This window comes from Panicum virgatum, chromosome 8K (genome assembly GCF_016808335.1).
Source record: "Panicum virgatum strain AP13 chromosome 8K, P.virgatum_v5, whole genome shotgun sequence".
Classification (NCBI taxonomy): Eukaryota; Viridiplantae; Streptophyta; class Magnoliopsida; order Poales; family Poaceae; genus Panicum; species Panicum virgatum.
Window position 1 is genome coordinate 48292726 of NC_053143.1, and position 70443 is coordinate 48363168.

Consider the following 70443-nt stretch of genomic DNA (forward strand, 5'->3'; position numbering starts at 1 on the left):
CTTTGAGTTCTTTCTTCGTGTTTTGTTTTGCTAGAGCTTTTTACTCCATTCTTGGGACCTAGATAGATTCACTTGACAAACTCGTTAGTTCCATTGATTGCATTGTCGATCGATCACCAAAATCACAAAACAATGGCCTACTGGGCCATGTTCCTTACACTATGGATCAATAAAGTTGAGAAAAAAAGTTCCTTGGTTTTAACAATATACAACAGAACACGCAAACGCTGTCAGTTGCCACTGGGAATTGGAATTTGAACATTAAGATTGCCACGTGTTCTTGAGGTAATAAAGCATCCCAATCCCACAGTCAGCTTTTTCTCATACAGGAATGTTAAACATCACTCGGTTGTTTTAGCCGCCCTCAACATGTGATTTTTGGCGCCTCCAATTCACGCGGGGATGGAGGTGGAGGCCGTCCGATTCAGCTGGCTGCTGCCTTCTTCTTCCTCGCCCGCGTCCACTGTCGTCTTGCCCCGCTCCAATGCGGCGACTAGGGTTTTGGCGAGTCCCTTCCCTTCTTTCTTCTCCAATTCCGGAGCCCATAGAAGGGGCTAGCCGAGGGGAGGCAGGCAGGCTAGACGGTGGGGATGGTGGTTGGACGATTTAGGGGCCCTGGGGGTGGTAGCGGCGGCCAAGCCAAGTTGGGCAGGGGAGTCTCGCAGGAGTTGGAGAAGGTAGCAGTCGAGCTCGTCGAAGCTAGGGAAGAAAGGGGCTGCAAGAGGAGGGCGGGAGGGGACGAGAAGAAGGTGGCACCACGGGCATGATAGGGTTTCGCTGGAGCTCCACCGAGACCCTTGGCGGCAGCGGCGGAAGCAATGTTTTAAATAGCCGGCTAAGACATTTAGCGATTTATATATAAAAACAGGCTATAGCCGGCTATAACGGGCTATAGCGGCAGCTAAGAGCTAAGTTGTACATGAAAAATCTTAGCTAAATCTCTCTCAAACAGCTATAGCGGGAGATAGCGGAAGCTATAGCCGGAGATTTAAAACCTTGGGCGGAAGGAGCAATGAGGAAGAAAATCGAGTGGTCCCCCAAAGAAACACACGGCTATAATAGACAAACTCAGTGTTTGGCGCCTAGCTCGCGTTTTTTTTTTCAGGATGTCCCAACGATTATAATGACAGACTCTTTCTCATGTCCCAACGATTATAATGACAGACTCTTTCTCATATCATATTAGGATATCCCGACAAATTTTATAGTTACTAGCATGTAACCCTGCGCTTGGCGCGGGTGAAGTTGCGTTTTTTTGCATGAAAAATGAAATAAAGACTGACTTATGAATTATTTTAACGTGGAGGCAGCATGTGTTGTACGCAAAAAAAAGAAAACTGATTTGTTACTTATCAGATAACCAAGAGTAAAAAGAGAGAGAAAAGGAGCAGTGCTGGACAGCAGTAGAATATTGATGTACAGTACCAGACGACGTGGCCTCGTCTGCGCTTCCCGCGGGTGAAGTTACGTTTTTTTGCATGCAAAATCAAATAAAGACTGCCTTGTGAATTATTTTAACGTGGAGGCAGCATGTGTTGTACACGAAAAAAGAAAAATGATTATTTGTTACTTACTCTTTCCGCTCCAAACTATAAGTCGTTTTGACTTTTTTGTTCAACTATTGTATTATGTATCTAGACATATTATTATATCTAGATGCATAGCAAAATAAATGTACCAAAAAAGTCAAAGCGACTTATAATTTGGAACGGATGGAGTAGCAGATAACCAAGAGCAAAAAAGAAGAAAAAAGAAGGAACAGTACTCGAAAGTAGTAGAATATTGGTGTGCAGTACAAGACGGTGTGAACTTGTAATAAGAGAACAAAAGTGGTATACAAAATTAAAGTACAGTAGATGGTAGATGCCCAATTGCCCATAGGTTGCCACAAGAACCTCATCATTAAGCAGTCTGTTTTTTTTTACCCAAAGTTCATCATGCGAAATTTGGTGGAATGGAGATGAAGCACGAATAGTTTGCTTATTTTTTAAGAATCTGGTGGAACGGAGACGAAACATCAATAATTTTTCTTATTTTTAAGAATCTGGACGCATCTTTTAGTATACCATGGTGGGAGATTCACATTTTTTTAATTATTAATACAGGAATGCTCTATCCAATTCAAATTGTAAGCCATTTCGGTCTTGGACGCATAGCAAAAGATATATATCTAGAAAAAGTTAAAACATACAACTTGAAACGAATGTAACATATAGGTATGTGGGTAGGTAGTAATTTTTAAGTAATTAAACACTTGTATATATGTTCCTATATATATGAATTTTTTATCACTACTATAAAAATATCTTCCGAGACGGGCAAACAGGTTTTCGGAGGCAAGAAAAGCGTCCGCCTCCATCGAAAGGTTTGCGTTAATGTAGACTACAAAAGCATTTGCCTTGCCTGTCTCATTTAATCGCAATTAATGGAGCCGGTCGCATTGCCCGCCAAATAGAAAAAAAAAAGAAAAAAAAAAGAGGAAAAACCTTTTGACAGGCCCGCGAGCCCATCCACGAGTCGCCGCCGCTAGCAGGATCCGTGCCAGCGCCGTCATCGTCGCTGGATCCGGTCACGTCCGCCCTCGATTCGCCGCCGGGGAGCGCACCCACATTGGATTCGCCGCGGGCACTGGTGTGGGCTGCCCCGTGCGCCGCCAAGAGAGGGAGAGAGAGAATCCTCCTAGTTATTTTTATATTAGTGGATTTCAGGAAGTTGTGCCAAAAGCAGCGATTAGATTATTTTGCCTAGTATCACAGAGTTTCTTAATAAGTACTATTTATTTAATTGCTTATATATTTATACTGTTGCAGAATTGAATAATATGCATCATCAGGGCTCGATGATCATGAGTAGAAATCGTAATTGTACTATCCTATCGACCAACTTAAAGAAGGTAGTGGGCATATCTCCTCGCATGAGAACGAAAACGCTCCGAGCGAGCATGCTCATGTTGTTGGATGCCATCTTGATGGGAGTGGTGGTGGTTATAGGCGCCTACGCGCCGCGGGATCGCCGACATCCAGTGGTCGGTGCAGTCTTTCTAGGAGCCACCGCTTTGGTCCTCCCCATCGTTTGCGTCATCGTCACCAACATCGATAGCGTTCATGACCTCATCCAATCTTTTATCGAGCTTTGTTCCTTGCCTCCATGCTTACTCCAAATAGACCCTTCATATAGGAAATAGATGACGTTTAGGATAGTAATACGGTCTCCAAAACATAACTTATAATTTTGAATGCTTATTTTTATAAAAATATTTGTTGAAAAGTGATATATTATATTTTTATGAATGTATTTTTTTAAGACAAATCTATTCATGGGCAATGTTTGGTTTCTACATTAAAAATTTCGCGAAAAAGGAATCTTATATGCATGGAGTACTAAATATAGTATATTTGCAAAACCTTTTCAGGGATGAGTGTAACTTTTCGCGACGAATCTAATGACGGTAAATAATCCATGATTTGCTACAGCGTAAGCGTGATGATGAGACTTCTTCGAAATTGTGGCATTGTCGTTTGGGCCACATTTCGAGGGGGGAATTGAGCGTCTCATAAGAGAAGAGATACTCCATTCATTAGATCTCTCAGACTTAGATCAACAATGTGTTGATTGTATTAAGGGGAAATTCGCTAAGACAATTAAGAAAGGAGCTACTCGGAGTTCGGGCCTATTAGAAATAATTCATACTGATATTTGTGGCCCGTTCCCAGTAAAGTCTATTGATGGTTTTGACTCGTTCATTACTTTCACAGATGACTTCTCTCGTTATGGTTATATTTACCCCATTCATGATCGATCCGAGTCATTAGATAAATTCAAAATATCCAAGCCTGAAGTGGAAAATCAGCATAATGTCATTATTAAATTAGTGAGATCGGATCGATGTGGTGAATATTATGGGAGACATGCTCCATTCGGCCAATTACCTGGACCATTCGCTAAGTATCTTGAAGAGAATGGTATAAAGGCCCAGTACAGTATGCCGGGCGAACCACAGCAAAACGGAGTTGCTGAGCGTCGTAACCGTACACTAATGGACATGGTACGTAGCATGCTTAGTTATTCTACTTTGTCTGTGGAGCTGTGGATGGAAGCATTAAAAACAGCTGCACACATACTTAATCGTGTTCCTTCCAAATCCGTGCGAAAAACACCTTATGAGTTGTGGAAAGAAACCATCGCTTAATTATTTGCGTGTGTGGAGCTGTCTAGCCGAAGCTAAGTTATTTAATCCACAGCAAAAGAAATTGGATGATAAGACGGTGAGCTGCAATTTCATCGGATACCCTGATAAGTCTAAGGGATACCGATTCTACTGTCCTGATTGTTTCACTAAGTTCGTTGAGACCAGGCAGGCTGTATTCCTAGAGGATGCAGGAATCAGTGGGAGCTTTTCGAGGAGGGAAATAAATCTTGAAGAAACACGGGCTGAGCTTCCCATCCCGGTGATTCAAGAAACAGTAACACCTCAGTTAGTGCCGCTGTTTCCTTCCGTTCAGAGTACACCATCTGTTCAGATTACGCCTTCTGTTCAGAGTACTAGCGCTGCTCCGCCTGTTGAAGTAGCTCCTGAGCCTGCGAGCGAACAACAAGCTGAGCAAATGGCGCCTAATGCTGAAGTTGAGAACCCTGTCGAGGTGCCTCAGACTGCACCTCAACCAGCACCTCAGCCTGTTGAATCATTAAGAAGATCACAGCGGGCTAGGAAACAGACAGTTTTTCCTGATTATGAGACATACTTAAGTGAAGACATGTATGATATTGGGAAAGCTGATGATCCTAACTCGTTTAGAGAGGCAGTATCATGTGAGAACTCTACCAAATGGGTTGAGGCCATGGAAGAAGAGCTTAAGTCCATGAGTTCCAATGATGTTTGGGATCTAGTAGATATTCCTAATGGAGTCAAACAGTGGGCTGTAAATGGGTCTACAAGACTAAACGTGATTCTAAAGGGAATGTCGAACGATTCAAAGCAAGGCTTGTAGCCAAAGGTTTTACACAAAAGGAAGGGGTTGATTATAATGAAACTTTCTCCCCTGTGTCTAAGAAAGATTCATTCAGAATCGTTATGGCGCTAGTGGCTCATTATGACTTAGAGCTACATCAGCTGGATGTCAAAACTGTGTTCCTTAATGGTGACTTGGATGAGACCATCTTCATGGCACAACCGGAAGGTTTTGTTGTGAAGGGCAAGGAACATTTGGGATGCAGACTTAAGAAATCCATTTACGGGCTTAAGCAAGCGTCAAGACAGTGGAACCTTAAATTCGATCAAGTGATTGAGAAATTCGGATTTAAGGAGAATGATGTGGATAATTGTATCTACACTAAGATAAAGGGTGGTAAATTTATAATTCTAGTGCTTTATGTGGATGATATCCTATTAGCGAGCAGCGATAAGCGTATGCTGCATGAGACAAAGGGATTTCTTTCATCCAATTTTGATATGAAAGATCTTGGTGAAGCCTCTTATGTTCTGGGCATTGAGATACACCGAGATAGGACCAGAGGAGTACTAGGATTGTCTCAAAAAGCATATATTGAGAAAATGCTTAAGAGATTTAATAAGGATAAGAGTAAGGCCACACCTGTTCCATTAGCGAAGGGCGATAAGTTTAGTGAAGCCCAATGTCTTAAGAACCAATTGGAATCAGATGAGATGAAGGACATACCTTATACTTCAGCTGTCGGAAGCCTGATGTATGCACAAGTCTGTACGCGTCCTGACTTGGCATTTGCTACCAGAATGTTTGGAAGATATCAGAAAAATCCCGGAAAGGTCCACTGGGTTGGTGTCAAGAAGGCATTACGTTACTGCCAAGTCACTAAAGACTTCATGCTCACATACAGAAGATCAGATAACCTTGAAGTTGTGGGTTATACTGATGCTGACTTTGCTGGATGTGTGGATAGTAGGAAATCTACATCAGGATATATCTACACGTTAGCTGGTGGAGCTATATCATAGAAAAGCTCTAAGCAAAGTTTAGTTGCAGTGTCGACGATGCAAGCTGAGTTTGTGGCATGCTATGAAGCAACTGGACAGGCTGTTTGGCTTAAGAATTTTATTCCGGGCCTCAAGGTAATTGACAGCATTACGGAACCTATAACGTTATACTGCGATAATCAGTCTGCAGTATTCTTTTCGAGTAACAACAAGTCAAGTGTTGCTTCCAAACACATTGACCTTAAGTATCGTGTTGTGAAAGAAAGATGCCAGGATCAAACCATTAAGATTGAGCACATAAGAACTAATTCTATGTTAGCGGATCAGCTCACTAAAGACTTACCACCGAACGTGTTTAAGCAGCACGTTACTAATATGGGTTTGGTAGATAGTCTTTAGGTCCTGGTTTAGGGCCATTATGACTCCCAACTAACGAATAAGCGTTCTACCGAGGTGTTTCAGTGAGACTGTGGATAATGCGGTCCCAGTAGTGCATCAAGCTACTGACGACGCATTGGTCCGGTACTTTCTGTTACTACTAAGGGTGAACATTAGTATGATACGAACATTAGCCTTAACCGTTCGATCAAGTGGGAGAATGTTGGAAATAAATTTCAGTTAAGATATTTGTGATCTTCACTATTAAGGAAGCGTTTAAACCATCTAAACGCGATTAAGGAAACCTAATGATAAAACCCTAATGGGCTGTGATCAGCAGGCCCATTAGGCCTGTTTCCAGAGGCTGGCCCCCAGCCCCACAGTGACTATAAATATAAGGTCATGGTTAGCACCTTAAACACCCATTCACGTTGTCGGTACCCCAGGACTGGGGTACCCCCTCTTGCTGTGTCTAGGCAAGGGCCTTTGTAGTTATCCTTGACTACATCCAAACAGCTGGACCCCTGCGGTCCGAAGTCCTGTTCCCCCGACAACAATCCGGAACTGTTCCACGGCTGGGGAAGGTCCGGAGACGCCACGTGTCCCGGGAGAGGCAGGCACTCAAACGCAAGTAGCTGGGGCTCCGGACCTCCTGAGGAGTCCGGACCCCCGCGGAGTCCCGGACCCCTCATGGGGTCCTGGACCACCTGTATAGTGACCGGACCCCTCTCTGAGGGAAGAAGTCGACGCCCTGCCTCGGGGCGGTCCGGAGCCGACACGTGTCTACAGGCAAAAGGCCGCTTACTAAGCCTCACCCACCGCTGCATTCATTGTGGTAGATGGACGTCTGCATTGTTGTAGCAGAAGGCGAGGCGTTTCATTGACCAGGGGACACTATTGATCGCGTATTACCAAGGTAGTGGAGCCGCTGGCGCCGCCCACGCCACGCCTGCCAGTCTGCCATAGCAGATGGATACGACGGCTCGGTTTCGCCCATTATGACGCCTACATAATAGCCTCAGCAGGCCACGCCGCAAGCTACGCTACTCCAACGGGCACCTAGCTGACGGGACAAGGGAAGACCCCCCTGGGTCAGAAGAGTAGCAGTATGCATATCGGAGGAAAAGATTCGTAACCACTGTTGTCTTTTAAGTACTCTGCGAGTATGCTGCACAGCACGTTGGGCCCACTTGTCGGGGCCCAACGTCCAATGTATCCGCTCCCCCTTGATCTATAAAAGGAGGGGGCGCCGCTAGAAGACCTCAGGCTGGGTGAGTGCCAAGGCCAGCAGAGGATAGGTTCATACACACCACCAAGAACAAAACATCTCCCAGTGGACGTAGGGTATTACGCTCCGGCGGCCCGAACCACTCTAAATCGTGTGTTCTTGAGTCCTTGTCTCAGCATAGATTCAGCCCCATCGCCTAGTACTTCCCCGAGTACTCCCTCACAGGGGAATAGGCGGGTGCGCTCCGCCACCCGGCTGTGGGTACCCCTAGAAACCCCACGACATTTTGGCGCCGTCCGTGGGGAAGAATAGGCGCTGGCTGGATCTTCAGGCTTCTAGGGCCGTGTTCATCCTCGGCAACGACGGACAAGAAGATGAAGAGGGGCATGGTGGCACCCACGCCGCATGCTGTGGCACTGGGGCGCCAGCGCCCTCGGTCCAACGGTGCACGGCAGCTGCGCCTGCTGTGCGTTGCCACTGCGACGCCTCAGAGCCGGCACGGTGGTGTGCGGGGGTGACGCCTGTCGCGTGCTGCCCCGCGCCATCCCAGTGTCGGCTCAAGGTTTTCTCTCAAGCAACGGCCATCCTTCCTCTCCGACGGCATGACGTCGGCTCAAGGCTTTCTCTCAACATGGAGCCCGGAGACGACGGCCATCCCAGAGGAAGTTGGCCGTGTCGTCCGGCCGTCGCCAGCACCGGAGATCCGCCTCAGCGTAGCTCGGTGCTGCTGCAGACAAGGCCCCCGTCGCCGGGCGCGGGGACCCCTGGCGCTAGCACCAAGGACAAGCCGGCGAACGACCGCACCTCTCCGCGCTCCACGTCCGGTCCATCTACTGCGCAAGGGCGTCTGGTTTCCATCGGCAGACGACGACGACGGCTGGGGGCCTCTCCCACTCAAAGCCAAAGAATTTGTCTCACGCCATATAAGCATGTGACAGCTCTTAGGCAAGGAGGGATCCCCCGAGCTCCCGAGGTGATGCTGGATGATGCGGTTCAGGCACATCCAGGGCGCCTTCGCCTCCGACGACTATGAAGAATTCGGGAGTGGTCGCACCACTTCCAACCGGAGAAGGACACGCTGTATAGCATGCAGCCGTAGGTTACTCCTAAGAAAAGACTAAGAGAGAGTTCCTCCTTTGTAAAAACGTGGCGCCTACGTGTGTGTCCAGAGCGGTCAAGGTCCGACCTTGTAAACCCGACCTCTGGCCCTATCACACAAACAGGCAAAAAGCGGTCCGGAGCGGTGGAGGTCCGACCTCGTAATCCCGACCTCTGATGTATACCGTGACAACCACAATAATAAAGGAGATTTTCTTCTCAGTTTTACCTAGGCTCCATCCTGATTACATTTATTCGCCTTGGTTTAACTATTCTTTCCTCTTGAACGGAGTTTCCCTTGTTGCTAACAATCCAAGTTAAGTTGCTGGCTTGTGGTCAGGTGAAGACACCCCTTCTAGCTGGAAGGCAGTCCGGACCCCTAAGGACCTGCTCTGGAGAAGTGGTATTTGTATCCTGGGGTAGAGAAGATCCGCGTAGCTTAGCCTGGTAATGTACCCTAAGTTTACGTACTTCGCTACCCTGATACAAGTGCTCTAGTATCCGAGTCTGCTGTCTTTAGGAGTCCCGGGCTCCATTCTAGTATAAGGCTTGGTTTCTTTGCATCTTACCATGAGGTCCGGTAACATGCTTCATCGGATCGTCAGCAACGACCCAAGTCCACTCCGGTGGCCCGCTCCAGCGGAGACCGCTCGCCACGGTCGACCCAAGTTCACTCCGGTGGCTCGCTCCGGCGGAGACCGCTCGCCACGGTCGCTCCAAGTCCACTCCGGTGGCCCGCTCCGGCGGAGACCGCTCGCCACGGTCGCTCCAAGTCCAATCCGGTGGCCCGCTCCGGCGGCGACCGCTCGCCACGGTCGCTCCAAGTCCACTCCGGTGGCCCGCTCCGGCGGAGACCGCTCGCCACGGTCGCCCCAAGTCCACTCCGGTGGCCCGCTCCGGCGGAGACCGCTCGCCACGGTCGCTCCAAGTCCACTCCGGTGGCCCGCTCCGGCGGAGACCGCTCGCCACGGTCGCTCCAAGTGCCGGGTCCGGAAAGTGGTGCTTGCTCCCTGAGCGATCCGAGGGCTGTGTAGCCGCTTAGCTTGGTTCCGTACCCTAAGCCTACACCCTCGTCGCCCTGAGGAGAGCGCTCTAGTACCTGAACCTGGCAACAGGTGTACCAGCCTCAGGGGTCCGGAGCACCCGCTCTCTGCATGAGCACACCAACGCAATCGAGCTTGCGTGGAAACACATCACGATAGTGGCCCACCCGCGGGTTCGTACCTCTCCCTAGGTGGGCCCGGGGGCCACTGTCGGTACCCCAGGACTGGGGTACCCCCTCTTGCTGTGTCTAGGCAAGGGCCTTTGTAGTTATCCTTGACTACATTCAAACAGCTGGACCCCTGCGGTCCGAAGTCCTGTTCCCCCGACAACAATCCGGAACTGTTCCACGACTGGGGAAGGTCCGGAGACGCCACGTGTCCTGGGAGAGGCAGGCACTCAAACGCAAGTAGCTGGGGCTCCGGACCTCCTGAGGAGTCCGGACCCCCGCGGAGTCCCGGACCCCTCATGGGGTCCTGGACCACCTGTATAGTGACCGGACCCCTCTCTGAGGGAAGAAGTCGACGCCCTGCCTCGGGGCGGTCCGGAGCCGACACGTGTCTACAGGCACAAGGCCGCTTACTAAGCCTCACCCACCGCTGCATTCATTGTGGTAGATGGACGTCCGCATTGTTGTAGCAGAAGGCGAGGCGTTTCATTGACCAGGGGACACTATTGATTGCGTATTACCAAGGTAGTGGAGCCGCTGGCGCCGCCCACGCCACGTCTGCCAGTCTGCCATAGCAGATGGATACGACGGCTCGGTTTCGCCCATTATGATGCCTACATAATAGCCTCAGCAGGCCACGCCGCAAGCTACGCTACTCCAACGGGCACCTAGCTGACGGGACAAGGGAAGACCCCCCTGGGTCAGAAGAGCAGCAGTACGCATATCGGAGGAAAAGATTCGTAACCACTGTTGTCTTTTAAGTACTCTGCGCAGTATGCTGCACAGCACGTTGGGCCCACTTGTCGGGGCCCAACATCCAATGTATCCGCTCCCCCTTGATCTATAAAAGGAGGGGGCGCCGCTAGAAGACCTCAGGCTGGGTGAGTGCCAAGGCCAGCAGAGGATAGGTTCATACACACTACCAAGAACAAAACATCTCCCAGTGGACGTAGGGTATTACGCTCCGGCGGCCCGAACCACTCTAAATCGTGTGTTCTTGAGTACTTGTCTCAACATAGATTCAGCCCCATCGCCTAGTACTTCCCCGAGTACTCCCTCACAGGGGAATAGGCGGGTGCGCTCCGCCACCCGGCTGTGGGTACCCCTAGAAACCCCACGACACACGTCATTCTAAAACCCTAGCCACCGCTAGTCTGATCGCTAAAGGCACTGGAGGGGTTTGGAAGGCCAAACACTCCCGTTTGGCGCCCGAAGGACGCCGATTCGCTGCTGCATCTTCTATACCGACAAGAACGCCTACTTCCTCTACGGATCAGACGTAAATGGCTGCTACTACTGCTAACGCTGGTATAATGATTACCATTTATTCTGCATTAGATTGATTTGTCATGAACTAGGTTATGTTAAGATCCTGGGTAATGTGCCACTGATTTAAGTTTTTGGCAATTCTAACATAGTAAAGTTGGCGGCGGACGGTAAATCAAAGAGCAAGAGAGGCGCCACTGGGAAGCTGGGAGCTAGCGCACGACGCTACTGCGAGGGTGCAGTGGCAGCGGCGGCAAGGTCTCCAGCAGCGAGGACATGGGAGCCGACGGCCAGTGGAACTTGGCGGCACGCGGCGGGGACGCCAGCCTGGCAATCCCACGGGGCGGCTTGGCTTCCTCTCGGAACGTAGAGAATTTCTCTTCAGAACATTCTGCTGCTACACCTTTCCCGAGAGGAACCAAACGGCCAGTGGGACTTGGCGGCGCGCGGCGGGGATGGCAGCCTGGCGATCCCACGGGGCGGCTTGGCTTCCTCTTGGAACGTAGAGAATTTCTCTTCAGAACATTCTGAAGCTACACCTTTCCCGAGAGGAACCAAATTTGCCTGAGGTCAATGACTTGAACAGTCCTAATGCATGCGCAACATACAACTTGGTGTTGTCTGATGTTAGAGTGCGCAGCGGAAACCGGCCCGGCCCTCTGTACCCACGAGCCGGCGCCCTACCAGGCCTAGGTCTACCGAAGCCCAACCAACTGAGGCCTCACGCCTAACTCAACCCAAAAGACTAGTCTGATGGGTGAGGACTGCCCACCATCAACTTCCGATGTGGGACTAAATCTAACAATCTCCCCCATCACACATCGGGCCCAACTCTTCCATCACATACATCCTATGTGATCTCCCGGAAAACGTTATACCAAGCCCCGAGTCCAACTCTCCAGTCACACACAACCGTGCGACCATCCGGAGACGATGTGGGACTAAATCTAACAATCTCCCCCATCACACATCGAGCCCAACTCTTCCATCACATACATCCTATGTGATCTCCCGGAAAACGTTATACCAAGCCCCGAGTCCAACTCTCCAGTCACACACAACCGTGCGACCATCCGGAGGCGTTCACGAGCTCCCCCGTCACCATGTGACTCCGGAGATACTCCAGATTTTTCCCACGAGCCGGCGCCCTACCAGGCCTAGGTCTACCGGTGCCCAACCAACTAAGGCCTCAGGCCTAACTCAACCCAAAAGACTAGTCTGATGGGTGAGGATTGCTCCACCTTATATGTTAGGCTCCCCCACCATCAACTTCCGATGTGGGACTAAATCTGACATCTGAGAGGTACCCAACTACTTTTTGAGGAGCTTCTCAAAGTCGCTCCATCAAAGTTTTTGTACTTGGGACTCCCTCTTCAGGTGGATCCACCATGTCAACCAGTATCTGCGCTGCACTCTTCAGCTCTGCATATTCAGCTAGCTGTGCCTTCAAGGACTCAACCTCGTCTACAGAAAAAGGAGACATCTAAGCTCTCGAATTCAAACACAATTCAGCACAGAGCAAACAGAGAAGTTACCTTTATGATTTTTCATAATTTTCTCTATTTTAATCTGGAGAGATTGATTTCTCTCTTCAAGTTCCTTGTTGGCTTTCTCTAGGTTTTCGACATCCTTTTTCAGGAGCCATGTTTGTCGAGTGCTTTTAAGTTGAAGCTTGTACAGCTTGTTCCTGACATCAAGATACTTGTCAGTTTGCCCCTTCAGATGGCGCTCTTTGTCCTCCAGAAGTCGACTCGCATCAACAGCAGCCTTCACATTCTGAGACTTGAGATACAAGCGGTTGGCAATCTCCTGGAAACATCATTACATCTTCAGTACAAGCATGTTGAAACAATGAAGCAAGAAAAAGTACTCGACAGCTGATTCTCACAGTGGTGATCTTATAACAAGACTTTAAGTTGTCTTGCAACACCTTCAGCTTCTCTGGCAACAGCAAGGGATCATCAATCAAGTCCGCGGTCAAGCTTGCTTGCACAGATGCCGGCAGAGTTGACAACCCAGTTATCCGAAGACCCGCTCCTTCTACCCGTTGAGAGCTTGTATCAATAGAAGCTGGGTTCTTCGCCGGCAAAGTTGAAGCGTCGACTGTATGTTGCGGCGGTGCAGTCAATTTCTGACCCACCACTCCCAGTATTGGCGAATCTAGGGGGCTTGGTATGTCTGAATCAGCTGGTACCTCCATTGCAATTTCTAGCCTCGGCTGCTTTGTGTGGCTACGCACAACAAACAGCGATAAAGAATGGTTCACAAAACTTTCAGACGAAAGATAGACATATTCATACCTGACGTCGGCTAATTCGGAAGCTTTCCTTTTCCGCACGGCAGTCCTAGACTTCGTGGGATGATTCTCCGGAAGGGCTGGAGTAGGAATTGGACCTTCATTCGCCGAATCAGCAGCCTTTTTCCTCCTCTTCAGAATGAACGCAAGCGTCTGATCATCGTCGGAACCAGGGCTTGATTCTTCTGCAACGGGATCCTGGTCTTCACGAAAATTTCGTGTCAGACTGGTGTCTTCCTCAACACCTGGCAGTGGTGGCATGCTCCGGTATACAGCCACATCAATCTATCATAGCAGATGATACAGCTTATTTTAGGAAGAAGACAACAATTCAGAAACTACTCGAATCAAACAGTTCGAGTACTTACCCCCTCCTCATCTGGTTGGTGCTTCACATTAAAAAGCGCCTTTGGCACAAATGGCAGCTTCTCTACATCATCAAGTACTCGGCATACTCGTTTCAAGAGCTCATATCCACCAAGATTCTCCGCAGAGAAACGGGATGGATCAGAAGGACCTTGGTATAAGAACCCTGGATGTGCTCGCTTCTGCAGTGGTTGCACTCGACGATGCATCCAAGAGTACACCGATCCACCAGTCACACCAGCATCTTTGAGGGCCAGGATTTTCATCAACAACTCCTCGACTTGTTGCCCGCCAGGCCCGGCATCTGACCACTCGTCACATACCCTGGCCGGACCTGGAATTCGCTCTGGAAGCAAGGGCTGATGGTTTCCCACATAAAACCAAGAGTTCTTCCAATTGACATTCAGGTTGGTGGGTTGATAAAAAAAGATAATATCTTTCCTTTCTTGGACGCAGGGAGATTTCCGCCCCCCCCCCCCCCACCCACCCACCCCCCATCTCAGCAATCTTGCTTTTGCTTGGATAAGGGCGTAGGGCAAAGAGATAACAAAAGAGATCGAAATGGGGCTCGATGCCCAGAAAAGCTTCACAAAGATGAGTGAAAATAGAAAAATGAAGAATAGAATTGGGAGTTAGATGATGCAGTTGGATCTTCTAATGATCAATTAGAAAAGGTTTATCACATGATCAATTAACAAACTCTACTTTTTACCTGCAATTTACTTTTCGACGATTTCACCACTTTTCTTTTCTTTTCGACGAGTTCTTTCGAGTTGATCAAGGACGCCTCACATTCGAGCGACTTGATCTGCTGGTAAGTTTTCGTTTACCGAGTAAATCTGAGCTTTAGCTTCCGGGCGCATCGCTGTGGCTTCGTTCAGATATATTCAAAAGTTATCGAATTATATTTAGACTTTGACTTCCGGGCGTATCGCTATCGTCTCGTCTAAATTAATTCACAATTTATCGATATTTACTAATTCTATAGGTTTTACCTTTTGTTTTAGCTTTTATCGATATCTATCCAGCTTGAAATACGTTTGATGGGCCGCTTATTGTGTTATCTTATTAAAAACATCATATAGCCGATTAGATCTATTCCAGGTGATTGTCTGATAGCGTTGTTTAGGTTACACATTCGTAGCCTTTACACTGCTCCCTGCGCACATCGGCTGACCTAGCCGATTGTCTATTTCAAATCGGCTGACCGAGCCGATTTTGTCATCTTCTGTATCGGCAATCGCCCGCCGATACGGTCTGTGAGGGATATTCTGAACTCCAGCCGATACACCCTCGAATTTAACGTTTACTGTCTCCTTGTCAATCAACAGGTCAGATTGACTAGCATGCTTGGTCTACTTTCCGGAACTTGGCGAACACTTGCCCTCGGATTCTAGTGTGTTGATTTTTGCGTCAACAGTATATAGATATGCATTGGAAAAGTAATATCTACTAAATATTTGATTGGCTCTATGCGTTTTTTTTATGCGATGTTTTCTTTGTACTTGATATTACTTTAATTAGATGGATCTGATTACAAGCTAAAACTATATTTTTTATCGGATAAAATTTGAATGCTAAAACTACACTTTTCGTGGGACGGAAGGAGTAATTTTGAATGGAACTAATTTTTTCCAAAATAATAAACTTTGAAAGTGGTAAAAGAAATGGGTAAATGACCATGGAGACAAGGAATGCTTATTTTTTTCTTTTAGCATTAATGAACGAAGCTACATTGATTCCAATTTCCAAATCCAATCACTATTCCCAAAGCTTGGTTTAGCTCCTCGTCTTCCGAAACTTCTCGGTTCCGCGTGCAGTGCAGCTGGATTAAACACGGCGCCACCGCCGATCCGCACGCCGGCCAAATTAACGCGCGTCGTCCTTGCTATAAAAGCCACCGCATTCTACACCTTAGCTCGGGTCAGACGGCCAACCAATCTCACTACGCGCCGGCATGGCCGGCGAGACGGTGGCCGGGTCGCACGTGCGGACCATCGACGGGTACGCCGAAACCAAGGAGGCCCTCGGCGTCGGCGGCAGCGTCGAGTCCGATCTGTTCCGCGTCGGAGGGCACAGCTGGTGCATTCAGTGCTACCCGTGCGGCGAGGACGAGGAGGTCGCCGGCTGGGTGTCCGTCTACCTCTGCCTCGCCCTCGACCGCCATGGCGCCGAGCACGACGAGGCGGTGGAGGCGAGGTTCCAGTTCGTTCTGCTTGACCGTGCAGGGAAGGCAGTTCATACCGCTCCAATTAGCGTCGTACACACCTTCTCGCGCACAGACGACTCGTGGGGCGCCGGCAAGTTCATCAGGATCACGGAGTTGGCGTCCACTGCTAGAAAACAGGGCATTCGTCCCTGCACGTGCACGTTAGTACGGTACTAACGGCTCTATTTTGTACCGGTCAAAAATCGGAGCCTATTATTACCGGCTCGTAGCTCCAACCGGTACTAAAGAGCCGGCACCGACACCGGTGCATAACGGCTAGAAGCCATTTAGTACTGGCTAGAGCCACGAGCCGGTACTAAATGGCTCCGAGGAAATTTAGTATCGGCTGGTGTCTCCAGCTGGTACTAACTTGCCCACTATAAATCAGCTCGTCTTCTTTCTCCCCGAGTCCGAGCCAACCATTTCTTCACCGAGCTCAGGGAGCATCCATGGCGTGAGAGAGGAGGTGCTGCCCATTTTTTCAATTTTTGTGGGGATTTCACTCATCCAAGTGTGTCAAAGGTTTACAACTTCATCCTTTTTGTTTGATGGTCTTTATTCTTTATTTAATGCTCCATATTTAGAGAAATTTAGAATTTTTAGAAAGAGTGAGTATGAGCTTGATTTTTTTGATTTATACATTATTTTGAGATGTATAGAACTGATAAATTGAACATAGAGAAGATTTATTAGATAGTTTGAATATGTCTAATTTCTAATGATTTTTTTCAATTATTTTCAAATGTCATGGTTAGTTTGTTAGCTTGTTTCCTTTAGGTAGATAATTTTTTTGTTTTGTAAATTAGTTTTATTCGGTACTTTTACATGTATAATAACGATATTAATTTTATTCGTTAATTAATTTAGTTTAGTATTTAAACTGACATTAGAAATAAATATTTATTTCTTAATGCGACTTTTACGTCGATTATTTTGACACTCTAATGATATATTTATTCAGGCTCATATTGGAAACCAACTAGAAGTTTAAAAAATCTTTGTTTCGGATCATGAATATGTCGTTAACCTTGGTCCCGCGGTAATAACACTGTTATTCGGGACTAGTATCGATATCCACGATGCTGTGCGATATAATTATGGGCGTAATGAAGGAGTACGGCCTTGGTCTCAATGTAGAAATCCTCACCTTAGAGCGAGTTGTGAATGACCCTATTCGGACCAAGACTGTACTGCTTCATCACGTCCTTTTGTATCGCACAGTGTCGCGGATATCGATGGTAGCCACGAGTAGCAGTGTTATTACCGCACGGTCAAGGTTAACGACATAGATATGTTTCGAAACAAACTTTTTTTTCTTCTTGATGGTTTTAGAGGAAGTGAGCCCGAAACAAAGCTGCGAACAATTGACTGCGCATCTCATATTGTGTGGAACGACGTGTTCGCCTTGAACTGAAGAGTGTCAAAAAAATATGAATTATAATTTAAATATATCTAATGCATTAGTTTTATTTTTTATTAGTGTAGTTTAGTGCTTCAATTAATATTACTTATTAATGAGACATAATCAGATGAAATTTATATTTATTTCTTAGAAATGACTTTAAAACATCATGCTTTCAAGCGTCGTGCTTCGGCTCGAGCGGCGGTACGCAATCAGTTGCAGCATGCCGGGCATTCACTTGAGTTCCGCCCTGAAGAACGTGTTGGTCTTGTTAGTGGTCGTATTCGTGGTTGGATTAAGAAAGGTTTTCATTTCTTCGGACTTGCAAAAGGAATTCGTAAATTTCACCGTGAATTTAATGACGAGCTGCATGGTAATGATGATGATCGTGAGTTGATGGCTCGATATAATACAAGACGCGAAGCTTCAGGGTTGGCGGACTATGACCGGAAAGAGTTGAGACTTCGCGAGGCAGTTCGTGAGGCATTAGTCAAAAGATCTCATGAGTAGTTTGTAGTAGCTAGCTAGCTAGCATGCAATGTAGCTCTTAACCTGTATTTTCATTTGATCCTTCTAATTTACCATGTTGTTAAGCACGTTGTATCCTTAATATTCAGACCTTTTATATTTTAATGTTTAATTTATCATGTTGTGTTATGGACAATGCATGTATCTCATCGAACGAAAAAATTTTATTGTAGATCGATGGACCGACAATGGATGTACGGCGACCGGTGCACCATAGCGTGGATTAATGGTCTAAAATCTTTTCTCGATGCGGCGGAGACCCATAAGTCATCGAAAGGTTTCATGTGTTGTCCATGCCGCCTTTGCCAAAATAAAAAGGAATACTCTAAGAGAAGCACTCTATACGCCCACATTTATGAAAAGGGTTTCATGACAACTATACTCTTTGGACCAAGCACGGAGAACCTGGAGTTGTGATGCAAAAAAGTGAAGGAGCTGATGATGATGATAACATTATTGCAGAATGGGCCCACTTACATGAAGCGGGTGCCTTTGAAGATGAACCAATGGACGATGCTGAAAAAAAGGACGAGGTTGGAGAAAATGCGACAGAAGACCAACCACCGTCAGGTTCTAGTGGATTCATAGAGAGACAGTGAAATTTTGAAGGAGTCAAAGAAGTTTGAGAAGATGTTGGAGGATCACAAGAAATTGTTGTATCCAGATTGCAAGCAGGGACTGAAAAAGCTAGGTACGACACTTGAAATGCTGCGGTGGAAGGCAGCAAATGGTGTCACCAATAAGGGATTTGAGGAGCTACTTGGAATCGTAAAGAATATGCTTCCAGAGGAGAATGAACTGCCCTCTACAACATACGAAGCCAAAAAGGTTGTTTGCCCTCTTGGTTTGGAGGTACAGAAATTTCACGCGTGTCCTAACAACTGTATTCTCTATCGCGATGAATATGAGAAACTAGATGCTTGTCCTGTCTGTGACGTGAAATGGTACAAGATCAGGCAAAACGATCCTGGTGATGTCGACGGGGAGCCCGCTAAGAAAAAAGTTCCCGCCAAGGTGATGTGGTATTTCCCAATAATACCACGTTTGAAGCGCCTTTTCAGAAACAAGGACCACGCTAAGTTAATGCGGTGGCACAAAGAAGAGCGTAAGCAAGATCACATGCTGAGACACCCCGCAAATGGGTCCCAGTGGAGAAATGTGGATAGAGAATTCCCAGATTTTGATAACAACCCAAGAAACATAAGGTTTGGTTTAAGTACGGACGGAATGAATCCATTCGGCGAGTGGGGCAGCAGTCACAGTACATGGCCTGTGACTCTCTGTATGTTCAATCTTCATTCATGGCTATGCATGAAGCGGAAGTACATAATGATGCCGGTGCTTATCCAAGGCCCGAAACAACCTGGCAATGACATTGACGTGTACCTAAGACTGTTGGTTAACGAACTTTTGCTGCTGTGGAAGGAGGAAGGTGTACGTGTTTGGGACGAGTACAAACAGGAGAATTTTGACCTGCGAGCATTGCTTTTTGTTACCATCAACGATTGGCCTGCACTTAGCAATCAATCCGGACAGTCGAATAAGGGATACCAGGCATGCACTCATTGTCTAGAAGAAACCAATAGCTTGTATCTAAAAAAATTGTAGGAAGGTTGTGTACATGGGTCATCGTCGATTCCTTCCCCTCAACCATCCCTTGAGAAGAAAAGGAAAACATTTCAAAGGGTAACCAGAAACTCGTGCTAAACCTATGTTCTAAAACGAAAAGCGTGTTTTCTTGATGGTGAAGGATGTACATGTCGTATTTGGAAAGGGCCGTGGAAGCCAACAAGTTCCGAATGATGAAAACGGTCATGCCCAATGTGGAAGAAGAAGTCCATACTGTGGGAGCTCCCATATTGGGAAGTCCTTGAGGTCCGCAACACAATTGATGTTATGCACTTGACAAAGAATCTTTGCGTGAACCTGCTAGGATTCCTCGGTACATATGGGTAGGCAAAAGATACACTCGAAGCAAGATGTGATTTGAAAGAAACAAAACAACGAGAGAGCATACGTCCTGAGAAGAGAGAAAATGGATAGCACTACTTGCGTCCTGCTAGCTACACTCTCAGCAAAGAGGAGAAGGAAAGCATGTTTGATTGCTTGAACAGTATGAAGCTACCGTCCGGTTACTCCTCGAATATGCAAGGAAGAATTAATATGAATGAGAAAAAGTTCACAAACTTAAAGTCTCATGATTGCTACGTTCTGATGGCACAATTGCTTCCGGTCACGCTTGGGGTTATTATACCAGAGAATGTAAGATTAGCAGTCGTGAAGCTATGTGCCTTCCTTAATGAAATTTCGCAGAAGGCAATCAGTCTAAATAAGCTGACAAGGCTACAGAATGATATGGTCCAATGTCTTGTCAGTTTTGAGATGGTCTTTCTACCTTCATTCTTTAATATTATGACACATCTCCTGGTTCATATTGTGAAAGAGATAAATATTTTAGGCTCTATATTCCTGCACAATATGTTTCCTTTCGAGAGGTACATGGCAGTCTTAAAGAAGTACATTTGGAATCGTTCTCGGCCAGAAGGATGTATCGCCAAGGGCTACGGAATAGAGGATGTCATAGAGTTTTGTGTCGATTTCATTGATGATCTTAGTCCGATTGCGGTCCCCATGTCACGGCATGATGGGAGACTGAAAGGAAAGGGCACATTCGGTAAAAAATCTAATATGCACATCCTTGAAAGTGAAATTCACAAAGCAAATTTCACCGTTCTACAAAATTCATCCCTCGTGGCTCCATATATGGATGAGCACATGAATATTGTACGTTCTGAAAACTTAGGGAAGTCTGAGGCTTCGATTACACATCATCACATAGATAGTTTTTATGTTTGGCTCAGACAGAAAGTCATGGGTGACAACGCGATTGATGTACAACTGCAGTGGCTTGCTAGGGGACCATCTTCCATAATCATACAATACCAAGGGTACGAGATAAATGGATATACATTTTACACAAGAGCCCAGGACGTAAAGAGAACGAACTAAAATAGTGGTGTGCGTATTGATGCAATAGGTCATGATGGAAATAAGGACAGCTACTTTGGTGTCATAGAGGAAATATGAGAGCTAGACTATGAGCCTTTGAAAATTCATTTGTTTCGGTACGAATGGGTGAATCGAGCAGGAGGCGGCGTAACGATAGACCGGTATGGGATGACAGTAGTGGACTTCAAAAAAATTGGATATAAAGACGAACCATTCGTCCTCACCAAGGATGTGATGCAGGTGTTCTATGTGAAGAACATGGCAAGCAAACCTAAGAAAAATCTATATAAGCCCGACGATTAGCCAAAACGCCACATAGTTCTTCCAGGAAAAAGAAAAATTATTGGAGTTGAAGACATTTCGGACAAGTCAGAAGACTTTGATCAATTTGGTGACCGTCCTCCATTCTCTATCGATGTTGACCCCAGCATCCTGTTATCCAAAGAGGACGCTCCTTACTTACGCCGCGATCACGATCAAGGGGCAGACATTCGTAAAAAGAAAAATCATCAATGTTCCATTAAACAATGATTTATAGTTATTATGTTGTTCGTTGATGTGATCCTGTTACCAAGTGATTTATGTAATATATGATGTGTAATTTATCTGAAACAAATTTGATGAAATTGTTTGCCAAAATACCATATTTTTGCATTTTTATGCAAATTTGATTTATGTTTTATACTATGTGTAATATATCTTAAACAAATTTTATTTCATGCAGTGATGTAAAGTATAAAACTATTAAATTTTAGTAGTCAAAATAGTATAGTTTTGCATTGTTATACATTTGTATAATAATTTATACATAAAAAACACATTTAGAACTCATATTATGAAAATTTGGAGTCAATATGATAAATTAAGTACATACACTTATATTTAAATTAACAAGGTGATATAAACTACAAAAATAAAATTTTGCATGGTCAAAGCACATATGTTTCTATTTTTAATTAATTTATTACAATTAAAAAGCAATTAAAACGTCCACTAAACAAAATTTGGGGGCTGTTTAGTACCGGGCCGGTTCATTTCCCGGTACTAAAGTGCCTCCATGAAAATTTCCCGCCAGTTGGAGCACTTTAGTACCGGGCCGTGGCTACAGCCGGTACTAAACTGCACATCTATATATACGCTAGCACTTAGCGTCCATCGCCAATCCCCACCCAGACGAGATCGATCCCGGTGCCCTCAGGAGCTCCGCTGCTGCCCCGTCCGGCCCCCTCCGCCCGCGTCACCCGAGCTCCTCCACCGCCATCCTCCGTGCCGCCCTCCTCTGCGCGGCCCTCTACCGGTCCCGGCGGGCACGTGCCGCCCCCTCCGGCGCACCCCCACGCGCGCCGCCGCACATCGTCCTCCCCTCCGGTGCTGGCCTCCCTCCCCCACGGATTCCCCCGCATTGCCCGAGCTCCGGAACGCCGCTACTCCTCCATCCACGCCTCCGCCCTCCGTCCCCGCCACCGGCCTCCGCCGTCCCTGCCGCCGCGGGCCCTCCGTCCCCGCCGCCGCCGCGCCCTTCCATCGACGGAGCTGTCTTCCTCCGCGCGCATGCCGCGTCGTCCTCGGCGCCCTCGTCCTCGGCGCCCGCCGCGTCCAGCTGCCCCGGCTCGCACCGCCCCCGCTGCGTCCCTCCATCGCTGCCGCACCCGCGCCACCGCCTTGCCGACGTGAGCCCTCGGGCTGACATCAGCACGACTCCGTGCTGACGTCAGCCATTTTTTAGAAGTAGTTATAATTTGTAAAAAATTGAAGGTAATTTGTACAAATTTTAGAAAATTTGTAGAAAATTGTAGATATTTGTTCAAATTGTAGACAATTTGTAGATATTTGTAGAAATAATGTTAGTAATTGTACAAATTTTGTAGAAATAATGAAAATAGACGGAAAATGTTAGTAGTTGATAATAAAAAGTGAAAATTTGTAGAAAATTTGTTGAAAATTGTAGAAATTTGTAGGAATTTGTAAAAAATTTGTACAAATTTTGTAGAAATTGTAGATATTTTTAGAAATAATGAAAATAGTAGGAAAATGTTAGTAATTGATAGTAAATAGTGAAAATTTGTTGAAAATTGTAGAAAATTTGTAGAAAATTTTAGAAATTTAGAAAATGGTAGGGCACATTGTAATATGATAGTTAGTTTTGTCTCCATTGGTGAACATTTTGTTATAAATTTGTAAAATTGTACAAATTATATCTACTGTCTTTAAGTCTTGAAAATAATTGAGAAAATTGTACAAATTATATCTCATGTCTTTAAGTCTTGACATTTATTGTAGAAATTGTACAAATTATATCTCATGTCTTTAAGTCTTGACATTTATTGTACAAATTCTATAAATTGTACAAATTATGCAGGAATTGTTTATAAAACTTCATGTCTTTAAGTCTTGACATTTATTGTAAAAACTGTTTAAAATTACATATCAAACATATTTTGATTGACATAGGAAACGAAATGGAACCTTTTCGTCGTGATGACGACGATCATTTTCTTGAGGATATAATTGGTTCGGGCACCCACCACCAAGAGGCTTACGAAGAGGATGCTGCCGGTGACGATGGCAGCCAATACCTAAATGATGCTAGCGATGGCGATGATAATCAGCCAGAAGAAATGACGGTGCAAGATGTTAGCGCCGAGGTATATATAATTCGGGCATACATATATAAACATACGCATTAATTCTGGATGTAAATACAGTGTGTACTAAATAGATATTTTTGTGTACTAAAGAACAACTGTTTAAGGATTGGGTCATGAAGAAGATGGCTATTGCTTTTCAGACATTCAAGAAAAATTTGAACAAAGATTATGTTAAAAAGGGACTCACGCCGGACTTCGAGAAAGACTTCAAGAATCAACATCCATATTAGGAGGCATTCGTGCAGCACAAGTCATCCAAGGATAGCGAGAAGAAGACAGCCCAAGCCAAAGAGAATGCGAGCAAAAAGAAGCACTTACATCATCTTGGGCAAGGAGGATATGCGTCGGTGATTCTGAAATGGCAGAAGATGGAAGATGATCTCGTTGCCAGAGGAATCGTACTGGCGACTTTCAACAGGTCGTTGCGAGCAAAATATTACTTCTACGCTCATGGAGGCTCATTGAATATGGAAGATGGATCGTTCGTCACTAGTGATGCCATAAGGGAAGCAGCCGATAGGCTCGATGTGGCACTAAAGGCTGTGTCCGAAGGCAACTTCAAGTCGGACAGAGAGAAAGACGAGCTGACGTACGCTCTTGGCACACCGGAACACACAGGACATGTGTGAGGCATGGGCGTAGTTCCATGGAAGCATGGCTTCAGTGGCGACATAGAGACGTATCAAAGCCGACAGAGAAGAAAGGCTGAAGTAGTAGAGAAGATGCGTGCCCTGGAAGAATGGGTTGCTTCGATCGAAGGTGCACTTGCAACTAGCCAGCAGCAGCCACCAGAAGCCAGATCAACGGCTTAGTTGGAGACTAGCCCCGTCGGCTCACAGCGTCATAGCAGCATCGCTTCAACAGAATACCCAGCCGCAAATCGAGAGGAAACGGTTGCGGAACATAACCCCGTGGACGACATCGCTGTCAGAACCCCTGTGAGCTTCTATGTCCGCTAAGGAGAAAACTGAAAGTAGTTACTCACGGGGTTGTTGAAATCCCTATTCAAGGCGGGACAATCCATGGCATGAGGATTCCAGAAGGATATTCTAGAGTCATGGTTGACCGTGTCAAGAAAGGATGGGAAGACCTCGACCTCGAGATCCCTGGAGGTGATGGAGAAGAGGAACTAGGACAGGCCCTCCACACTTGGATCTGTTGGAAAAAATAGTACATAAGAATTGCAGGAAGGGATTCTAGCACGTCTCTTAGGTCACTAGTCGCTCAAGGGTACCCCAACATGGATCCACCGTCACCGGCCGCTGCCCGGGACCCCAGCGTTAGTCCATCGCCGTCACCGGCCGCTTTCCGGGACCCCAGTGTTAGTCCGCCTCCGCCACCTCCTCCACCTTCTCCCCCCGCAAAGAAGAAGCAATCTGCTTGGGTGCCGCCACCGCCACCTCCAAGGCCGAAGAAGACCCAACAACACAAGAAGAAAGAGAAGCCCCAGCCAGAGAAGTCAGGTTACGAAATGACTGCTGACGAATTGACTGTTTGGGTGCAAAAAGACGTGCACGAGCAGTTGAAGCCAAAGAAGCCTCCGCCAAAGGAATCAGTGGATCCAGCGGCGAAGAAATTCTTTCTATCCATGGTGTGCCAACCAAAGCCTCCACTAATGTCGGACTACGACCGCTCGATTGCAAAATCATGGGAGAAGAAGAGTAATCGGAAGTACAACCAAGTCCCCCAGCTCGGCGAACAACCCAAACAAAGGGTACCCGATCTCAAGGTCCTTTCAAAAGAGGATGCAGCACTTGCAGAGTTTGTGGCTGAAACCGGGCTCTCAAAAGCTCAGCTGAAAGGGAAAGAAAATGTCCCAGTTCACGAAGGAGCAGGCAGAAAACCATTTGTACTGGGACAACCTCTTATGTGGCCAGAGTTGATTGACAAGCTACCAACGAGAATGCGGGAGTTGCATAACTAGTACATGAAATATTCTTCAGAGGAAAATATTATGTTCCCTGCTCGCATTAAAGATAGCCATTTCCATCGGGGGATGGACGATGTATGGATTGAACTTGAAAATCTGTGGGATCTATACCATCAAGATGCTCTAGACAAGTCCCTCCTCAGTGCATTCTGCATGTAAGTGTTTCCTCTCTCATTTCTATACTCTCTAGCTGTACTAAGTCTGTGGTTTCTCATCCCGTCCTCGTATTTCTAATTGTGTAGGATGAAGGTGCAAGAATGCCGAAAAAATGGCATTGATCCACATGTCGTAAATGAAGAGTCGGTACGCAAATGACCAAATCGCACCAAGAATATTATATTCACGGCCATGGATAGGCAGCACGCTTGCACATTCATTCTATTGCCATACAACTTCGAGTGAGTCCTTTAACTTTTTACATAACTTTAATTTATCGTACAAATTTAAGTGAGCCTTTAACTTCTTTTCATCACTTCAATTTCAACAGCTTCCACTGGATCTTGCTCTCTATCGAGATCGATCGGTCCCGAGTTGTGGTGTTCGACTCCTTGCGGAAACCAAAAGAAAAGTATCAATCTCTCATAGACATCCTTCAAAGCGCATGGGCTCGGTTTATCCGTAATCACATAGGAGTCGCGACATCGCCTTCTGATCTTTATATCAAAACTGACTTTCCGGTACGGATACATATCGCGCATCTACTGTGATTTCATTAAACGTCATGAATATTTCATAACCCACATCTATATATTGTTTCAAATAGAAGCAAGGAACCAACCTATGTGGTTACTATGTATGTGAGCATATACAGAGTTTTTGCTCCTCCACCAAGAGGATGACACAACAACAATTCGATGTACGTGTTACATTAATATATAACAATTTCTTGCATTTAATTCCATACAGGTACTAATAGAAAATTTTGGTGTTTGCACTTGACAGATTTAGCGTATGAAGGAGGACCTCATCGAATCGGAAAGAATCAGGGCAATTCAAGAATCACTGGATGGATTCCTGCTAGATGAGGTCATAAATCGAAAAGGAGAATTTTATTCGGATCAAAGGATAAGCGTAGGACGACTTGATAGAAACAACCGCGGGGGCGACAACAACGATGACGACGACGACGATGACTAGTATTATTCTCCTTTTTGATACTTGTCAGAAAAAACTAATGATCATGGATACTTGTAAATATTTTTGTACTCCAAATTGCACTACTATATTATAAGTACTTGTAATTAATGAAGTGTATATCAATATAATATGTATATATAATTGCTTTTGTTTTGCGCGAACAATATATATGAATGCTAGATACGAATACAAATACGCAAATGGCTACAAAATACGAATACTAATTAACTAAAACTAAAATGAAAAGAGAAGAAACATAATTAAAAAAACAAACCAAAAAACACTTAGTACCGGTTGGTAAAACCAACTGGTACTAATCTGCTGCGCCAGGAGCTGGAACGTGGCAGGAAATTTATTACCAACCGGTACTAAACTACACTTTTAGTACCGGTCAGCCTGACCGGTACTAAACGTAGGCGCGTTTAGTACCGATGGGGCGGTACCGAGTGGAAAACCGGTACTAACAGGGGTTCCCGCCAGGTACAAATGCCAGTTTTTCTGGCAGTGGTCGCTTCTCAAGGACGACAACGACGACGACGACTACTTCCGGGTCAGGTGTGATGTCGCCATCCTCAGGGAGGCGGCTCCTCAAGCGCCACCGCGTCTCGGCCTCGGCGACCTCCTCGCCGGCCAGCGGGCGGGCCGGGACGTGACCTTCGAGGTCGGCGGCGAGGTGTTCACGGCGCACAGGTGCGTGCTCGCCGCCCGGTCCACGGTCTTCATGGCCGAGCTCTTTGGCCCCGGGGGGCAGCAGCAGCAGAACGACGCCGCAGCCTCTCGCGTACGGATCGACGGCATGGCGGCGAGGGTGTTCCAGGCGTTGCTCCACTTCATCTACACCGACTCCTTTCCTAAGGTCGACGACGATGGCGACAAGGTCGCCATGGCTCAGGGCCTGCTCGCGGCGGCCGACCGGTACAAGTTGGAGGGGCTCAAGTCGGCCTGCAGCGACATGCTTGGCAGCCGCATCGACGCAACCACGGTGGTGACTACACTGCAGCTGGCTCACAAGCATGGGTGCCACAACCTCAAGGAGGCATGCACCAAGTTTCTCAAGGACGTGCCGGGCGAAGTTGGTCGGAGTCTAATGTCTTCAAGCTGATCTATCCATATGTAGTGAGCCGTTTGTAGCTTCGTCAATCGCAAAATCTATCAGTCTAGCCATCAGTAATTCAGTATGTGTTCATAGTGGTATGTGAGCATGCTCAAACATTTTATTTATGTTCGAAGAGAATTTGAAAGATCAAATAATGAACGTCAAGATGCATTTTGCTCTACTGTGAAGTGTGCTAGCTCCTAACTTGAACGGTAAATCGATTTGATTGGCTGTAAAGCTTAAGAAAATGGTACAGCGATCCATCAAATTAATTAAAAGTAAGGACCTAGCTACATTGGGCCCGTTGTACGGCCGCTCTCTTTTAGAGAAAGTTTTTTATCATAAATTCCTATTAAGTGGTTTTCCATACATGATTCCAAACAAAAAAAAAACTAAAGTTTCAACATCGAAAGTGAGACCCTGGAAGTGGTGGTGGCTGTGGGAGACTATACTGTCACGATCAGTAACCCTGACTAATCTAACAAAACCCTGACCTCTATCAAAGGGACACTTCTGGAGATCACGAACTTGCAGACCAAATCTATCAACTAGAAGATTCAGGATCACCAGCCTGAGTTCAGAGAAAGGCACCTCACCAATTGGGGAAACAGTAACAATGGCGAGGTCCTCATCTATTATATTATATTAATAAGAGAGTGTTAAAAGAAGTCACCACGTTCGCCGAGAGGCTCTAGAAATTCTCACGTTAATCTAAAAAAGAGAAGGATTTGAACCGTCGGATTTAATGAAGATCCGACGATCTAAAGTAATTAGAAGAGTCCATACCAATTCAATTAAGATGCAAATGTGTAAATTAATGTAGAGACCATATCCAATTAAAAACTATTACGTGGTTGAGCCTAGAGTCCGTATTGCATTAGAATATGGCTTAGCTGCCGCATCCTTAAAATATTCCATATTCTATAAAGTGTACGCATGCATATGCACTTGGACATGAATCAGTCAATAAATAAAAATATAGGATTTGGAAAGAAAAATAATCCAGCCAAGTAAATAAATAGATGGCCACAATCTATCTATTATATTAATAAGAGAGTGTTAAAAGAAGTCACCACGTTCGCCGAGAGGCTCTAGAAATTATCACGTTAATCTAAAAAAGAGAAGGATTTGAACCGTCGGATTTAATGAAGATCTGACGATCTAAAGTAATCAGAAGAGTCCATACCAATTCAATTAAGATGCAAATGTGTAAATTAATGTAGAGACCATATCCAATTAAAAACTATTACGTGGTTGAGCCTAGAGTCCGTATTGCATTAGAATATGGCTTAGCTGCCGCATCCTTAAAATATTCCATATTCTATAAAGTGTACGCATGCATATGCACTTGGACATGAATCAGTCAATAAATAAAAATATAGGATTTGGAAAGAAAAATAATCCAGCCAAGTAAATAAATAGATGGCCACTAGCAGGTTCCACGTAGCAACAAAACCAACGAGACCTATGAGCTTTCTTCACGCCCACAACTTGATACAATCATGTTCATCCTCTCTCCTGCAATGCATGCAATGCTGAACATGGACAACACACAATCATTCAACTGATAATGTGAGCCTCATGTGTTCATACTATCACTATTGACCTCGATTTCATATATGTACGTGAGCTCGAGCTATAGTGAGACATTGATTTCGGTGGTGGTTAATTAATAAATAGCTCAACTTCGACCCAATGACCTAGAACCTACACTTTGTGGCGAGAGAGAAAATTGAAAAAAAAATATATAACATACAAAGAGAAGAAGGTGTGAGAATCTTGCTTGCACAAAGGCCAAGACGCAATATGAGAGTGGTATATGGGTAGGGCCGTAATGGATCTAAAAGGAAAAATTCTAAATTACTCCTCTGAATGAACCAAAGTTTGGATAACTCCCTAAACTATTATTTGGTTCATTTTAGCCCCCCAAACTATGCATTTTGGTTCAAATTACTCTCTAATACAATTTATCTTTTTCATAGTAGAGTTCAAAACTATATGAAAAATAATGATGATAAATTTATAACAATATTTTTTAATATGCATTGTGATGTCCACTACTACTCTACAAAATTTGAAATTAAAATTCAACTTGTGTATGGAGAAACAAAAAGGACAAATTGTATTATAGGGTAAAATGAACTAAATTGCAAAGTTTAGGGGGTAAACTGAACCAAATTATAATTTAGGGGGTTATCTAGACTTTGGCTATAATTTAGGGGAGTAATTTATATTTTTTTCCATCTAAAAATTAAGCCAATACATTTTAAGGACCGGGTTAAGAGTTGTGTTAGATTGTGAGGGGGTATTAGGACCATAATTACTTATTGAACTAATCGTATTACTGAATTACACTTAGTAAAACTGTCAGCAATCGTATGCAATAGTTATTATTGAACTTTTTTCTGTAATTTTACGTGTAGCTACCCCTAAGGTGTAGAATAATATATATAGATATAGACTCAATTAAATAGAAAATTTCATGATAGAAAAAGGACAAATGATCAAATCGGCACCCAAACTATAACAATAGATGTACCACAAATGATGAATTTAACCAAATAATAATATAGCATCTTTTGTCCATTCGGAATTATGGTGGGAGAAAAAAAGAATCATTCCACAAAACACCACACAAAAGTGTGGTATATTATCACGCTGCCATGCATCATCGTGTCTTAAATGTTTGTTTCCGTGCGATCTCTCACCTCGCCAGCCACCTCAAACTAAGACATCAAATTTGAGCAGCATTGTTGTTCGCACCATCAACACGAAGAAGAGCATTTCTCTAACCATCTACAAAGGAGAATGGCTCCAAAGCAGGTGGCCTAGAAAGCAATACTTTAGATCTAAAAGCTACCACATACCACATCCATCCGATATCAGGAGTTAGAAATCAACATCAACATGAAGAAGAGCGCTTCTTTAACCGCCTACAAAGGAGAATGGCTCCAGAGCAAGTAGTCCAAAAAAAAATAATACTTTATATTTAAAAGGCCACCACGTACCACATTCATTTGATGTCATCCGGGAGTTAGAAATCTGCATGTTAATTAATGAGGAAAATGAAAGATCTACAATTTTTATTATTTATTTGGTGAATTAATTCCATCAACACTTGAGAGTTATAAGTATAAAAAAAGTTTAGATTAAAAAGAAGTAAAGAAAAACAATCAATTTTGTTATGTTATATAGAGTTGTTAGTAGGTTTACCTTAAGTTATTCAAAAAAGCAACATGACATGTGGTGTCACCTTGAAATGAAAAAAAAATAATTTAGCGGTGTCTGGATTGGCTAAAATAGGGGCACTAAAAATTATCCCTAGGTGCCCTAATGAGCTAAATATAGAGTTTAGCTCTAATCAGGACTCACGGGCTCTAACAACCAACTAAGCATTATCTGGGCAATTAGATTACCAATTGGCCCATATGTAGCTCTCTTATTTGGCATCCAAATAACAGCTGAGATCCAAACACCCCCTTAATACTTAAGTGCCAAATGAATCCAATAGACACACTATGGGTTTATAAATTACCACAATAATAGGTAAAAAATCATAAAATATCTCCATCATTGATCTTAGTGGATCCCTATCATAACATATCATTTTTTTATGATACAAGGCTAAAAGCATCTCGATCAGGATGACACACCTATGACGATTACCTTAAGTGCATAGTATATAAGTGCAGAGTGAATTAGTATTCATAGAATCATCAAGGTGCAATGAGGGGAGTCAAAGAGATCCGTTGTGTCCTAATTTCTAGAGCCAGTCTAGAGAAAGACCAGTGGAGCAAATGCAAGAAGCTAAATAGAATCGGTGAATGAGCTTGCAGAAGGTAGAGAGGCTTCCAAGCTATGGGAGGGTGCACGAGGCATTGGTACATGTCAATGAAATAATTTTAGAAGTAAATGCTTTTCGTGAAACCACAGAAACAATAAACAAAATAAAAAAGTATGAAACAACTAAAATTAAAGATCCATAATGAATCCAAGAAGACAATAGAATTAAGTGAAATTAGCATCCTAATTTTCATACAATAGTAAAAGTAATCAAATAAGACTGTATATCAAATACATAAAAGTAACTCCTAGAGATTTTTAAACAAGTTATGCAAATCAATATATTTTCATATATATTTTTTGTGTGACTATTTTCATAGGTATCAGGAAGAAAAAGAAGTAAACAAATGACCAAATCTAATTCATAATAACTACATGTTTAGACAAAAAATGGAACAAAAAAGTATCAAATACAATATTAAGAAAAGGGACACTAACGAGCAAAGGAGGATTGAAAGAATATAACATAACCCCTGCTTTTAGTGTTTTGCTCTTAATTTCATAATTTTGTTCTAATTGAGGTACATGGATAACGGGATAAGGACTAATCAACCAAGAGTAGAGTTTGTAGAAGCCCCATCAAAATAAGGCATATGCATCTAAACTATGTTTATACATAGTATTCCCTTTTATCATGTACATGTTTTGTGCAATAAAATAAGATGATAAAAATGTGATATCATAAACTGGGCTATTTTGACAAAATAATAACAATGAAATAATGAAATAAAATTATTTAAATATATTTAATTTTAGTTAAAAGGATGCCAAATATTATCATGAAATAAGCTAGCTACCCGCGCCATTAGCGCGGGCCACCTTGTTAGTTTCTTGGAATCGCTCGAGGGGTTACCATGCGGATATATGGGTTGTGTTTAGATTCAAAAAGTTTACAACCAAAAATATCACATATATCGGATGTTTGAACACATGTATGGAGTACTAAATAAAATCTATTTACAAAACCTTTTGCACGGATGGGTTGTAAATCTTGAGACGAATCTAATGAGCCTACTTAATCCATAATTTGAAACAGTGATACTATAGTGACTATTCGCTAATTATGAATTAATAATAAATTATTTAGGCTCGTTAGATTCATCTCGCGATTTACAATCCATCCGTCCAAAAAATTTTGTAAATAGATTTTATTTAATACTTCGAAATAGCAAGATTCTCTTTCAAAAAAATTTTACCAAGTGATCTAACTCGGCCATGGTTGCCTTCCGGGACGGACGGAGTATTAAGAACGGTGTCTCCTCATCTTCATTCGATTTAGCCTCTGTTTAGTTTCCAAAAAAATTTCTACAGTACTCGTCGCATCAAATTTTTAAACACATACATGGAGCATTAAATACAGTTGAAAAAATAACTAATTACACAATCTAACTGGTTAGCACGAGATGAATTTTTTAAATCTAATTAATTCATAATTAAATATTATTTGTCAAATAACAACGAAATATGCTACAATATCTCAAATCTTTTCGCGCACTGAACACAGACTTATTAGCTCATCGTCTTCCCCGTTTCCCCGTGTGCCGATCCGCGTGCCGCACGCGCACGACGGTCAAACGCCTCTCTTCGCCTCCTCGGCCGGCGTGCGCCGCGACGGCTCGTGTGACGCTGACGACGGCGCGGCCACCCACGGCGCCGTTGCTATAAAACCACCACCCTACCCTGCCCTGCGGCGCATCTCAGCTCTCTCACCCCATTGCCTTCACTAAAGCTAGCGCCGCCAGCCCAAGCCCATCGGCCACGAATGGCCACCTCCCCAGCATCCGCCGCCGCCACCGCTGGCCGCGTGACCACCGTCGTTACCGAGACCATGGCCGGGTGGTGCGTGCTGATGACGGTCGACGGGTACTCCAAACTCATGGAGGCCGACGAGTGCATCGAATCCGACTGGTTCTGCGCCGGATGCCGCCGTTGGTACATGTACATAATCGGCGGAGCGAAGGAAGCCGCCGCCGCCGACTTGGCGACCTTCGTCATTGGTCTCGAGAGCCCAGATGATGAAGTGAAGGTGCGGTACAAGCTCACCCTGCTCAACCGTGCCGGAGAGATAATCTCCGCCACCCAAAGCTTCGCTACCCTCTCGAGCTCAGTTAACTCCACTGAGATGGGGGCGATGGACACCCAGTATCTCCTCGAGGACAGCTTCCAGATCAGGTGCGAAGTCGCCGTCGTCACGGAGATCACCGCGGCGCGGCCGCCGGACCTGCCCCGGCACCTCGGCGGCCTCCTGGCGAGCCAGGTCGGGGCGGACGCGACGTTCCAGGTCGGCGGCGAGGTCTTCGCCGCGCACCGGTGCGTGCTCGCCGCCCGCTCCGGGGTCTTCATGGCCGAGCTCTTCGGCCCGGGGAAGGGAACGAGCGCCGCCGCGGCGGCCCCCGTGCGGATCGACGGCGTGGAGCCGAGGGTGTTCCGGGCCTTGCTGCACTTCATCTACACCGACTCCCTTCCTGAGGTTGAGGTAGGCGAGGGCGGCGGCGACGACGACGAGGTCGCCATGGCTCGGGGTCTGCTCGCGGCGGCGGACAGGTTCGGCGTGGAGAGCCTCAAGCTGATCTGCGGCGACGTGCTGTGCAACTCCATCGACGCGCGCACGGCCGTGGACTTGCTGGAGCTAGCGGACAACCATGGCTGCCCGAGTCTCAAGGCGGCGTGTGTCAAGGTCATCAAGGACCTGCTCGCCAAGGTTTCGCCTTCATCGTCTCCAATCAGGAAGAGGCAAAAGAAACTTAATTAGCCAAGTTTAGTCTTGCATTACAGTTGGCTAAGTTAGTTTCTGTTCCAAGTACTACTATGCATGTTTATTTACTGGATCTGTGTTTTGTTTGACAATCTTGTGGATTATATTAGGTCATGCATCTTTCGCTGTTGCGGCTATTTATTCAGTGGTAGTAAGCGACATATCTATCCATGTAAGTGAACCTCTGTGCCTTAATCAATGGCAAAATTTATCAGTCTAGCCATCACCAATATGTGTTCATGTATGTGAGTATTTTCTTTTGTGTTCAAAGAGAACCTAAAAGAGCCAAAAAAAATGCAACTATATGGCAACAGATAATCAGAGTTTAGAAAGAGATGCCGAATCATCAGTGAGGTATTCAGGTACGGTTCTCTATAAAGAAATCACTGACAAAGCAAGGTGCAACCCATGCAGTGTAGCACGAGTTTTGATCAGAACATGTGCTGTTTGGGATTTCAGGTGGGTCAAAGCCGAAATTGGTATTACACAGTAAAGATCAAAAAATGAGCGTCAAGAGACATTTTGCTTCACTGTAAAAGTGTGCTAGCTCCTCCTAGCTTGACACGGTCAAGCAATTTATTTCGCTGTAAAAGCTTAAGAAAGCTAGGAGATGATGTCAATGTTACAGTGGGCGGAGGTGCCAGCAGCTACGAAAATAATTCTAATTTTTACTGTGTGCTCTATTTTTGCCGAGTGTTTGTTTTCTCGCACTGGGCAAATGGCCCTTTTGTCGGGTGCCCGAAAAGAGGCTCACGACAAAACCTTGGCACACAGTAATTAAATATATATGCAGTTTCTGGTAGTGTAGCTTGACACGGTCAAGCGATTTACACTACTAAGAAAGGGCTATGGGCACCGTAGCTTGACACGGTCAAGCGATCTATTATCTTAATACAATAGTGTTAAAAGAAGCCACCACATTCGCCGAGAGGGTTTAGAAATTCCCACGTTAATCTAAAAAAGAGAAGAATATACATCGTTGGATTTTATGAAGATCTAACGGTCTATATTGTTATAAGATCTTAATACAATAGTGTTGAAAGAAGTCACTACGTTCGCCGAGAGGGTTTAGAAATTCCCACGTAATCTAAAAAAGAGAAGAATATACACCGTTGGATTATATGAAGATCTAACGGTCTATATTGTTCTAAGAATTCATATCATATAAAAAAATCCATATCACATAAAAATCCACATTGAATAAAATTTTTATATTTCCTATTGTTATTAGAGTCGGACTCCATTGTTTTAGCGACATTAAACTGTCCATACTTGGAAAGGTTGCATGCTTCGTTTCTGGCAAGGTTACATCAAGCAAACAAAGTTTGGTTGCTCAAACTAGGGCTCTATACTGCTTCGTTTATCGATAGGATTTAAAAAAATAAAGAAAGGTCACATCATAAAGACATATCCGTTTCTATCACGTATACTCTCACCTACATCAAAGCTTTTGCTCGGTACAAGACCGACTCTGTCATCTATATTAGGCTCAATATATAAATAGAACCTTAAAACAATTGGTACAATTAGTTTTGTCTGGCACAGTTTTTTTCTAGCCGAAAAGAGTTCTCCGTCATTTCTCAACCTAATCTCTCGAACAGTTGGTCTAGGGAGGTCTAGAAATTCCCATGTTAATCTAAAATTGCACCGTCGGATTTTATAAAGATCTAATGGCTTAGATTTATCTAAAGAGTCCATATCAAATACGACTAAAAATATTAGATTATTAATAGAAAAGATAATAATATGCATATATAATAAATTCTATAAAAGAAAAGAATATACAACCAATAAGATAAGCAACTCTTTACTAATTTCTCATCTGCAGTTCCAGAAAAACAATCACACATACCAAAACCAAAATATAAAAATTAGCACTTTTTTATTTTGGAAAAGGACCGTGGCAATATGCGTGACGTCGTGCGTGGCAACAACACCAGGACGACATCGTTTTCCGCTCCATGGCTCTCTAGGCGAGCGACTCATGTCCGGGCCATCCGGGGGCAGATTTTATCTCTCCTCCTGCATTGCATCTGCTGATTTGCATCCATAGAAGATTAATTATTTTTATCTACGATCGATTTAGAATTTGAATAAAGTTTTATTCATCACACTTAAAATTCTCCAATCGCCTGGACATTGAGACTTGATTCAGTTGATGGTGGCTGCCTAGGCGGCAAGCATTCCTTGATCTACGGAGAGGTGTCCCTAGGCTTGCAGGATGCCTGGGGCTAGAGACCGGGCACGAGGGGTGGTAGTGGTTAGCACTTAGCAGCATGGTGGTGTGGCTAAAGTGCCGCCAAAGTCATCATGAGCTACTCATATGTATCTCATGCACGTTCTTGAGAGAACGACGACAGTTGCAAGTGGCTAGGATAGGTACAAGTTTCAATAGGGGAGGAAGACGAGTCTTGGCCATCGCCCATCTATCGGACGTGATTGACGACATCTTCGGTGGAGTGAGGAGGTGAGGACAAGAACGTTGGCCACATACAGCCTGAGCTCAGTGGTGGCCAATTAAAAGAGTGCAGAATATAACAGATCAATTGTTGGCCGAGTCTGAAAGAAACAATGGTTGCTTTCTTAGGAGAGGAGCTAACCACAGCATAGAGAAAGCTAATAAGGTTGAGGTTGAATCCATCAGCATCTTTAACCCAAGAAACTAACATGCCGTTACATGATGATTGATAACTGCATGGAATAGAGTCGAGGAAGCGACACAGCTTGCTTTTTGCATTTTTTGCAGGGTTAGCAAAAGAAGGAGAAGGGATGAGGGTGCTAGCACTAGAGAAGGGATGAATTAGCAAGTTTGGCAACATGAGAGCGGGAAGGACACAAAATCGAGTCGCAATATAATGTATTAGTTATTATCAAGCAAACTTCTGGCAAGGCGCAGTTGATAGTCACAATGAAGTTGTGCAGCTAAGGATCGGTACACACAATGTAGGAGCTGATTAAGTGTGGCAATCTATTCTTCAAAGTAGCATGTTTGTGATGAGATATTGATCTATATATGTTGAATAAAAACTTCATCAAGAAAATTAAAGATTAGACAACACTTAATTATTGCAAAGCATAATTGGGTGACTGGGGAAGCATAAACTATGGACATCAGATGTGTCCGTTGGACCGACTGCACCATACAAATTTCTTTTGAAAACAACCTTACAACATATATTGTAGATGTAGCAGTCTTACAAAAAGGTCCTCCAAAGTGAAGCTAATTATGAACCAGGCCTAAACGACGACTAGACACACACGAACACCTCCACTCACAGTAGAAGCGAGAGCCTAAAGGAATTCACGAGCGAGCTACAAAACATAGTCGTCACCTCCATGAAGCTCAGCGATGAAAGCCACCAGAGGCACCAGAGTCCGAAGGAACTCATAATGATGCTTGGAGCTATAGGGCAGAGAAGCCTACCTAGGAGTTTGAAGAGAAAGAATACTTCATTGATGAAGACCAACACCGGTGACCCAAGGACGCAGAGGAAAGCGATGCCAACATGTAGAAAACAGAATCCTCAAATCCAAGGGAAGTTTTGCAATGCAACAAACAACAGAGGTCCACAGGAACCTGGATAGAAAAAAAGCTCAAAGCTGCTTCAATAAAAAAGATAGCGGGGTGAGATGAGAAGCAAACTAGAGCTACAAAAAAAATTAGCAAACAAAGACCACTTAGATTCACTCTGAAGAACAAAAGCAAATCCACAGCACAAGCAAGCAAATCTACCTTGACTAACCAAAACTAAAGTAATCAGATTGGTAGAAACCTGAAAGCAAGAGAAAGTAGGGTAAAAGGAGGAAGAAGGAGGAAGATGAAGAGCTGAACCAGAGAGCGAGGAAATGAAGGAAGAGGGATGAGATTCGGCTAGGCAGAGCGAGATGAAGAAGAGGGAGGGAAGGAACCTTTATTCAAGCTCACCCTGCAGCCATCGTAGCAAGCCACAACGACGAGGGCACTAGCGGCACCAGCAATAGCCACAACTGGGGGGGAGGGGGGCAAGCGCCCATTCGAGCATAACAAAGTACAGATAGTATACACTAAGAGAAAGGAGGCTGGCCCACCTCCTTCTCATCGTCAAGCTGGGAGCGATGGGATCTCTATGAGCTATAGGAGAACGGGATGGGAGACGATAAGATTAGGGGAAGCTTCGCAAGCTCGCTTGATATTTAGATGGGCATCGGGTAAGGCATTGGTTACAAAAAGATGGTGGTTTAGTGATGATAAAAATTTAAGATCCTACAATATCTATATCTTTTTACCAAATACTCATAAACACTTCAATCAATATGAATAAATCAATTGATCTATAAGAAAATATTTAAGTTCATTAGATCTTGAAATTAGAAATATATGAACTACAAATAGATCAATTGGTCGTACAAATTTAGGCTATACAAAATAGAGCATGCAGAAGAGTACAACAAATAAATATAAACATGTTTTAAATGTTAAGAGTGTTTAGGAATTACAAAGTTAGTTGAAAAGTAAAAGAAATAACACTAAGTTTTATGATGATTTAGTGGTTTTATTAACCTGTGACATTCCCTTGGCATTGATTTACGTTGGTATTATCACTTTGATGGTCTCAGAATTTACTTGATCAGGAAACAACAAAAAAATCATTTGAATTAATTAATTTTAAAATTTTAAAATAAATATAAATATTAGTACGAAAATTCTAGATACCCACGCTATTTGCACGGGCCACCTTGCTAGTTTACACTACTAAGAAAGGGCTATGGGCACCTCGAAACCGAGACTAGATGTCTCAACCTTTAACACCAGGAAAAATAACTGGTACTGGAGCCCTACTTTTGCTACCAAAATATTAAATTCGGGAAGAGGCCTGCATATAGGCGCGCATGCGGCGGCTCTCAGAAGCTGTTGCGTCGCGCGTACCTCTCTTACCATCTCACCTACACAACACTTGAGATGCGAAGATAGATATTTTACTTTTGAAGTAATCAATGGATGATCCTTTAGTACTACACCACCCGGTACCAAAGGCTAGACATATGTACCGGGTGATGTTACCACCCACTACCAAAGGCTAGACATAGATATCAGGTGATGTTACCACCCGGTTTTAATGTGAGTGGAACCTTTAGTAGTGAGTTCCAGATGGTGCATTTTATAAGACTCAAAACACTTGCGTTATCATGGAGACATACACGTACGTTAAATGGTTGGAATAAGCAGGTTCCAGTGTTTCATCAAGTTATTCCCTTGCAAGCAGTTGTAATTCAGTTTGATGATAATTTGCTTATGTTCAACCATGCTAAAAACTTACATGAATAAAATTGGGCATCTGTTGTGTTTAGTGTATCCTTGTCAACTGATTGAAAATTTAGTTATCTATCAATCACTTGTTGCAGCCACTGGGTCTGGAATACAGGGCTGAGATCAACTTCCAGTCCTATCATATCTTCTTCTATTCCTAGGTTCCAGTAGCCGCCCGCCACCTGCTGCCTCCTCCACCAGCCGCCTCTGCACCCGCAAGCTGAAACTCGCCCCCACTGCCTCTGCACCAGACTGGCTCCCGGCGACACCCCACTCCCTCCGCCGCCGCCCACAACCTCTCCCATGCTAACCCATCTCAGTGCTCAGCCATGACCCGCCCCTGACCCCACCGCTAGCCAGAGCTCGCCCCCACCACTTCCACAAGCCAACCGACTGTCCAGCTAGCCACCCGAGGCCGGCACGAACCGCCACCACCGCCCGCTACCATGCCACCCCGGAGCTCCCTTTAGGATCGCCGGATATAGGTACACCTCCTCCCCCCAACCCTGGACTCTAAAGACCCTGAACCCTAACCCTAAATGCTCATCCGAGCTAGCCGGCATCAAGGAAGATGGCGTCAATTGAGAGATATGCATGATTTCAGTCAGTTGACGAGGAGCAAATTTGTTTAAAAAAAGCACCGACAATGAAGTTACAACCCAGGCATGAACGCAAGAATTTTGTATCAAAACATGTGCTGATGCGGATAGATAACACATAGACAAGGGAACCCCGGGTTGATCGTGGATCATCCATTTAGACACATTTAGATTACTATTATTCCTTCTATAATGTAGTAGGAGAAATATATACATCTATATAATATATATTTTCAGAGATAAGAAAAATAGTTAAAATTATTGCAATAAGATTTTCTTAGAAAGATTTTGCAAAGCTGCACGCATGGATACTAACCTCGTAAGAGCATCTCCAAGAGTCTTGGTGTCCCAGCTTGCCTTGGGGAAAATAAAAAGCGAATCACCGCCAAACTCGGCGTCCAACAGCCTCGGCGTCCTCCTCACTAAGCTATCCAGCTCGGCAAAGGCTCTCCTTCCCTCAGAAAAGTTACCGAGCATGACTCACCATCCCGCCCTATCACACGCGCGCCCCTCTTTCCCGCGCAGCCCCTCCGCGCTCGCGCCCTACCTCACTTTACCGGCCGCCTCTCTGTCCTACCCCGCCCCCTGCCATGTCGGAGCCGCTATGCGTGGTCATGCCACCCTGGCCCTCGGCGACAGCTGCATGCCATAGGCCGCGCCCACCTGGCCGGATCTAGTCTTGGTCACCCGGCTGCTGCTTGTGGATCTGGAGGAGGGAGAGGCATCATGGCTGTGGGAGAGAGCGAACTCGATTCGGAGGTCGAGGAAGGAGAAGGTGGCACTAGGAGGCCAAAGGAGGAAGAGGAGCTGCTGCTCAGTGCTCTCGGTGCTCCACAGAGAGAGGAGGCAGAGAAGGGACGACGGATGACGGGAAGTTTCCCTTTTGAATATAGAGTCTGTTTTTAGAGAGTCTATTGGAGCCAACAATTTAGGAAGCTTTTTTTCTTTCTTTTACATGGCTCTCAACTCTAAATTTAGCTAGGATTATACCAAGGTTTTTGGAGATGCTCTAAACATGCGGGGTACTGAGGTATTATGGCACCAGTTTGTTGTTTGCAACGAAAAAAATCGCGGGCTATTGAAAATAGTGTTTGGCCTTTTCTGACCGCTATTGGTGCTATAGCGCCGCTATAGCAGCGCTATGGCCACGCTATAGCGGCAGCTAAGCGGAGTAGCGTTAGTTGATTGCTGCCGCTATAGCGCGCTATTTGTTTACAAGTGACAGAAAAAAATAAAAATCTATGATAAGTTGATAACATAATAACAACCAACATAATCCATGAGTTTTCCAACATAATAACAGCCAACATAATTGATAATAACGGGCCGCGCATGCTATTTTAGGCCTGGTAGCGATAGCGGGAAAATAGCGGCGCTACGGCGCTATTCGCGTTTAGCGGCGCAATAGCGCGAAATAGCGGCGATAGCGCCGATAGTGTGAAAATTAGCAATAGCGTTGCGGCACTTACTTCGTCCCACTATAGCGGCGCTATACCGCGAAAATAGCGCGCTATTTTTTTCCATGGTTGTTTGTGTTATGAAGAAATTAGATTAATGATCAATTTCTGTAATAATTAATTAAATTAATAATATCATTAGTAGTTACGACTCATGAAGGGGCCAATATGAAGGGGCATGTTCCTTCGGCCCCCTACTGGCCCCTTGGTCATATATAAAGCAAGTGGTCCTCCACTAATCAATGCAATCAATCCATTCTACTTCAATCATTTTCACTTATCTTTCTATTATGTCCCTCCATTCACAGATGATAGTCTTATTTGGGGAGGGCACAATGACCAAGATAAAAAAAACTCTGCTTATCAATCCTACTTATCCCATCATTATTTACCTAGTGAAAATAAGAGATCTTTAATGCTTAAACCTCGTGTAAACAAATGGTCTTTAATACCCCTCTTGCATGCAGCCAGTTTTTATCATACTCTCAAGGTACAAATTTACTTCTACGCAGTTAATGGGCGTTGGGACCGATAGGCATGGTGGATGGGCCCAAATAAGATTATCAATCTTAAAATTTTTAGATTTTAAAATAAAACTATCATTTGTGAATGGAGGGAGTATCACGCACGCCTTGCTCTCTACTGAGAGCAAGAGAAGGAAGAGGTCTGTCGGCCTCATACTTTTGGTTAAGATGAACCCGGCTGACTTATATTTCTTTACACTTGGGGATGGATTCCTCGTGTCCTTCCTGTTGCTGCCTGCACTGGACGTCGCCGTCGTTGCTTCCAGAAGAGAGGCCACTGCTTCTTGGCCCTCCATGGCCGGCGTCTCGCAGGACGCCATCACCGCAATGACCACCGTTTCCGCGGTGGTTGTGGCTGGAGCTTCACAGGTGGTTAGGGACGCTGGATGCCTCACATCGGAGTTAGAGGTTTATATACTTCAATCCATAGTTCCATACAATCAATGGCCTTGTTTGGTTGATCTAGCACACGATTCTCGAAAAGAGAATCTCGTATGCATGGAGTACTAAATGAAATCTATTTGTAAAATCTTTTTAGGGATGGGTGTAACTTTTCATGACGAATCTAATGACGGTAATTAATTAATGATTGACTATAGTAATACTACAGTAAACATTCTCTAATCACGTGGTCAAAGATCTCATTAAATTCTTCAGGGTTCCTAGCTAGCACAGGGGCTCTGAAGTTGGTTTTAAAAACTGCCTTAATTTAACACCTCTAATTAGCGGTCAAATTTAATACAAATCCTAACATAGCACAAACCAAACAGGGCCAATTTATTCTACTTCGATTCCTTTCACTTTTCATTCTAATAGTTTGTTTGTTTCCTTTCACAAAAAATCTCTCATGTTTTGGTCTACAAATGCAAATTAGAAATAAAATTAGTTGCTAGAAAACTTCACATTCCGTGTCCCTTTGTATACCCTTTGTACCGGCACGTGTAACATCAACCATTTTTCGGTAGATCCAGCAAGAGCGTGCATCCCTAGTAGCATTAAGCAAGAATTTAAGAACAGTGTCTCCGCATCTTCATTCGCAAAAAAAAAAAAGTCTCCTCGTCTTCCCCTTCTCCCCGTGTGCCGATCCGCGTGCCGCACGCGCACGACGGTCAAACATCTCTCCTCGGCCGGCGCGCGCCGCGGCGGCTCGTGTGAAGACGACGCCGGCCGGCCACCACCCACGGCGACCTTGCTATAAAACTACCCTACCCTCGCCCTCCCTGTTGCCCATCATCTCTCTACATTGCCTTCACTAGAGCGCCGCCAGCCCATCTCCCACGAATGGCCACCTCCCCAGCATCCGCCGCCGGCGCCGGCGGCCGCGTGACCACCGTCGTCACCGAGTCCTTGGGCAGGGGCTGATGATGGTCGACGGGTACTCCAAGTTCGTGGAGGCCGGCCGGATCATCGCATCTAACTTGTTCCTCGCCGGAGGGCACGACATGTTTATCGAGGTCGAGGGCATCCCATGCCGCCAAGTGAAGGAGGTGATTACCGTCAACCTTTGTCTCGGTTGCCCTGCTGATGAAGTGAAGGCAATGTGCAAGTTGACCCTGCTCAGCCGTGCTGGAGGGATCATCTCCTCGACCCAAAGATTCTATACCTTCTCAGAAACAGACTACTACAACAAGACGGAGGAGATGAACATCTCAGCTCTGCTCGAGGACAGCTTCCAGATCAGGTGCGAAGTCACCGTCGTCAAGGAGATAACCGAGGCGCGGCCGCCGGACCTGCCCCGGCACCTCGGCGGCCTCCTGGCGAGCCAGGTCGCGGCGGACGCGACGTTCCAGGTCGGCGGCGAGCTCTTCGCCGCGCACCGGTGCGTGCTCGCCGTCCGCTCCGCGGTCTTCATGGCCGAGCTCTTCGGCCCGGGGAAGGTGGAGATTGCCGCCGCCGCGGCCCCCGTGCGGATCGATGACGTGGAGCCGAGGGTGTTCCAGGCCTTGCTGCACTTCGTCTATACCGACTCCTTTCCTGAGGAAGAGGGTGGTCGCTTCTGCGTTGACGAAGACGACTACGACTACGACGACAAGGTAGCCATGGCGCGGGGTCTGCTCGCGGCGGCGGATAGGTTCGGCGTGGAGAGGCTCAAGCTGACCTGCGGCGACGTGCTGTGCAACTACATCGACGCGCGCACGGCCATGGACCTGCGTTCTATCCTATATGTTTACAGATTTCATTACTATATATTTCTATTCCAAGTGCTGCTGCTACTGTTTCTATTCCAATTGCTGCAACTATATATGTTTAGTCTCAGTATTACGGTTGACTAAGGTTATTATCAATGCTAAATTTTGTGATCAAATCCAAATGCAAATCAATTTGAGGACATTTTGTAATGAGCTACATACCCCATTTATGAAGAGATCAGTGTTCTGTTTGGCATTGATGTAGTAGTACTCATTAATCTAAGTTAGACTTGCATTTGCTAAAGCTGGCAAGGCGCTAAAGTTTTCATGAAGTCATGTCAAACTACTCCAGAGTAACCTGGATTGAATAAGCAAGATTCCAATGCCCAAATCAATATATTCTCCTTCAAGAGAAGTTCACAATTTTGTTCAATGACATGTCATCCATGCTCACAATTCACAAACCTCAACTTACATGAATCAATCAGGTATTCAGGTTCTCTTCTCTATCAAAAATCACAGACAATAAAGTTACAACCCAAACAGTTGCACAAAATTTGTATCAGAACAGGTGCTGATTGGGTTTCTGTGTGAAACTTAAATTGTTACACATCAAACATCAAAAGATGGGATATGAAGATACACTCTGCTTAGCTATAGAAATGTGCCATGATAGATCAAAGCTTCCAGAAGTCAAGGGCCCAGCAGTTGCATACAAGTCTCTTGACATGTGCAATAGTAGGGGTACATCTTCTCTAGAGAAAACGAAAAAACGAAAAAAAGGAAGTTAGCACAAATGAAGATTAGAGAGTGTTTTTTCTAAAAAAACTTACCTTTATTGAGACTGATTTGAATCAATCGAACCAAAGCCCTCCAGTGGCCATACCTATGATTGAAAAATCACTGTTAATGCTACTCATTTTCACGTAGACGGCAAACGTGCAGTGCCAATGTTCTGGGGTGATGGATCATATGATTGATTTGGTAGCAATGTAGCAGTAGCTGATGCATTAAGTACTATGAATAAATGTTATTAAACCTTAGATTTTTGCTCCAGGAACATCAAGAAACAGCAAGTTCAAGCAGGTAAATCTCCAGAACCCATAGGGAATGATAAAATAAGCTCCAAATTCTATGTCAAGAAAATCAATTTTTGGATTTATATAAGCTTCAAGAAAGCTAGGCCTATCAATATCAGCCAAATGAATATTTCTTCCAGTTCATACCAATACCCTGTTTTGTCCTATGCCCTGTCAAATTAGGAACCTCAACAACACTCAGTGCATTTAGTGACCCTGCTGAAGTGGGAAGTGCTGAACCTGGAGAAGTTACATTTATCGCCTAATATACGCCAGCAAAATGTATTGCTCCAGATTATTACCATTTGACAAAAAATTGAGTTATAAATTATTCTGAGATTAAAACACGGGTTCATAACTTCATAAGATACTGAAGCGCTTGAACTCAATGCTTTACAATAACTTAATATTAATAACCAAGCAGTCACGTAAAACAAAATTAATGAGGATGCAAAAGAAATAACTTTACCCGGCAAAAGATCTTCCCTGTAATGAGACCATAAGGCACAGCTCCAAATTGCCTTGAATCTCTAGAAGCATAAATATTATCGCCCTGCACCCAAACATGACCTTGTGGTACCTAGAATTATAGATCATCCAGGGTCAGAATGTGAGGTTGAAGAAAATGGTCATAACTGATAAAGGAAAGAATAGGAAGCTAAACAACCATGGAACTCATCATGTCCCAACATTACACCTGGAACACACTGAAGGACCAATAAATATGAACATAAAAAGATGTCAGAATTTGAAAACAGGAACACCCCATTCTGGTGGCTTTTTGAAAACCAAACCTCAACAAGTCAAATTTTCTGCTACTGATTGTAATCATTTGAAACACAACTGTAGGAATTGCATCTTCTGACGGTGTGATACAGTGATAGTAGCACAGGGTTTACCAGCACGAAATCCTAATCCAGTCAGTATCAATTCATAGCAGTAGTGATTATTTTTAGGGCTAATAACACCATATCTCATACTGGAACCAGTAGTTCAGACATTATATAATCCAACGACCATGTACGATTTCAGAGTGGAGCTCATAGAAAACGTCGCTGTAGCTTTGGTGCCTAGAGTACCAATTACCAAAATCACAATTCACCTCCTCAGCAAATGATGCAAAAACACACGCCATTCACGCTTCTCAATTCGAGGAGTTAAATTTACTAGCAAGTATGAAGCCCATATTTCTACAAAAAAAAAAAATCTGAAACTTCTGTAAATCAACAATGCTCTCAAACACAGATTGCCCAGTAACCTCAGGAAGCATAGCAGAGAATAATAAACAATCACTAATCAGAAGCTGCGGTCGACAATGGCAGACCACCCTCTAGCATCAGTGCGTACACCCCAAAACCAAATTGCAATCTTTACAGCACCAGGAGTGTCAATTCAATTGAGCCCCCCAAATCCATCACGGAGGCAGCATGGCTAGTAGCAAGAGCACAAAACAACACCCCGAGCCAAGGCAGCACTCACCACGACGGTCTTGGCGGCGTCGCTGTTCCCGGGGTCGACGAGGTAGGTGACGGAGTCGCCCCCCATCCCGACGACGCGCTTGGCGACCGCCTTGCGCGGGTCCTCGGGGGAGATCATCAGCACGACGTCCCCTGGCTCCACGCGCCCGAGCCTCACGCTCACCCTGTCCACCGCCACCACGTCCCCGGCCAGGTTCATCGCCGGCAGCATGCTGGGGCCCCGCACGATGGCGAGCGAGCAGAGGTGGTGGTCCACGACGTGGACGGCGCAGAACGCCTGCGCCACCAGGAACGCCCGGGAGAAGGCCTCGCCCGCGATGCTCCGCCACGGGATGGCCCCCACGCGCCGGAAGAAGCCCGACATCGCCGCTGCGGCGGCGGCGGCGAGGGACGAGAGCTCGGAAGAAGTTAGTCGTGTTCAGGGGGGGAGCACCCAGATGGCCTTGCGCTTCTCTCCCATGGGCCTCGCGTTTCTTGGGCCCAGAAACAACATGCTGGGCTTCAACCCATCATGGGCTGAAACCCAGGCGTGTCGGGTTCAGCTGTAGCTTTTTCTTCGAGTCTCGAAATAAAAAAAAATGTTTTCCTTTGAGGAATACGTACACCACAATACCAGAATAATTTTGAAAACAACTCCATCCAAAGAAAACACGATCACAGCGTAGACTAAGAAAGCCAGCGGGACACCAGCTCAGACTTGGTTTCCATGTCTCTAGAAATACATATATATGTTCTACGGTGGTGAATATATATAGAGAGCCGGCATACAGGACAAGTTACTTAGATGGTTAACGAAAGATTAATAAAGGTAAATAAAAGAAGGTCCTGGTAAGGCTTGATCTACTATGGTACTACTAGTATATGTATATGGGGGGCTGTAACTGGGGCATCATCCTCGCCTTCCTCCTGCAGCGACAGGTAGCTGGGGCTTCGCCGTCACTCTAGAAGTACATGAGCTGCTGTTGCTGCTGCTGCTGCTGAGCTGCAGCTGCAGCGTTGATGCCAGGGTAGCCGCCGTCATAGATAACCTGGCTGGCCCCGGCGTCCATCCCCAGTGCAGCCTGCTTCAGGGCGTGCTGGCCCATTAGGGCTGGGTTCGCGGCAATCTTGCTCAGGGCCAGGCGCTGGTAGGCAAGGAAGTCAGTTGCCGACACGCCGGTGGGGAATGGAGACGGTGCTGGAGGGGGGAGCGGCGAAGATGCTGTCCCTGGTGGAGTTGGCTTGTTTCCCCAGGAGCACTGCAAAAATTCCAGGCAAAGATTGAAATTCAGCAAAATTCCAAAATCAATGTAATTATAGATTGCTAGTGGATAAACAAATCGTGTTCCATTTATTGGTGCAATACCATGTATGCACTAAAACTATGTCTCTTAAAAACAAAGGGTTGTTTACTTGATGGTGCTCTAGGAACATTTAAGATTTCGCTAAATATAGACGATGCAACTGTCTACAGACTTTTCAATAGAAAGGAAGCCTGAAAAGGTCAAACGAGATATACCCTTATTGGCCTCCCGCCAATCAGTTGGCCATTGCCCATCTGAATTGCCAGTGCAGCTTCCTCATGGGTGCTGTACCTCACAAAGCCAAAGCCCTTGTCACGTGTTACACGGACCTCCTCGATTGAGCCAGCCCCAAGTGAATGAAAAAACAGGTGCACATCATTGTTGGTGGCCTGATGGCGTAATCAAGAAATAGGAGGGCATTTATAAGAGCGAATAGAAAAGCTATGTATAATCAAGATAAACAGCAGACATTCCATTGGAAGAGTATTACCTCATGAGGAAGACCACCAACATAAACAGTGGTAAAAAGTGGGTTATTTTCAGGACCATCTTCATTTGAATTCTCCTTTCCAGCTTCTGCAGAACATGACAGAATTGAAATGATACTGTTTGTAGTTTCAACCCGTAACTGGGAACAAGTACAGCATTATAAAAGTTCCCATCTTACATACAAATTGGAAATTGAAAAAACTAAGGTTAGAATGCAGTAGACAACTAAAATCTCTAGAATCCTTCTAATTTATTCTTTTAAGGGAATAATTAAATTAAAATTATTTAAACTTATTAGTGAAAATTGAACATGAGAGCTTTACTCAGTTATTACACATTATATCATAACAACAGACTAAGGAAAAAGAGATGCTGAAGTCAAAGCACATGTATTCACCTGATGAACCATTTATCTGGTCCACCTTGGTGTCCACACTTTGTTTTTCATCACCAGCATTAGCACCTTTCGTCGCCCAATTGCAACGAATTTGACGGTTGCCAAGCCACTTCCCTGACAGTAGAAAAAAAAAACAGGCGTAATCACTTTGGGAAAGCTGACGACTCCAAAATGGAACATAGAAACATGGAAATAGGGAACTCACCATTCAAGTCATTTATCGCATTTTGAGCATCCTGTTAACGAATAATGACATAGCAAAATGAAAAGGTACGTCCAAAAGTTTTAAACAACTGCACAAAGGGTTTAAAGATCATGGTGGAACTACCTGCTGATTCCTGAAAGAAACAAAACCGAACCCTCTGGATCGTCCTGTTTTCTGGTCCCACATAACCCTAGCATCTCTGCAAAATTTACCAAGCCAAAACGGTAAGCAGATATTTCATGTACTCAACACTAGGAAACTATTCTGCTAACAATGTCACGGTGGACAAGCAAAATGATGGAGGTGGGATAAGAGTTAGGCAATGCTTACGAGCAGGTAGAGTATCCAGAAAAAAAGGCAAATAGAGCAGCATCAGTGATTTCTGGGCAAAGATCCCCAACAAAAATATTAAAATGGCCTGCAGAGATGAAGATTCAACACCACCGCTTATCATTAGAATTCAGAAACCATAAATTCATATCTATGTACCTGCATGACACTTGAAAGAACAAGTACAATACAAACACAGAATATAATAATATATAAATATAAACATCTTTCAGTTCCAAACCTGATGTATCCTCCCTCTGAGTACTTGTATATGCCCAATTGACTTTTATTGGCTGACCATACCTGATTTTTGGGGACTCCTTAGCAATTTGAGCCAAAAGCAGGAGAGTGGTTCATAGAAGTAAGCATGCAACAAACCCAAAATACTTACAGTGGTTTGCCGTTGAGAGATAAAATTGCTAGTGCAGCAGATCGGCGGTCATAGTAGTCAATGAAACCAAAAGACGACTGCAACATCAGAAGGGAAAGTGTAAAGATCACATTGCCACAAGCAATCTATCTAGCAAATATATGATAAGCAAACCTGTAAATCATTAATAATTAACAGATTAAACAAAGGAAATGTGGCTTCTCAGAAAGAGTGTGTATTGACAGCGCTAGAAATATCATAATTAAGTCATTTCTATTTTTGTCCATTCAAAATTGATTTATCAAAAAATGCCCAACATTAAAAATAAAATGTTCCATCTACTAGCTTTTTACTATGGCACTTTTGTATCTTGCTGAAACAATATGCCAATCCCAAAGATGAAAAAAAATATAGGTCTTGATCAGTTCTAACCACAATCAGTAAACTCTAGTATGTTTTGAACAGATATTACAGCATAATTTGTTTAGATATTGGTACAGAAGCACCATGTGATCCCACAAGTCAAACCATAGTAACATACCACGCTCAAGTCTTGATACCATTCCAATTTACAATATTGCACTCATCAAGTTTTCAAAAGCTAATGGACATGTCACATACCTAGCTAAACAAGCTAGGGTGCAAAGAGTATATGTGCTTTCCAGTAAAAGAATGTTGGCACACAGCTGCACTGTATTGTAGTGAACTAGCTGAAATTAGACAGCTAAAAACCCTAGTATTTAATATCTACAAGACTACAACTAAAAAAAGGGGGCGGCTCACCCTTCTCCCTGGTAAGTGAATTTCCATATTGCGCTCTATAGCACATTTTCATTTACTTTGCCCCATAAGTTGAACTACCAACAAATGCAAAATAATGACAAATTTTAGCACTATTTCTCATACTGTACTAATTTATAGTGATTATATATACCTAATAAGTATTTCAGTGATTTTAATACTTATAATACATTATCATGTACCAAAATAATTGAAACTATTTCAGTATTGAAATCATTAAAGCGGGTATTTAATTCATCGAAACAAGTGCCGAGTACAATGAAAAATATGACAAGTAGTACAAGAGCATGTTACTGTGTGTATATTTCCATGGCAACTAGACTTATGGAGGAAAGCAAACAAAAAATGAGATGCAGAAGGCAAGATGGGTTTTCTGGGGTGCTATTTTCTGCTACTTTTACAAGAAAGAAAGATGAACCTTTTCTTTTCTGATGAGCTTGCAACCTTCTACTGGACCAATACTTTGGAAGACTTCCTGCAGTAACGTGTCCGTCACTTGAAGATGGATATTGCCAATATACCTGCCCAGAATTTGATCAATGAGCACAGTATAAATGAATAACATATAAAAGCTATTCGACATCAATTTGCAGGTTTGCAGCAAGAAGTGAACAATTTGATTGTCCCTCACAAAACATTGTGCACAAAGGACATATATTTTTTTGGAACACTTGAAAAGTAAGGAAGCAAGGAAATATTTTTTTGGAGATATTTTTTGAAATCAACTTTTAGCAGTACAGCAGTCGCTACGGCAAAGAAACGCTACCAACACTTACACGCTGCGGCATGTACTTGAATCAAACCCAGGAGGAAGGTTTCCGCTAACTATGGGCTCTATCTGCAAAAAAAAGCATACAAAGTGTAAGCAAAAGATTTCCATGAAGAACACAGATACATATATGATTTCAGAACACAGTTGACATTTGTCTTAAAAAATGAAGAACATTGGTGTCAAACAGATAGGTAAAAGCTGTATGAAAGAACAAAACATGAGAAACATACAGGGAACATGGATTAACGGTTTCATGGAGGATTTCCCATATTAATTCTCATATACAAAACTATTATGTACCATTTCATGATTTTTGTATTACTGTTGAACAAAAACAGCGCATTAAGATTCAAGACAGAAGTTCTAACTCTATCCAAGAACAAAAGGGTGTAAGGGGAAACGATAAACCTCGACTTGATTATAGCATGTACAATGATGCTACAGCATATAATCTCGAAAGTACCATAGACAGATTCAATCCAACGAAAACCCTTAACCCAGCAAAGCCTACCAGAAATCTAAATTCCTTTTCCCCACACGGGCACGCACCGACATCGAGGATTCCCAGAATCGTGAGGAATGGCGAGAAAATTGAGAAACGGAAACCCGGACCGCGGAGTCCCCACGATTCCACCTGAAAAAACCCCGAATCCCTACAATTCCACCGGAAAAAACCCCGAAGCCCCCTACCGGCCACCGCCCGCCCACCACTCCGCGAGAACCGAAACCCCCAATCGATCCCCCGCACACGCGCCCCCAAAACCACTAGCCCACGCCCACCGCATCGATCGAGCCGGACAAACAGAAGAAAAAAAAAAGTTAGCAGATGAGAACTGAGAAACCGAGGAGAGAGAGTCTTCCCCACCTGCGGCGCGGCGAGGAGACCGGGGTGCGGGTGGTGCCCGGGGAACAAGGGCGGCTGCTGCTGCTGCTGCTGCTGCTGCTGCAGGAGCAGCGCCTGCTGCATCAGCTGCTGCTGCTGCTGCGCCGCCGCCGCCGCCGCGGCCTGCTTCATCCGCTGCTGGTGCATGCCGCCGGCGATCGCCCCCCGCCGGTTATTAGGGTTTCGTCGGGGCCGAAAACCCCAACGGGGAGGAGGAACCAAAAAAAACGAAAAGAAAAAAAGAAAAAAAAAGAAAAAAAAAGGAAAGAAACAAAGAGAAAAAAAAACCCTCGAAGCCGAGGGGGGAAGAGAAGAAGAAGAAGGGAGGAGCCGCGCCGGGTGGGTCGGAGGGGGACGAGAGGATATTTCGGCGGGCGGCGTTTTCGACATAGCCCCCCGGATTTGCGCGGATTCTGAAATGAGCCCGCGGTGTCAGTGGGGCGGGTCGCTTCTAGAAGGGGGGCTGGTTGAGGTAGCGGAGAAGCGGGAGGGGTGGGGTGCAAAGTGCGAGCTGCTGGTGCTGCGGGCGGAGGCGGGTGGGCGAGGGTATTTGGTGCGCCGGTGTTGAGGTGCGGCGGCTGGGGGTGCGGGGCCCACCTTTCAGCGAGAATAATTGGGCGGGTGTACGTGGGCCGGGCGCACGGAGCGGAGGGAGGTGGAGCGGATAGGGGGGGTGCGGGACAGTGAGACAGAAGACTGGATCCGGTGCGCGTCGGGCTCGGTGTGGCCCGTCCTGCTGCGACGGTGCAAGGCCAGGATGTGTGTCTCCCGGTGAGACGGTGCAGCGCACAGCACGTGGCAGAAAGAATTCGCGTGCTGGTTTTTGCAATCTGCACGTGTTCATAGCAATTTTAAAAGTATATTTAATAATTTTTAAATGTGCATATATACCGTATCTGACCCGGTTTCCACTCGGGTGTTGGTGTGACTCGATGATTTTTATTACTTTTAACGATTTTTTTTCTTTTCACTTGCTACGTTCTTGAGTTTTTGTTAAATGGTCGACTGCAACTAGTCAATATCATCATATAACCAGCACATGGAAATCTTTATGGGCGTGATTGGTTTGAGGACCGGCGTACCCTGGCTCTCATCGCATCAGAGATGCAAGCTCTAGGGCTCAGGCTGGCCAGGTTATTCAGCTACAACATGCTTTTATTCGGTTGTATTTATAGAGCCAGGCTAGTTGTTGTGTCTGAGTATATAAACTAACAGTAGTATTTTTTTTACACCAAATCAGCACCAACTAATAATACTATTTTCACACAGCAAACCAGCATCCGTCCTAGCCGCCCGAACAGAATGAATGCCAACTGTTTTTTCCTGCCTATGCACGTCTTCTAAGATGTCATCGGCACACCTCGTGATCCTAGCTCCACGGAAATAATGAATCTTTCTGCATCGCGGGAGCTAGCCCTAGTAGGTAGCTTAGGCAACCAATCAACTTAGGGTGGGCATTCGATTCAGTTCGATTTCTTGGTTTTTAATAAATTCAGTTCAAAAAAATAGGAACTGGTCGGTTCCAAAAAAATTTAAGAACCTACTATTTCGGTTTAGTTTCGGTTCGAACCGAATAACCGATTTTTTACTAGAAGATAAAATAAAAAAATACATACATGTTCTATAGCAAATTTAGACGATACTTCATCTATTTTAGTGAATAATAATTGAGAAGCGAATGATAATGATATAGTAAGAAAAATATATGACAATTGAAGTATGATATATCACATATAAACTAAATATAGTTTTACAAAATGCAAGGTTGATATAATTCGATTCTTTCGATTAATTCGGTCACTTGAGAGTAGGAAGATAATTTTTCTCGGTTTTTTCGGCTCCGTGCTTTTTGAAACCGAATAGGAAACCGATTTTTTCAATTTCGATTATTTCGGTTCGGTCTCCATTAATTATACCACCATAACATGCATGTCCCGTCCGCGGCAAGACATTTTTGCCCTCGCGATCGAGTCCGTAATAACGGTGCTAGCTAGGTGCATGGCTGCGGGTGCTAGTAGTTTTTGTTGTTCCACGCGGCCGCAGCGTTGCATAGGAATGAACTAACCTTTGCGCGCAGACGATCTGCCAGCTGCGTGATCACCCCCCGAGTTTAGAGTGAGAGTAGATAGGTGACCGGTCGGCCTCCACGCGCGCGGCGCCTAGCTAGTCTGGTCTGGACGGGCCTTTAACACGAGACGAACACACGCGGAGGGACCGCCCGGGTAGATTTGTTCGGTAGCCGATGCCGCGCGCGTGCCGCCGGCCGCGTTCTTCGTCTTCACAGCTTGAGGTCCTGTTTGGTTAGTGTCCTAAGAATTTTAAAACACACTTTGACTGCGATTAGATATGTCAAACAAAATCAGTTCACAAAACTAACTCTAGAATTTTTGTTCTAGAAACCCTGAAGAATCTAATAAGACCTTTAACTACGTGATTAGAAGATAGTTACTATAGCATCACTATAGTCAATTATCGATTAATTATTATCATTAAATTCGTCGCGAAAAATTACACTCATTCCTGAAAAAAAAATTGTAAATAAATTTCATTAAGCCCTCCATATATGCGAGAAGGTATGTTCTAGTTTCTAGCATAATAGACCCCGAAAACCGGCCGGCCTACTGCCGCACAAACGGAAGTGCACATTGTTTATTGTTTATTTATTTCGTCATGCAAGAACGCAACGCAACCGGTCAGTCGACGGCCACCCACGTAGTTTTTTTTAAACCAAAAGCATCTCTAAAAGTTTGCTAAAATTAATTTGACAAAACTTGTAATTTGGCAACTTGCTAAAATATATATCAAGTAAAAAAAAGACTATCTCCAAGAGTTTGCCATTTAAACTTGATAAAATTAAAAAACAGGCCCACATATGCTTATCTATTGGGCCCGGATCAACTACTGCCCCTTCACATCCCCTCGCTGTTCCTCCCGTCGCGCGCCGCGCCGTCGCCCCGTCGCGATCAGCCGCCGCAGACTCCAACGCCGGTGGTCATCATCTACTCCGGCCGGCCATCTGCTCCTCCCATCAGGTCAGCATCTACTCCAACGCTGATTGATCTCGTTTTGGTCAGAAAATCATCGTGAACTCCTGTATCCAGCCGGCCATCATATTTTGGTGTGTGATCTAGTGTTTTGATCTCCGTACTGCCGACCAGGGGTCATGCATTTTTATTCTTCCTAGTGCTGCTGCTCCATGTCGAGGCCCTACTGCGGCAGGCACAGCGGCCGGCGGCCTGGGACACGCGGAGCACGCGCCGCAGCCTGGGACACGCGGACTGGACGATCGATGGTCAGCGGGAAGAAGAAAGACTGGATGCGCGGCGGATGTCACCGCGCACATTTGCACACTGAAGGCCGGTATTTGGCAACTTGCCAAAAGATGTCGAGTCAAATGCAAAACTGTTGGAGGTCAGCCTTGTGAAACTCTCTATTCCTGGGCAGGCTTCCCCTTTCCCCTTTGCTAGAGAGAGGAGAACCGGCGATTCGCTTGGTCCGCCGCCGTTCTCGCCGGCTCCCCGCCTCCGTAGGCCGCTCCGGTGGCGGAGGAGGTGGGGATCCGGCGATTCGACGCGCGGATCCACCTGTATAGCTAGGTTTAGGCTTTAGCTCCTTTATCCACTGCGTCTAGTTGGCGCTGGGGGGATATTTTGGTGCGCCGCTCCGTCTCCGTCGTGCTTGCCGGCGATGGTGAGCAGGACGTGGCTGTGCAGTGGCAAATAAGGTGCTTCGGGGCCTTCTCTGACGTTGATGGCGATGGATCCAGCGTCGGCTTCGGCGAGGCATCTGCGAAGCTGTCGTCTCTCCATGGCGGGTCCGGCGAGGCGCCCGGGGGCTCGCCCTGCGAGATCTGCTCCGCCCTCTTCCTCCATGGTGACGGTGCCGGCTTCAGCTCGGGCTCCGACAGTGGGGTCCTCCAGTGCTGTTCCACTGCCTGAGAGGAAGAGGTGCGGTTTTTGTTTCCTCGGGGTCACTCGCGTTCTTTGGTTCGCTTGCGGCTTTGGAGGCTGTAACACCCCTGTGTTAATCATGCTCGCTAATCATGATTTATCTCGCTAATCATGGACTCAATTCGTCATTAGCGCTAATCGCGTTCGCTTAGTAAACATCTACTTAGCCGTTTTCGATCTCGTTTTTATCACCGATCCGAGTTTCAAATCAAGTTTCGCCTAAATCGAAAGTTGTAGATCTTTCCTTCTTCTACAACTTTTATTTTAGCCAAATTTCAAGTTGCTACATGAAATTTGGAGTTTCAGTTAACCAAAATCAAGTCAAAATCCTTAAATTCGATCACTGTGCTCTCCAGTGCCTTCACTGTGCCGCACCGACGCCGTCCTGGCGTCTGGCTGCCGGCGAGCGACGCCACGCGTCGGCAATCGCGCCCCGACGTCGCTGAAGCTCAGCCTTATCGTCTCCCAGAGACGTCTCTGTGTTCCTCATCCCCTTTCTCTTCCTCGAGCTGCTGCTGCGCAGAGAACGAGCTCGAGCTCGAGCTCGCCGCCGTCCGTCCCGCCGGCCAACTCTCACAACCCTGCTTCGTTTCCGCGCACCCGGAGCCGCGCGACCTCACCTCGCACCTACTCCGCCCCTACCCGAGCCCGTTCGAGTTGTTTCCCGACCGAATCGGGCGTTTCCATCGCGGCCACCATTGCTGTCCTCATCGAGCTCCGCCCCCTCTCCGTCGAGCCGCTCCTCCGACCATCCTCCACCTCAAATCGAACCGTGGTGAGCTTCCCGGCAACCTCCTCTCCCTCTCCGAACTTTTCCCCGCCCAAATCCGGCGCCGCCGCTGCCGATTCGCCTCCGCGCCGCCGCAGGCGCTCGGCGCGCCGCGCGCGCACGCCGCGGGCCGCCCTGCGCGGGCCCCGCAGGCCGATGCCGCGCGCCTCGCAGCCGCCAGCCCCCGTGAACCGCGCCCCTGCCCCAGCGCCGCCGCGGGCCGCTCCGCGTGCGCGCCCTGCTGCGCCGTCGCGTGCGCCGGCCCGTCAGGCTGCCCTGGCCGCGGGCGGTCCAGGCCGCGCCGCCGTCGTGCGGCGGGCGAGCCGGGACGCCGCCGCCGCCGCCCTGTGGCCGCCGCGCCAGCCACGGCCGTGGCGCGGGCGAAGCAGAGGGGGCGGGCCTGGGTCCCTGATGTGTGGGGCCCGGCTGTCAGCCCCCCCCTTTTAATGTTTTACTTTTTTCTTATATAGGCGGCAAACTTTAAAAATCTATAGAAATTCGCAGAAAAATCCTAAAAATGCAAGCCCAATTTTGTTAGCTTTCTAAAACTGAGATCTTTAGAAGAAAAATACCCATGCATGTCAAATGTCAGTTTTAGCCCTACTAGATTTTACTTTGTGTTTGAGTTTGTCTATTTTATTTCTGCAGTTCTGTTGATCTAAAAATTCTGAAAATAATTTAGTAGCCTCATCTTATCATGTGTAGTCCACTGTAAAATTTTCAGATGCATGGCCTATGTACTTGGTTGTGGATCTGTAGTGTTTGTTTCCTTTTCTAGGGCTAAAAGAAATGTTTTTCTATCGTCTTTAATTGTTGGAAAAATTTGTGAGGCATGCTTTACTACTTTCACGTTGATCTGGTTAATTTTGTTGCTGGGTCATGTATGAAAGTTAGGTTTTACTTTTATTTTGCCCTAGCTATGCTTTTTCCTTTTAATATGTTAGTTAATTGTTTCTTGCTTATGAAACTTTAGCAAAGCTAGTTCTGTCTCACTCCTTGCTGCTCTAAGCAAGTTAGTAGTTGTTGTTTTGGAAGGAAACACTTCAGGATAAAACAAGTTGAACTTCTGAACTGCATTGCTTTATATTGTTTTGAAATGCATCGCATCATAAGCACTCATATTTTGCGCTGTGTCATAATGGTTGCATGGCATATTTTTATTCGTGTAGACGCCGCGAACGAAGCTGTCCACGAGCTAGTTGCTGAGCCGGTCCAGGAGCCACGAGCAGAAGAGCAGCAGGAGGACGCCGTTGAGCACGCTCCAGAAGCTTTCGTTAACCCCGCTGACCTGCAAGGCAAGCCCCGGAGCATAACCTCTATTTTCAGTTTTCAACGTTATTAGTTAAGTATTTGTGCATTTATGTTCTAGGAGTTGAATGGAACCATAGTATGCATGTTTTCCCTAGGTACCGTGGGCCTATACTAGTAGGCAGGTGTCGATAGAAATGCTCTGCTAAATAAGATTTCGGTAGAAGTCGAGTGATTGCTGTCACTCGCGAGTTTTAGGATCTTGATCCCTTAGCTATAGTTTCGATATGAGTTGATGAGTAAAAAGAATTGGAGACCGAGCAGAAATGAGTTGGAATATGGATATGGAATAAATGAGAACATGACCTTCCGCCTGTGTCGATTGAGGACCATACCGTTGTTGGCCCTGATGACCGAGTTTGAACAGTACTAACCACATGCCGGAAGTAGGAGGTAGTCGAAACCGGTAAGCTAATTACCTGATTTGCAACGATACTTTGAATCGCGACCTGCTACTCTGGGAGAGGAATGATGGCGGGTGTTGGATAGTATGTCGCCTCCGGGTTCTCAGAAAGTTCGCCGTGAGGGATCCTGCACCCGGGTTTTGGCAGGCATGATTCAGACGTCGGGGTGATGATGGGAACAGTTGACGTGTGTGGCCCGACGGGGTTTACGCGTGTCGTGTGAGTTAGGTCCACCTTGCAAGGTTAAATCGGATCGATTCGCCGTCTCTCTCGGTTAAGAGAACCTTGGTCACTGCGTCACATCGTAGTAAGAAGTGGAATAAGCATCGAAGGTGAAGATGGAATGTTGTACCTGTTGTCTGAAGAATAATCTGATCCACCATGTGTGCTCTAGATGTTTAGGCAAATTTAGTTAATACTCGATGTACTAAATGGAGCTAAAATATTGAAAGTAAGGATTCGCTGCTAGTAGCCTTTCAGCAAAAGAACTCCAGAGCCAGAAAGCTTTGCATGTCTAGGTATGGGCTAAGTATACCCAAAGTCGGGTAAGCCTTGCTGAGTATTAGTATACTCAGGGTTGTTGTTGTAACCCTTTTTAGCAGGTTGTGTCCCCGCTGACTTCGAGGAGGTCTGTGCGTCCTAGATTGGACATCCGCTTCCTCCGGGTTGGACCGTCGTGTGGGCCCCGTCTTTCCCGTGAAGATCGGGCAGGTTGGCATCACATCGGTGGGCAGGATGTGGAGCTCACCTTGTATCATCGTCGTGGTTACCGTATTGTATTTCGAGCTCAGTTTTAAACTTCCGCTGTGCTTTTGAACTCTGTCGTTTGTATTCGAACTTTTTATGTAAAACTTGTGTTGTAAATTAATTTGAGGTTTTCTGTATGCTGGTATCACCTGTGCTCGTCTTCGTACGGGTCTAAGTGCAATTGTGATCCTGGAGTACAGTAGTTTAATCGGGATTTTACCCGACAGCCTTTCAGGTTACACCGTTTTAAGTGCACAGTAACTTGATTAAGTATTAAGATGATGGTTAGTGCATTTAAGCCGGTTTAATTTGAATGGTGCTACTACAGCTGGCATCAGAGCTCTAAATTGCACTGGGGTGATTACTGGCGTGCTTAATTACGTTAAGTAACTCTTACCTTGCAACGATTTCGGGTTTTTCGAAAAGTTGACGCTAGATGCGCTAAGGAATAGGATAGATAGTTCGTATGCCCTAAATATGTTACATAGGTTAGGTGGCAACTAAGTATCTATTTTATTCCAGCACTTCCAGCTTTTACTTTTTGTTAAACCTTAATTCTGTAACGACGCACCTCTGCTAAGGTAAGCAAGGTAAGCATTCTTGGTAGTCCTTCAAAATAGCCCACGTGTTTCATACGTGCGCGGGTCCCGTATGATGAGCATACGAGGAGGTGATAAGGCTCAATTCAAACGAGCCTGTCGCTATCTGCCACCTGATATGGAGTGCGGATTTCATGCCGTGTGATTGTGATCACGGCCATTTCGTAAGGCAATGTAACGAGATGTAAACCTGTCATGCGGTTGGCCATGACCATGACCCTTGGGACACGTCTACCCTTGGATGTCCCGTAAGGCGAGTGTACGGGAAGTGAATACGTTGTTATGACGTATGCAGCGCTGCCCATTTAGCGTCGAACGTCTGGGTGCCATCTCTATAGTGGATGGTAATGTATGTGTGAATATGTGGGAAACTGCATATGTGTTACCCGTGTGGCGTAGGACACATGGGGGCCGTTCGTGTGTGCTGGCACGAAGGGTCCAGAAATGGATATTTATATCTGTCTCTGTGTTCTTCTGCAGGAAACTAACCACGTAAGCGCGTTATGAAATCTTTGATCGTAGGAACGACTAGTCTATATATAGGGAGAGTACGTAAATGTGCCATCGATTGTCCTCGTATACCATATTTTGGTATTTGTTTGGGTGAGAAACGCTAGAACGTGGCATGCATCTTGCATCTTGCATTCCTAAGTTGTTGTTTGTTTTGTTGCTTATGGTTGCGCTTCACAAAAATTTATTTGGATCGCCATGTTTTTACTATGTGTTCTTTAAAAATTTATTTGTGTTGCGTTGCCAAATTTAAATCTGTTCTTTTGAAAACAGTGACTCACGTTAGCGCTGTGTGTTCTTACAGATGGCTAGCTTCACGCACGTGATCGTGGACGCTGAGGGTTGGGTGCACTCCAATGCCCTCCACACCGGCCACTTTCCTCGTCTGCTGTGGCAGATGCTCAGGGCGTTTGACTACACTGAGCCCCCACAGTACTCAGGACACGAGTCTAGCTTGTTGGGCACCGAGCGTTGTCAGATGATCGTGAAGATCCCTGCGTGCCCCACTCGCTTGGAATGGGACTCGTGGCAGCTCACAGTGTATGGAAGGAAGCTGGCAGACTCTTGGGAGATTGCAGCTAGGAAGGCCATTGAGGAGTTCTCATAGAAGCATAATGCAGAGGTGATAGATACTCCTTACAGTGTGTTTCCTCTGAAGGATGAGACTACTCAGGCCTATGCAGATCGGGTGAACCGTAACATGAACTACATGATGCTCGACTACAACGTCAGGACAGCCCTCTCGTTCAGCTATTCCTCAGCTTTGAGCAACATGTATGAGCAGCTTCGCGAGGAAAATGCGATATGCAGGAGCAAGGCTCGAGAGGCTCACCTCCATGAGCAGCACATGATCGGTACTCAAGACAAGATCAAGACCCTGAAGGACAAGTCCAGAGCGAGGAAGATAAGGATTCAGGAGTTGCAGGAGGAGTTGGAGAACAGGACTCAGATGGTGCAGCACCTGGAGGGGTAGCTTCAGCAGGCCCAGGAGTGGATTGAGGATGCCCAGGCTCAGGTGCAGGCAGCAGCAGAGATGGAGGCTGAGGCAGCTGAGGAGGAGCCAGAAGAAGAGGAGGAAGAAGAAGAGGACCCTGAGGAGATCGAGGGAGTGTCTGGAGTCGAGTCGGGACCTGGGACTCCGTGAGGACGTAGCTAGATCGCGTCGATTCTCCCCTTGCAGTGTAGCCTAACTGTAGGATAGTTGGGTAGGATGACCAACATAGTGCTCTAGGCTAACCTTGGGTTGAGAATTCTTTTGTGGCTCAGTATTTCGAGTCATGTAGGATAACCCCTCGCTAGTGTGGTGTATAGCCGGGTCGTGCAAGACCCCTCTTTTCGTAGTGGTGTGTTCTCGGGTCGTTTGTGAACCCTTCTCTAATGTTAGTTTGTTACCGTAGCACGGCTTGGTAATGTACTCAACCTTGTTTCAAATCAAGCAGCGTGGCTGCATGGTGTAAATTGCTTATGTTAATGATCTTTCTGGTTGCTGCCTTAGTTCGTTAATTCCGGTGGTATGAGATTTCACCAATGAGCTATATTTTGGTTGTCTTCGAAGTTGAAATCTTGTTGAGGTGGTTTCAACCGAAGCAAGTAAATTTTAATTCCCTTGGTGAACCATCTCGTGAGAGAAATGATTCATGCCATGTGTTCATATTATATATGCACATTCTTTACTTGCATGGATTAGTCTTGCTAGGGAAATGGCTAACCAGGAGAATGATTATTTTGCAGATGGGTGATAATCATGATAATGATAATCACGAAGCACTGCCCCCAACAACCTCCCTCTTTGGCTCAGACTGTTGCGGCTCTTATCGCGGACCGCAACGAGCAAACTGAGTTGATAAGGCAACTGGTTCAAGCCCAAGCAAATGCCGGCAGAGGTCGACACGCTCCCCCGCCACCACCAGCAGAAACTGACTATGTCGGTTTTCTGGCCACCCAGCCACCTCTGTTCCACAAGGCCGATGATCCTCTTGAGGCTGATGCTTGGATTCGCACCATTGAGGATAAGTTCAGCATCCTCAATTGCGCGGAAATGGACAAAACCGCCTTTGCAGCGCAAAAGCTGAGAGGACCTACAAAAATATGGTGGGTCAATCACAAGGCTCTACTTCCCGCTGGTACACGTCTCACCTGGGAGGAGTTTGTGGCAGCTTTTAAAGCCCGCCACATCCCTACAAGTTTAATGAGGAGAAAGATGGCAGAGTTCCTAACCCTGAAGCAAGGGACCAACACTGTGCTCCAGTATGCTCAGACTTTCAATCAGTTATCCCAGTATGGCGGTTTTCATGTGGATACTGATGAGAAGAAACAGGATTGCTTCAGGAGGGGACTTAGCACAAAGCTTCAGGACAAGCTAGCTCTCACCACATGCAACAACTTTACTGATCTGGTTAATAAGGCCATCATGCAGGAAGATGCCACGTTGGCGCACAAGGCTGATAAGAAGAGGAAGGCACCTGCTGGATCTTCCAGCAACGCACCTCAGAGGTACAAGCTGGTTCAGACAGGAAATCAGCAAGCTTCAAACCGTCCTCCACAGCAGGGCCGTTGGGTCGCTAGGCCACCCCAGCAACAGCAGCAGTGGGCACCCCGTTTCCCGACACAGCAGCAGAGGCCTTTAATGCTACAAGGACCTCGCCCCAACAACTACCCATGTTATAATTGTGGTAACCTGGGGCACTTTGCACGTGACTACCGTCTGCCACCTCGGTAGAATAACTACAAGACTCCTGCGCTGAGTCAAGGTTCCAGTCAGAAGAATCAGAAGAAGAAGATTGTACCTGCCAAGACTGGTCGTGTGAACTGCACTACTCTGGAGGAAGTCCCGGAGGGCACCCAAGTGATGGCGGGTACGTTCTCCATTAATCACTGCCCTGTTACTGTGCTATTTGATTCGGTAGCATCCCATACCTTTATCAGTCAAGCATGCGTAGAACGACTCCACTTGCAAGAATTTCAAATAAAAAGACCTTATGCTATTTGTACACCGGGTGCACGGTTGCACACCCATCGAATAATTCCGAGTGTGTCCCTTGAATTGGGTGGAAAAATCTTCCAAACAAAGCCCATTGTCCTTCCAAGCCAAGGGATAGATATCATACTTGGAATGAATTGGATGAAGGAACACTGTGTTATCCTTGATACTTCTTCACGTGTCATTCGGATTAATTCCCCCACATATGGTTCTATGGATATTCAACTTTCCAAGCATGAAATTCCAGCTACTATCATATACCATCTTGAGGGAAAAATTCTAGAAGTAATTCCGGTGGTTTGTGAATACCCCGATGTGTTTCCGGAGGACTTGCCAGGCATGCCTCCCGATCGGGATATTGAGTTTGTCATTGAGTTACAGCCCGGTACAGCACCCATATCTCGAAGGCCATATAGAATGACTCCGAGTGAGTTAGCTGAATTAAAAATCCAGTTACAAGAGTTGCTGGATAAAGGCTTTATTCGACCGAGCACCTCACCTTGGGGTTGCCCGGCTCTGTTCGTAAAGAAGAAAGATCACGGGCTGAGGCTATGTGTGGATTATCGACCTCTAAATGCAGTCACGATCAAAAACAAATATCCACTTCCTCGTATTGATATTCTTTTTGATCAACTAGCTGGAGCTAAGGTATTCTCAAAAATAGATCTACGATCTGGTTATCATCAAATCAAAATCATACCAGTGGATATACCAAAAACAGCTTTCTCTACTCGTTATGGTCTTTACGAGTATTTGGTAATGTCTTTCGGATTAACCAATGCTCCCGCTTACTTCATGTCCCTCATGAATTCGGTATTCATGCCGGAGTTAGACAAGTTCGTCGTGGTCTTTATTGATGATATCTTGATCTACTCCAAGAATGAGGAAGAACATGCTCATCATCTTCACATAGTACTTCAGCGTCTGAGAGAGCACCAGCTTTATGCCAAATTCAGCAAGTGTGACTTCTGGCTGAAGGAAGTGCCATTCCTCGGTCATGTCATATCTGCTGAGGGCATCTCTGTGGATCCCAGTAAAGTGCAGGATGTACTTGATTGGGAAGCTCCAACTTCAGTTCCTGAAATCTGCAGTTTCTTGGGTTTAGCTGGGTATTATCGTCGATTCATCCCAGAATTCTCCAGAATTGCGAAGCCGATGACTGAACTTCTTAAGAAGGGTGTCAAATTCTATTGGAGTGCTCAATGTGAGGAAGCTTTCCAGAAATTGAAAACACTTCTCAGTTCAGCTCCAATCTTGGCCCAGCCGGATACCACAAAACCATTCGATGTTTATTGTGATGCCTCAGGCACAGGACTCGGCTGTGTCTTGATGCAGGAGAACCGAGTGATTGCTTATGCTTCTCGATCACTCAAGCGGCATGAAGAAAACTATCGTACTCATGATCTTGAATTGGCAGCTGTGGTCCATGCTCTGAAAATCTGGCGACACTATCTTTTAGGTTCATTGTGCAACATCTATACCGATCACAAGAGTCTCAAATATCTTTTCACTCAAGCTGATTTGAACATGCGTCAAAGAAGATGACTTGAGCTGATTAAAGATTATGAGCTCGAAGTGCATTATCATCCAGGCAAGGCAAATGTAGTTGCCGATGCGCTAAGTCGTGAAGCTCACTGTCATTGCATTTCAGCTATACCATTAAGCGAGTCTCTTTGCTATGAAATGGAAAAGCTGAATTTAAGCATTGTACCACATGGCACATTGGCTCATCTAGAGCTTACTCCTACTCTTCGTGACCTTATCATCACGGCACAAAAGCAAAATAAAGGGGTGAAAGAAATTCAGAGAAGACTATCAGAAGGAGACCCTAAAGTAAATTGCTTCCACCAGGATACTGAGAATGTATTATGATTCAAGAACCGATTAGTGGTGCTTAAGAATTTTGAGCTCAGAAAATAGATCCTTGATGAAGCCCATACTTCACGACTATCAATTCATCCGGGTAGCAACAAGATGTATCAATATCTGAAGCAACGATTTTGGTGGACTCAGATGAAAAGAGAAATAGCCAAATATGTGTCAGAGTGTGATATCTGTCGGAGAGTCAAGGCTAGTCATCTCAGACCAGCTGGAACTCTTCAACCCTTAAACATTCCTGAATGGAAATGGGAGGATATCAGCATGGATTTCATCGTCGGGTTACCTCGAACTCAAAAGGGTTACGATTCTATTTGGGTTGTGGTCGATAGACTAACCAAGTCAGCACATTTTATTCCAGTCAGTACTCGTTATTCCACAAAAAGATATGCTGAGTTATATGTTGAGCGTATCTTATGCCTGCATGGTATACCCAAGACTATCATCTCTGATCGTGGTAGCCAATTCACTGCTCGCTTTTGGGAACAATTGCATACTTGCTTAGGAACTCGTGTGATTCACAGCTCTGCTTACCACCCTCAAACAGATGGCCAAACAGAGAGGATTAATCAGATTCTGGAAGATATGCTCCGTGCTTGTGTCTTAGCCTATCCGCAGAAATGGGATCAATGTTTGCTGTTAGCTGAATTTTCTTATAACAATAGTTATCAAGAAAGCATCAAAATGGCACCGTTTGAAGCATTATATGGTCGTCGATGCCGTACACCTCTCAATTGGTCTGAAACCGGAGAAAGAACTATCTTTGGGCCCGACATGGTTCAAGAGGCCGAAGAACAAGTTCGTCTTATCCAAGCCAACTAGAAGATTGCACAGTCTCGACAGAAGAGTTATGCGGATAAAAGAAGAGATCCACTCGTCTTTAAGGTAGGTGACCACGTCTATATGAAAGTCTCACCTTGGAAAGGCGTGCAAAGGTTTGGAATAAAAGGGAAGCTAGCTCCCCGCTACATCGGTCCATATCCAATTGTGGAAAGATGCGGTCCTATGGCTTACCGTTTGAATCTTCCAGCGAATCTTGCTGCAGTTCATGACATTTTCCATGTGTCACAACTCAGAATGTGCCTTAGAGTTCCGACTGAAGTTGTTGAAAGTGACTCGATTCAATTAGAGTCTGATCTCACTTATCCTGAGCATCCTATCAAGATTATTGATCGCAAGGATCGAGTTACTCGTCGCACAACCAACCGATTCTACCAAGTTCAATGGAGTAATCACTCCGAAGATGAAGCTACTTGGGAGAAGGAGGAATTTCTGAAATCCAGGTATCCGGAGTTTTTAAACGCTCATCCAGGTACTACATCTTCGAACCTTTCCGCCTGTTTGATTTCTCTCGTGCGTGAATCTCGGGACGAGATTCTTTTAAGGGGGGAAGGCTGTAACACCCCTGTGTTAATCATGCTCGCTAATCACAATTTATCTCGCTAATCGTGGACTCAATTCGTCGTTAGCGCTAATCGCGTTCGCTTAGTAAACATCTACTTAGCCGTTTTCGATCTCGTTTTTGTCACCGATCCGAGTTTCAAATCAAGTTTCGCCTAAAACGAAAGTTGTAGATCTTTACTTCTTCTACAACTTTTATTTTGGCCAAATTTCAAGTTGCTACATGAAATTTGGTGTTTCAGTTAACCAAAATCAAGTCAAAATCCTTAAATTCGATCACTGTGCTCTCCAGTGCCTTCACTGTGCCGCACCGACGCCGCCCAACATCTGGCCGCCGGCGAGCGATGCCACGCGTCGGCAATCGCGCCCCGACGCTGCTCAAGCTTAGCCTTATCGTCTCCGAGAGACGTCTCCGTGTTCCTCATCCCCTTTCTCTTCCTCGAGCTACTGCTGCGCAGAGCACGAGCTCGAGCTCGCCGCCGTCCGTCCCGCCGGCCAACTCTCACCACCCTGCTTCGTTTCCGCGCACACGGAGCCGCGCGACCTCACCTCGCACCTACTCCGCCCCACCCCGAGCCCGTTCGAGTTGTTTCCCGACCGAATCGGGCATTTCCGTCACGGCCACCATTGCCGTCCTCGTCGAGCTCCGCCCCCTCTCCATCGAGCCGCTCCTCCGACCATCCTCCGCCTCAAATCGAACCGTGGTGAGCTTCCCGGCAACCTCCTCTCCCTCTCCGACCTTTTCCCCGCCCAAACCCGGCACTGCCGCCGCTGATTCGCCTCCGCGCTGCCGCAGGCGCTCGGCGCGCCGCGCGCGCAAGCCGCGGGCTGCCCTGCGCGGGCCCCGCAGGTCGATGCCGCGCGCCTCGCAGCCGCCAGCCCCCGTGAACCGCGACGCCGCCGTCTGACCTCGCCTCCACCGCCGGCCGGGCCGGAACGGCTGTGCGCTGCCGCGCCCCTGCCCCAGCGCCGCCGCGGGCCGCTCCGCGTGCACGCCTTGCTGCGCGTCGCGTGCGCCGACCCGCCGGGCTGCCCTGGCCGCAGGAGGTCCAGGCCGCGCCACCGGCGTGCCGCGGGCGGGCCCGGACGCCGCCGCCGCCGCCCTGTGGCCGCCGTGCCAGCCACGGCCGTGGCGCGGGCGAAGCAGAGGAGGGGGGCGGGCCTGGGTCCCTGATGTGTGGGGCCCGGCTGTCAGCCCCCCTTTTAATGTATTACCTTTTTCTTATATAGGCTGCAAACTTTGAAAATCCATAGAAATTCGCAGAAAAATCCTAAAAATGCAAACCCAATTTTGTTAGCTTTCTAAAACTGAGATATTTAGAAGAAAAATACCCATGCATGTCAAATGTCAGTTTTAGCCCTGCTAGATTTTACTTTGTGTTTGAGTTTGTCTATTTTATTTCTGCAGTTCTGTTGATCTAAAAATTCTGAAAATAATTTAGTAGCCTCATCTTATCATGTGTAGTCCACTGTAAAATTTTTAGATGCATGGCCTATGTGCTTGGTTGTGGATCTGTTAGTGTTTGTTTTCCTTTCTAGGGCTAAAAGAAATGTTTTTCTGTCGTCATTAATTGTTGGAAAAATTTGTGAGGCATGCTTTACTACTTTGACGTTGACCTGGTTAATTTTGTTGCTGGGTCATGTATGAAAGTTAGGTTTTACTTTTATTTTGCCCTAGCTATGCTTTTTCCTTTTAATATGTTAGTTAATTGTTTCTTGCTTATGAAACTTTAGCAAAGCTAGTTCTGTCTCACTCCTTGCTGCTCTAACCAAGTTAGTAGTTGTTGTTTTGGAAGGAAACACTTCAGGCTAAAATGAGTTGAACTTCTGAACCGCATTGCTTTGTATTGTTTTGAAATGCATCGCATCATAAGTGTAACACCCCGGGTGTCTGCACAGTAATTAAATAGGTGTCTGCACAGTAATTGTGTATGTTTGTTATGCATCATGTGCTAGAATTACTTAAAAAGGATCTTTTTGTAATTATGAAAGGTTATATGTGTAATTATGTTTTTATGCAAGGTCCTTTATATAGTTGTTTATGAATATAGCTTTTGTGGAGGGTGTTTTTGTAAAATTTCAGTGCATTTAATGCATGGTAGTCAATTTTGCTTGTAAGTCTACATTTGAAGTGAAATTGCTTTGAAAAAGACAAATTTCCTAGAATTCAAATTCCTTTCTATGTTTTTAATTTTAGCTCTTGAATCTTTGGTCAAATAAATTTTTGCACAACATCAAAGTTATAGATCTTGAAAAGTTGAACAACTTTCATGTTGGGCACTTTTTCATTTGAGCCCTATTTTAAAAGTTATCGCTGGTTTACAGTTTAGTCCCTGGAAATTTTGAAAATTGCAAAATCGCCCTTGTCTTCCACCTCCACCCCCCTGCTCTGTTCCGCGCCGCCGCCCACCGACGGCACCGACGCCGGCGTCGTGGAGAGGCTTCCCGGCCTTCCCGGCCATTAATTCGCCGTGCGCTGTCGCCCACGCGTCGCCCAGAGCCTCCTCCACCGCTCCTTGGCTTCGCGCTGGCCCTCTCCCTCCCGTGCCACGCGCCCAGAGACCACCGCCGGCTGCCACCTCGCCGCCGCCGTGGAGAGCCCAAACCAGAGGCCCAGCTCTCGATCTTTCGCGCGCCTGAGCACTACAAGAAGCCCCGTGCGCTATTCCTCTCTTCTTTTCGCCAGTTCCCTAACCCTACGCCCCAGAACGCCGCAGCCGCTCACCCCGAACCCCGGCGAGCTCCACCCCGCCGCGGAGCCGCCACTGCAGGCCCGCTCCACCCCTACAGCCCCCACCATTAACCGCGCCTCGTCCTAGCGCAGCTCCCAGGCCATTTTCCCCTCGCCCAAACCTACCGGAGCTACCTCGCCGCCGTGCTCCGAGCCCGCAAGCCGCCGCTCGCCGTCGACCCACTATCTCCGGCCCTCCTCTCGAGCTCCAAAGCCACCCAGAGGTGCGCCTTGGCCTTCTTAACCTCCCACGACCCTCCACCCTCGCCGCTGGCGCTCACCGTCGCCGGATTTGGCCGGCCATCCTCCCTCTGTTCTTTTCCCCATGGCCAGGGAGCCCAAGTTTGAATTTGAAAAACCCCAGGGGGCTATCTGCGTTGTCAGTGACTCAGGGGAATAGTGCTATAGGGGCTTGTTTGTAATAGTTTGTTGTGATCTTTGAATTTCAATATCAATTCGTAGAAAATTCGTAAAATAGCAAATCTTGATGTTTTGGAATCCTCTTGAATAGCTCTATGCAGTGGATCCATAATATGTTAGGCTTTAGTTGCAAGTTTTTGCTGTAGAAATTGATTTGTGTTTCTAGTGCATAAATATTAGTTGTTTTCATCTTTTTCTTAACTACTGTATAAAGCCATGTCTTGTAGTGAAACTTTTATGGTAGTTCACTCTTGTAACACTTGTTTTGTTATAAAAATTTCTTGATCAGTTCTCTGGTGTAACTATTTATGTGA

The 70443-nt window shown here is 45.6% G+C and overlaps 6 protein-coding genes across 7 annotated transcripts; 4 read left to right on the forward strand and 2 right to left on the reverse strand.

Annotated features, from left to right (window-relative positions):
* The first annotated feature begins 15749 nt into the window (after window positions 1-15749).
* LOC120645864 (wiskott-Aldrich syndrome protein family member 1-like) lies at window positions 15750-22649 on the forward strand. Its single transcript, XM_039922587.1, has 2 exons — window positions 15750-16166; window positions 22083-22649. The coding sequence occupies exons 1-2, from the start codon at window positions 15750-15752 to the stop codon at window positions 22647-22649; spliced, it is 984 nt and encodes a 327-aa protein (XP_039778521.1).
* A 2935-nt stretch (window positions 22650-25584) lies between these two features.
* Window positions 25585-27757, forward strand: LOC120645865 (BTB/POZ and MATH domain-containing protein 2-like). Its single transcript, XM_039922588.1, has 3 exons — window positions 25585-25673; window positions 25761-25821; window positions 27161-27757. Exons 1-3 carry the CDS (start codon window positions 25585-25587, stop codon window positions 27755-27757), a joined length of 747 nt encoding a protein of 248 aa, XP_039778522.1.
* Window positions 27758-33356: 5599 nt separating this feature from the next.
* On the forward strand, window positions 33357-34346 carry LOC120645866 (BTB/POZ and MATH domain-containing protein 1-like). The gene has a single exon (XM_039922590.1). It carries the CDS (start codon window positions 33357-33359, stop codon window positions 34344-34346), a length of 990 nt encoding a protein of 329 aa, XP_039778524.1.
* A 9234-nt stretch (window positions 34347-43580) lies between these two features.
* Window positions 43581-44485, forward strand: LOC120645867 (BTB/POZ and MATH domain-containing protein 1-like). Its single transcript, XM_039922591.1, has 2 exons — window positions 43581-44381; window positions 44468-44485. The coding sequence occupies exons 1-2, from the start codon at window positions 43581-43583 to the stop codon at window positions 44483-44485; spliced, it is 819 nt and encodes a 272-aa protein (XP_039778525.1).
* Window positions 44486-44719: 234 nt separating this feature from the next.
* LOC120644977 (mitochondrial inner membrane protease subunit 1-like) lies at window positions 44720-47432 on the reverse strand. 2 transcript variants are annotated; one of them, XM_039921716.1, is made up of 4 exons: window positions 46904-47432; window positions 45894-46004; window positions 45179-45231; window positions 44720-45095 (listed from the first exon to the last, which is right to left on the reverse strand). In XM_039921716.1, the coding sequence occupies exons 1-3, from the start codon at window positions 47264-47266 to the stop codon at window positions 45181-45183; spliced, it is 525 nt and encodes a 174-aa protein (XP_039777650.1). In that variant the 5' UTR covers window positions 47267-47432; the 3' UTR covers window positions 44720-45095; window positions 45179-45180. The 2 variants fall into 2 exon arrangements, with proteins under 2 accessions (XP_039777650.1, XP_039777649.1); XM_039921715.1 differs by having other exon boundaries at window positions 44720-45100; window positions 46904-47425.
* Window positions 47433-47540: 108 nt separating this feature from the next.
* LOC120644976 (oligouridylate-binding protein 1B-like) lies at window positions 47541-52766 on the reverse strand. The gene is made up of 12 exons (XM_039921714.1): window positions 52415-52766; window positions 51554-51615; window positions 51196-51298; window positions 49998-50074; window positions 49848-49909; window positions 49607-49694; window positions 49400-49475; window positions 49277-49307; window positions 49072-49185; window positions 48676-48761; window positions 48401-48574; window positions 47541-48140 (listed from the first exon to the last, which is right to left on the reverse strand). Exons 1-12 carry the CDS (start codon window positions 52577-52579, stop codon window positions 47844-47846), a joined length of 1335 nt encoding a protein of 444 aa, XP_039777648.1. The 5' UTR covers window positions 52580-52766; the 3' UTR covers window positions 47541-47843.
* Between the last annotated feature and the right edge of the window lie 17677 nt (window positions 52767-70443).

Excerpts from the sequence above, each read along its gene's own strand:
- LOC120645865 (XM_039922588.1), top strand. The coding sequence starts at position 25,585 with ATGGACGATGTATGGATTGAACTTGAAAATCTGTGGGATCTATACCAT. Across the intron at positions 25,674-25,760 it reads CTCCTCAGTGCATTCTGCAT|GATGAAGGTGCAAGAATGCC; the intron begins GTAAGTGTTTCC and ends CTAATTGTGTAG. Across the intron at positions 25,822-27,160 it reads ATGTCGTAAATGAAGAGTCG|TGGTCGCTTCTCAAGGACGA; the intron begins GTACGCAAATGA and ends TTTTTCTGGCAG.
- LOC120644977 (XM_039921716.1), bottom strand. The coding sequence starts at position 47,266 with ATGTCGGGCTTCTTCCGGCGCGTGGGGGCCATCCCGTGGCGGAGCATC. Across the intron at positions 46,005-46,903 it reads ACGCCGCCAAGACCGTCGTG|GTACCACAAGGTCATGTTTG; the intron begins GTGAGTGCTGCC and ends CTATAATTCTAG. Across the intron at positions 45,232-45,893 it reads CAGGGAAGATCTTTTGCCGG|GTATGGCCACTGGAGGGCTT; the intron begins GTAAAGTTATTT and ends TTTCAATCATAG.
- LOC120645866 (XM_039922590.1), top strand. The coding sequence starts at position 33,357 with ATGGCCACCTCCCCAGCATCCGCCGCCGCCACCGCTGGCCGCGTGACC.
- LOC120645864 (XM_039922587.1), top strand. The coding sequence starts at position 15,750 with ATGGCCGGCGAGACGGTGGCCGGGTCGCACGTGCGGACCATCGACGGG. Across the intron at positions 16,167-22,082 it reads GTCCCTGCACGTGCACGTTA|CACTTAGCGTCCATCGCCAA; the intron begins GTACGGTACTAA and ends TATATACGCTAG.
- LOC120645867 (XM_039922591.1), top strand. The coding sequence starts at position 43,581 with ATGGTCGACGGGTACTCCAAGTTCGTGGAGGCCGGCCGGATCATCGCA.
- LOC120644976 (XM_039921714.1), bottom strand. The coding sequence starts at position 52,579 with ATGCACCAGCAGCGGATGAAGCAGGCCGCGGCGGCGGCGGCGGCGCAG. Across the intron at positions 48,762-49,071 it reads CCAGATAAATGGTTCATCAG|AAGCTGGAAAGGAGAATTCA; the intron begins GTGAATACATGT and ends CATGTTCTGCAG. Across the intron at positions 48,575-48,675 it reads TTGGTGGTCTTCCTCATGAG|GCCACCAACAATGATGTGCA; the intron begins GTAATACTCTTC and ends TTACGCCATCAG.